Source organism: Camelus ferus, chromosome 15 (assembly GCF_009834535.1).
Source record: "Camelus ferus isolate YT-003-E chromosome 15, BCGSAC_Cfer_1.0, whole genome shotgun sequence".
NCBI classification, from domain to species: Eukaryota; Metazoa; Chordata; class Mammalia; order Artiodactyla; family Camelidae; genus Camelus; species Camelus ferus.
The window spans coordinates 10,183,078-10,254,659 of NC_045710.1; the positions used below are offsets into that span (position 1 = coordinate 10,183,078).

At 47.9% G+C, this 71,582-nt stretch overlaps 2 long non-coding RNA genes across 2 annotated transcripts; one reads left to right on the forward strand and one right to left on the reverse strand.

Annotated features, from left to right (window-relative positions):
- Positions 1-16,113: 16,113 nt before the first annotated feature.
- On the reverse strand, positions 16,114-17,899 carry LOC116668898. The gene is made up of 3 exons (XR_004326131.1): positions 17,786-17,899; positions 17,219-17,305; positions 16,114-16,465 (listed from the first exon to the last, which is right to left on the reverse strand). It is a non-coding gene; the product is annotated as an uncharacterized LOC116668898 (long non-coding RNA).
- On the forward strand, positions 17,874-27,749 carry LOC116668899. Its single transcript, XR_004326132.1, has 3 exons — positions 17,874-18,012; positions 24,360-24,733; positions 26,134-27,749. It is a non-coding gene; the product is annotated as an uncharacterized LOC116668899 (long non-coding RNA).
- Positions 27,750-71,582: the final 43,833 nt, after the last annotated feature.

Here is a 71,582-nt window from a genome sequence, read left to right on the forward strand (position 1 = left end):
CGGGTCCTCCCTGCTGCCCCTCGGGGGGGTGTGCCTCACACACCCTGGGAACCCAGACCCCGCGTCCTCCCAGGCCTCATCTCCCAATTTGGGATCTTCTGCAGCCCAGCTTTGGATCGGGTCCCGGCAGTAATTAACCCTTGCACGTGGCCGGTGAAATTGGTGTGGAGTGACCACCCCGGGTTCCAAACCTGTGGCCACGTCCTGGCTGTGTGATGGGAGACACATCACAAGCTGAATCATCACCCTTTGTGACACAGGGACTCAAAGAGGTCCCGAGGTCATGCTGAGGTCGGGAGAGGAACTGGATGGGGTGCTGGACGCCACTGATGGGTGGTTGACACTTGGAAGGGGCGAATGCCCCACACCCGCCCTCCTCAGAAGGTTCTCACAGCCTTTGTCTCATTGAAACGTCACAACCGTCGGCGTAATAGGCATGATTGCCTCTGCTCTTTGAGGAATTAGCTTCCACAGTGAAGCTGAGGTCACTTGGCTCAAAGTGTCAGTCTCAGGACTTGAACCTGGCACTCTCCGACTCTCAATTCCCTCTTCTTTTCCTGCTTCATGGGTTACCTGTCTGTAAGAGATTTACACCTAAAATCACTAATAAATTTCTGAACAACTTCCCCCCTAAAGTAATAGCGTCAATAGTGGTGCCTAATACTTTGAATTTCATTCCCTGTTCCGAGACCAAGTGGTTTTGCATACATGCTCTGCAAGCGCAATGGGCGTCCCAGGAAGGGATTCGTCAGTGACACCCATGCCTGACGACCTTGGGTGCCGGTTCGGGGTCCCCAGGAGAAGCATGGACGCTGTCACCTTCAGTGATGTGCTGTGGCTGCAGGTGGGGCATCAAGGTGATTGCACCAATAACCCTCCTTGACCTTCACACCTCCTGTGTGGCTCCAGTGGCTGAGTTTTGCAGGAACCGGAGCTGCACCCCCCGCCCCGGGAAGCCCAGGTCCCCAGCGGACCCCTCCCCACCCCGGGGCCTGCTTCTCATCTCCCAGCACCGTGGGCAGCAACCCTGCATCCTGTGAAAGCCGAAGAGGGAGGAATGTCACATGAAAGGTGCCCAAGGAGGCCTGGCCAGCGTCAGGCCCCCGATGGCAGGTGCCAGGTGGTTAGCATTAAGGGAGGGCGAGGGGGTTGGGCTGGGGGTTTGCTGGGAGGGAGCCGGTGCGGACTCTGGCAGCCCCCTTGGTCGCAGACACCAAGGAAGGCCTGTGGACCTCCTCTCCCTTCCTCTCCTCCCCGCCCACCTCTGCCTCGTGCTGGCTTAACTGATATGATTCTCATGTGCACAGTCCTGAAGCCTCCCTGACCGGGCCTGTGGCCACGACGCTGCCACCACACTCTTCTCAAAACACAGTCTGAGCTTGTGACCTGTACCATGAGCCCTGCCTGACTGCCCGTGGCCTCCAGGCTCCATTGTCTGGTATCGAAGCCCCGACCGCTCAGCCTCCCCTCTCTCCGGCACACGCCATCCTCCAGTCCCCACGGAATCATCCACTATTTTTGTACTCCCAGCGCCTAGGGCTTCTAGCACATAACACGTTACATGATTGGGTGGAAGGAAAGTGTGTCCAGCTTGGCCTGGAGCCCTGGTCCCCTCTCCCCCAACCTTAAACGAATAGAGTGTTTCAGGTTCACTTAATCCCTGAACACTTACAAAGTTTCATTATTCTCTTTTCCTTACTTTGAAACATTTTTGATATTTTCGGAAATATGACATGAAACAAAAAAAAATAACCAGACTGCATCCCCATCCCGGGCTGTCCGTGCCCTGCTTCCTTGGGGTGAATCTCCTCTCATCCAGGTTTCTCCCCTATTCCTCCAAAACAAAAGCTCCCTTGCCCCTACCCCACAGCCTCCCTTGATTTCCCCGCTCACTGTGACCGTCACTCTGCCCTCCCTCCCAGGCCACCTTGGACCATTTGCTGCGCCCAGCCTCAATTCACAGTCCCTTTCTCTCTGCCTTTGCTCTGGCCAGAGGCAGATGGGCAGATGATGAGATCTGGCAGGAGCTGGAAAGGTTTCCTGGAGAGGGTGCACGGGTTGGTGGTGGGGGGGAGGGTGAGCCTTGAAGGTGGAAGAGTAGCCCCCGTGCCCAAAACGAGGGATGCGGGATGAGTCGGGGAGAGGGCAGGGGCTAGGCCACCGGAGGCCAAGGAGGCCTTGGTTCTTGGGCAGTGGGAGCCACAAAGTGGTTTTAAGCAAGAATGACCCCCTTGTAATTTCCTGTTTTAGGAAGGTCATGCAGACAACTCTGCAGAGCATGAATTTGGAGAGGGAAGCGCGGAGACTGGAGAGAGAGGTGAGGGGCTGTGGCAACAGTCCAGGTGTGAGGTGGCAAAGGAGGATGCAAGGAACCTCCGGGAGGCATCCTCAGCTGGATGGTGTGGATAAAGGAGGGGGAGGGTCCGGGGTGCCTTCTCCGACCTCGTTGGTGTGACTGGGATGATGAGGAAGAACTCTGGGTGGAGAGACGATCGATGCACTGACTTCGTTAAAGTCCCCCAAATTGTCCTTTCACAGGAATCTTCTAAGGGCGCTGTATGAAAATACACACTCTCAGGACCTACCGCAGACCTAGGGAATCAGAATATTGGGGGAAAGGGGGCTGGAAATCTGTGTTTCAAAGTTCTCAGAATCAGAGTTTTGGGGGGCAAAGCTCATGGGTCCCGGTACGCTATCTGGTTTACACCAGGCTCTCTCCCTGCACCATGAGCCCTTCTAGCCGGCAGCTGCCTCTTCCTCATCTTTATTTCCCCAGAACCTGGTCCACAGCCTGCCCACCACCCATGCCCAGTGTTTATCGAACGAATGAGCTGGTTTCCAAATCAAGATGGATTATCACTTCTCGTAAACTGCAGTGAATTATCAGTAATGCCTTTGGGGTTGGTTGGTCAGTCCTACTGCGTGATTTGTCCAAATCTGAACCAAAATTTCTCATTGCATCCCAGCCTCTGCTTACTAGCTTTGAAGGTTTCACTCCAGCATGGCTGGCCCATGGTCTCGGTGCTTTCAAGTGTGAACCACTAGGGGCTTCTACCTCTGGGTTAAGTTGAACAAGAGTGAAAAATAATTGTGCTCTCAGCCTCTCTCTCTTTTTTTTTTAATAAGAGAGGAAATGTTACCAATGGCAAGGTCTTCAAAAGGCCACTTTGCAAACTCAAAATTGACTTGAAAGCACAGTCTTTCACTGGAGGCCAGGCTTGGTGTGTTTCTTATTACACTGGTGACCCTCGCCCTGCAAACCCTTTGTAGATGGGTCTTTTTTCTAGACAACCCACTGATGAGCAAATGATCTAACAGATTTCACACCACATAAATTTAAGCCTAATAAATGCCTTCAAATTCAGAGCTCCTAATTCTGGGTTCAGAGAGGTAGTCCCTTTACAAATGCAATTGTGTAGACAATTAATAAACCCCCACACAGCACAGGGAAAGAGTGAATTCTGTCCCCGTCCCCCAATCCCCTGTCCCAAAGCCAGCTCCTAATGATTAACTTTGGGAAATGCACATTTACCCCAGGGGGTACCTTGTTCGTGGTAAGGTCCTCTTAGCTGCAAACATATTCTGCCCTGTCCAGTACAGCAGCCACTAGCCACGTGTGGCTATTCCCACTTATATTAATTAAAATTAAAAATTCTGTTGTTTAATTGCACTGGCCACATGTTGTTCGTAGCTACTAAATTACAGCGCAGGACAGAAAGTCTGTTATCACAGAAGGTTCTATTGGACAGCGCCGGTCTATTATTCAGGCAAAACCTCTCAGGGCCCAAACTGCTTCTGTTTTGTCTCAATTATCGGTAACTATACCTCCCCGAGACTGCTTTATTACATTAGTCTAGGTAAGCAAAATGAAGTGCAGTTTATATGGAGGGAAAATGTAGAATTAAAAAAAAATCTTATTGTTAATGAGAAAAAAAAAAAGGAACTTTGTTTTAAATCTGCTGATGGGCTGATGTTTTTCAACTCTTTGCTATTTTGGGTGGCATGTTTACAGCTTTGGGGATGAATAATCTTGATTATTTGGGGCTAGAAAACAAAATCTGCTTTCTCATTCCAGTAAGATAATTCCTCTGTCTGAATTAACCAGGTGACTGCTTTGGCTGCTTGTCCTTAAGCTTCTAAAGGCAAGTGCACCTCAACTAGAGGCAGTAAGGGTCCCGGAGATGCCCCAGGTCTGCCACCTCCTGGAGGGAGGCGGGGGGGCCAAGCAGGGGTGGGAGGGCTTAGGCAAGGCCACATGGCCAGCCTGACACAGCCAGTCATCCTGACTCCTCCCCCAGCTCATTCTCCTTAGCAAACCATATTCAACCTCTCTCTTGACATTTACACCTTGGTTTAATTAGCTATAAAAAAAGGGGAAAGACTGGCCCTTGTGTGGCAGAAGGAGCTACTTCAAAGCCAAGCCAAACCAGGAGTTGGTGGGGCTACAGAGGTCCTGGGAGATATGGCCCTCGATCTGAATTGTAGGTCAACCCCAAAGCAGAGCTTTTCAGCTTCTACAGTGGGAGGTGGGCTTTGCCTCCTAAGATGAGGGATTCCCCAAACATGAGAAGGGGGTTCAGATGGGGGACAGCCCAAAAGAATGACAAATGCCCACTAACCTGCATCCACAGATGATGGTGCCCACTATAATACTGCATCCCAGACGTCTCTTACACCTCCAGACCTCTGTATCTTACTCCCTGTTTAACATCTTTGGGGGGTATTTTAATGGCACCCCAAAATTGTCATGTCCAAAAACTAAACTGATGATCGTTCTTCTCAAATCTGATCATCCCCGATATTCACCGGGTCACTGAAGAGACCAGCATCGTCTCAGTTAAACAAGCCAGAAGCCCGGGAACCATCCCCTGCCCCCTCCCCCTCCCTCTCTTTCCATAGCAACCCACCACCAAGGTCTGCAGATTTTAACTCAAAAGCTCTCCCAAGTCTGTTCGCTTCTCTCCATATGCTTAATCCCAGCTACTGCCATGGCCAACCTGGACTGTTGCTACGGGCCCTGCCTGGTGAACCAGTATTTACTTTTGCTCCCACCCCACCCCCATCCCAAGATGTTCTCCCCACTGAAGCCAGACAGAGCATGCTCTTTGAAATGAAATGTGTATCATCTGTCTATTTTTAATTGTTTAATGATTTCCATTGACCTTAAGAGAAAGTCAAAGCTCCTTTATTAACTCAAAGCCCTTACACGGGCTGCCCCTTCCTCTCGCAAGTCTCCTGCCGCCACCCTTCTCCTCTTCCCCTTCATTTCAGATACATCCTCTGGCATCTGTCAGTCTCTCTCAGCACCGTGCTTCTGTCTCCCTTAGAGACTTTGCAGTTTGCTCTTCCTGAATCACTCCTCTCCACCCCCAGGCCTGGCCCATTTAACGCCACTCACATTTCCCGTCTCAACACAAGCATTACATCCTCGAGGGCATCAGCCATGGCCTCCCTGCCAAGGTCAAACCCCAAGTACAGGTTCTCAGAGCACAGCGGAGCTCTCTTTCGGAGCCCATACTGCAGCAGCAACATCACATGTATTTGTGTGATGACTGGACAAACGTCTTTCTCCCCCACCAGACTGTAAGCTCCATGCTGACAGGGATCACAGGGGAATGACTCAGTGAGTGAATGAATGACTGAGCTGCACTGTGGAGTCAGTCATACATGGGTTTGAATCTTGGTTTCACTACTTCCCCTTAGTTGTGTGAACTTAAGCAAGTCATTTAATCCCTCTGAGACTCACTTTCATAATACGTAGAAGAAGGAGAATCTAATCTTTCCTACAAGGAACTTAGGACAAATGAAATGATGGCCATAGCATGCCTAAAATACCTACTGTGTCTGGTACATAGTAGGTGCTCGAGAAGTGTGGTCACCATCCAAACGCCCTTCCCATCAGAAGACAGGGCCTCCTACTCAGTATCCTGTTTTGGTTTCAACTGGCCTGAGTCTGCTGTTGCAACCAAAAGTCCTATATGGAATGTAGCTGTAGTCCAGGATAACAAAATAAAAGCACCAAGCTCCAAGTTTATGCCTCTCTTGCTTCTTTCTAGTATATTTTTTGAGTACAAACATTAACTCATTTAATTCTATGTGCATGTCCACCCTCTGAGGCATGTACTATTATTATACCCACTTACCCAGGGATAACTGATACACAGCAAAGGTAAGTAACTTGTCTGAGATCACACAGCTGCTAAGTGCCAGAGACAGGACTCACACCCAAGCTGCCTTGCTTTTAACTCTTGCTCTCTGCTATTTTATCTGAAGTTTAGATAATTAACCTCAAAGCATTTACAAGGTAAATAAACAAAATGCTTGCAAAATGTTACATAAACCACCCTTTCTACCACCACTACCACCAGGATGATCCAAATTATGTAAAACGAAAAAAAAGTATGTATCCTTATCACATGCATAGAAAAAAGACATGAAAGGAATAAATACACTAAAACAATGAATATATAGAATTATATATAGTTCATTTTTTTTCACTGATTTCCCATGTTTTCTACACTATAAAATGTATTACTATTATAATCTAAAGAAACATAAACTTTCCTGAAAAGTAAGTGAATTTCCTAGTAGTCAAAAAAGAAAAAGAAAGAGGGAAAGATATGAAGAAAAACCACTGTAATCAGAATCCAAACAGGAAAGGAGGAAGGGAGTGCGACACGGCTCTTCTACCGAGAGCTTTGTTGGATGAGTCCGATCTTTGTGGACCTGTGCAACAGCTGAAATTCTCATTTTCAGGCAAAGCTCTCTTGGAATTTTCAGTAATAAATAACCTTGACCCACGATGAGCCCACTCAATAGTGAGTAATATTACACAGTAGTTGAGCATGAGTTTGGTTCCTGGGAAAAGCCCTAACAGGGAGGGAGAGGACATCAGAGCTCTAGCCTGAGCCTGGCTGCCCCCTCACCACGTGCCTTGGAAAATCTATAGCCTCTTCATCTGCCAAATGGGCTGAATCTGCTTCATTACTTTTTTTTAAAAAATTGAAGTATAGTCAGTTACAATGTGTCAGTTTCTGGTGTCCAGCATAACGTCCCAGTCATGCATACACACACACATGTCACGCCCATGTATTTGTTTTCACATTCTTTTTAATTAAAGGTTATTATAAGATACTGAATACAGTTCCCTGTGCTGTACAGCTTCGTTACCTTTTGATCTGCTGTGAGTTGCAAGAAAGATAGCAAACCCTCACTATTGTGAGGCTTCACATAGATGAACTCATTTAAGCTTCAGGACAATCCTGCAAGTTAGAAAGGATTATCACCCCCATTGTACAGATGAGGAAAATGAGGCACTCTACCCAGAGTCATATGATTGATAAATGTAGAGCCAGGACTCAAATCCAGGCAATCTGGCTGTCTATTGAGTTACATGTGGCCATAATCATGATGCCAAGGGACATCGCTCAGCTTTGACATACAACATTAGAAAGAGCTTGGGATATTTCACAACACTGAAGAAAGAAAGAAAGAAAGAAAGAAAGAAAGAAAGAAAGAAAGAAAGAAAGAAAGAAAGAAAGAAAGAAAGAAAGAAAGAAAGAAAGGGAGAGAAAGAGAGAGAGAGAAAGAAAGAAAGAAAGAAAGAAAGAAAGAGAAAGAGAGAAAGAAAGAAAGAAAGAAAGAAAAGAAAGAGAAAGAAAAGAAAGAAAGAGAAAGAAAGAGAGAGAAGAAAGAAAGAAAGAAAGAAAGAAGAAAGAAAAAGAAAGAGAGAGGAAGAAAGGAAGGAAAGAATGGAAAGAAAGAAGAAGGAAAGAAAGAAAAAAAAGGAAAGAAAGAAAAAAAGAAAGAAGAAAGAAAAAAAAAAGAAAAAGAAATTCCCTCGAGCCGCAAAGACTAAAGACTCCAACCGAGACTCCCGTCAAAGACTCCCTCCCAAACCCCTCCCCCCCTCCTCTACCTCCCTCGCCTTCCTTCCGGCCCCCCCCGCCGCCCTCCTCCCCCCCCCGGCCCAAAGAAAGGAAAAAAGCAAGCTGTTAGTTTAGGGGCATTTTAAAGGAAATGGCTTCTTGGTTTGGGGCAATGTTTGAGAATGCTTAGTGATTAGGAAATAGGTATTAACCTAGGAAAGGCTGCACATAAATAAAACATTTCTACCTTTCACCAGGGAAAAAAAGTTTCCACCAAGAACACAGGAGATTCCCCAAACAGGAAGAGAGACTCCTTACTTAATAAAGTGGTGATTTTGTGTTTATATGTCCTGCTCCAGTAATCTGCCTTTCAGATAGCAGACAGATCATTTAATTAGGTTTATGAAAATTGCTTGGGCAAAGCAACCTTGAAATTCCCTCCTTCCCTCCGTACATCTATCTGTCCGTCAGTGCATCAGTTGAGCAGAAATTTGGTGAAAGTCCTATGCTGGACCCACACTCCAAAGTTGAGTTGGTTGCCTTTGATGGGAACTGGATAGTGTCTCTAAGACTCCTTGGTGGAAGAGACCTAAAAAGGTCACCTGGTTAACCTCCTTCCCCACTTACTCTCTTCCACCTAAACTGTCGCCAACAGATGAGGTGAAGTTCTATCTGCAGGGACCTCCAGGGAAGAGGAGTATCTGGCCTCTCCCTGGGAAGCCCTCATGAGTCCTTAATCAAAATGTTTAGGGCCCGTGGGAGAGCTGCAGCAGAGGCCAGCTTATCAAGGTGGGATTTATTTACTTACTGTCCAAATCGTTTCACATCAGATTGGCTTGTTGCTCTCTCTGCTCACCGGCTGGAGAGCGGAGGTGACAGATCACTCCATTGCTTACTTAACCAACCATAAACAGGACTTAAAAGAAGGGAGTCGGCTGCACACAGCGCATCTTTGGAGATTCTGACATGCATCAAGTTGATAGCAAACTTCTGCTCATTATCTCAAAACACCTTTTCTCCTTTTGCCTTTTTTTGTTCCCAAAGGAAGGCATTTTCCTTAGAAAACTCATGAGTTTTCCTCCAAAGAGAGCAGTAGAATGATGTGGATCTAAGCCAGAAAGTGGTGTGCAGTCCAAATGGCCTGGGGCTGTGGAAGGTTTTCTTTCCCACCTATGTGCACCTAAGGGCAGGAGGCAGCTCACCAAATCTTGGGGCACTTTAAGTTTATCAGTTTGCCAACGCCCCTTAAACTTTAACAGCCTCTCTTACTATCCACAATTTGGACTGTGAGAGGATTAAGTTGTAATGAAGTCATGATATCTACATAATGGGTTGATCCCTATACATATGCAGGAATTGCACATTCCAAATTTCATGGAATCATTTCAGTTTAAGGTATTTTGCTTTTCTTCTAATTGCCCCTCCCCCAACACACTCTCTCCTCTCCCAATAAGGGAGTAAATGGAATGCTGGCTGTTCCCTGGCTGCAGCCCAGTGGGGACTTCGGGGTGCCCTCTCCTGTGGGCTCCCTGGGAGTCAAAGCAGACAGATACTGACCAGGCTCTCAACTTCCCTGCTGTGTGACATTATTTGGGATGTCATTTAACACGTTGTCAAGATCTTCTTAGGGCCCTGGGGACTCATGCCATTTCTTCTCCAGTCTCACATCACTGGGGTGATGGAAAGATACAAATTATTCCGTGGTCTGAAGATTCAGGTTTTAAATCCCTGAAGCATGTATTTGGTGTGATTATAAGTCCTTTGGCTTCTCAGTCTGTAAAATGAGGACAAAACAGGAATTAGGTGCCTGGGGCAGAGTATGATCAGCTCTTAGCCTTCTCTCTCCCTTGAGGATGCCAAGTCAGTGTCTTCTCAGACCTGGAAATTTTGAATGAAAAGTATCTCCTTGTTCCTTCACTTCCTAGCAGGTACAAAGAACAGTACAAACAGTCTGGTGCCTTCTCAGTCAGTTAGATGTAGAATTAGCACATGACCCACCAATCCCCCTCCTAGGTCTCTGCCAAAAGAATTGAAAACAATTCTTATTGTTCTGTTTCAACAAAAACTTGCACTAGTTCACAGCAGCATTAATCACAAGAGCCAAAAGGTAGAAACAACCCAAATGTCCATCAGCTAATAAATGGATAACCCAAATGTGGTCCATCCATACAATGGAACATTATTCAGCCATAAAACAGAATGAAGTACATGTTGTTCCATGGATGAACCTTGACAATTTTATGTTACATGAAAATGAAGGACACACAAAAAAATCACATATTGTATGATTCCACTGAAATGTCCCAGAGTAGCCAAATCCATAGAGATAGAAAGTAGATTGATTGTCAGGGTTTGGGAGAGAGAGAGGAAAATGGGTAGTGGCTACTTAATGGGCATGAGGCTCCTTTTTGGGGTGATGAGAATGTTCTGGACCTAGATAGTACAACATTATGAATATACTAAATGCCACTGAATTGTATACTCTAAAATGGTTCAAATGGTAAATTATATGTTATGTGAATTTTACCATATTATTTTTTAAAGGGATGTATTAAGAAAGAAAATTGATATTAAAAATATATTTAAAAAGAAAATTATAGACCAACATCTTTGATGAACATAGATGCAAAAATCCTTAACAAAATACTAGCAAACTGAATCCAGTAATGCATTAAAAGGATCATACACCATGGTCAAATGAGATTTATCCCAGGAATCTAAGGATTTTTTAATATCTGAAAGTCAATCAATGTGATACATTACACTAACAAATTGAAGAATAAAAACCACACTATCATCTCAATAGATGCAGAAAAAAAATTGTTAAAATTCAACATCCATTTATGATAAAAACTCTTCAGAAGCTGGGCACAGAGAAAACATATCTCAACATAATAAAGGCCATATATGACAAATCCACAGCTAACATCACACTCAATGAGGAAAAGGTGAAAGGATTTCTTCTAAGATCAGGAACAAGACAAGGATGCCCACTCTCACCATTTTTATTCAGCATAGTTTTGTTAAGTGCTAGCCATAGCAATCAGAGAAGAAAAAGAAATAAAAGGAAACTAAATTGGAAAAGAAGAAGTAAAATTGTCACTGTTTGCAGAAGATATGATATAATACATAGAAAATCCTAAAGATGCTTTCAGAAAACTACTATAGCTCATCAACGAATCTGGCAAACTTGCAGGATACATAATCAATATGTAGAAATCTGTTGCATTTCTATGTATTAACAATGAAATATCAGAAAAAGAAATGAAAGAAACAATCACATTTACCATCACATCAAAAAGAATAAAATACCTAGGAATAAACTTACTTAAGGGGGCAAAAGACCTGTACTCTGAAAATTATGACACTGATTAAAGAAATCGAAGATGACACAAACAGATGGAAAGATATACCATGTTCTTGGATTAGAAGAATCAACGTTGTTAAAATGGCCATACTACCCAAGGCAATCTTCAGATTCAGTGCAGTCCTTATCAAACTACCAATGACATTTTTCACAGAACTGGAACAAAAATTTTTAGAATTTGTATGGAAACACAAAAGACCCTGAATAGCCAAAACAATCTTGAGAAAGAAGAATGGAGCTGGAGGACTCAGGCTCCCTGACTTCAGACTATACTACAAAGCTTCAGTGATCAAAACAGTATGGTACTGGTACAAACATATAGATCAATGGAACAGGGTAGAAAGCCCAGAAATAAACCCGGGCACATATGGTCAATCAATCTATGACAAAGCAGGCAAGAATATACAGTGGAGAAAAGACAGTCTCTTCAATAAGTGGTGCTGGGAAAAGTGGACAGCTACATGGAAAGCAATGTAATTAGAACATTCCCTAACACCACATACAAAAATAAACTCAAAATAAATTAAAGACCTAAATGTAAGACCAGATAATCTAAAACTCCTAGAGGAAAACATAAGTAGAACACTCTTGGACATAAATCTCAGCAATGTTTTTTTTGCACGCATCTCCTAGAGTAACGAAATAAAAGCAAAAATAAATGGGACCTAGTTAAACTTAAAAGATTTTGCACAGCAAAGGAAACTGTAAACAAAATGCAAAGGCAACCTACAGAATGGTAGAAAATATTTGCAAACGATGCGACCTACAAGGGATTAATTTCCAATATATACAAACAGCTCATACAGCTTAATATCAAAAAAACCCAAACAATCCAATCAATAAATGGGCAGAAGACCTAAATAGACATTTCTCCAAAGAAGACATATGGATGTCCAATAAGCACAAGAAAAGATGTTCAACATTGTTAGTTATTAGAGAAACGCAAATCAAAACTACAACGAGGCATCACCTTCCACCAGTCAGAATGGCCATCGTTAAAAAGTCTACAAATGAAAGCTGGAGAGGGTGTGGAGAAAAGGTAACCCTCTTACACTGTTGATGGAAATGTAAACTGGTGCAGCCACTGTGGAAAACAGTATGAAGTTTCCTTAAAACCCCTAGGCATATATCCAGAGAAAACTCTAATATGAAAAGATACATGCACCCCAATGTTCATAGCAGCACTGTTTACAATAGCCAATACACGGAAGCAAACTAAATGTCCACCGACTGATGACTGGATAAAGATGTGATATATATACAATGAAATTTACTCAGCCATGAGAAAGAATGAAATAATGCCACTTGCAGTGACATGGATGGATCTAGAGATGATCATATTAAGTGAAGTAAGTCAGATAAAGACAAATATCATATGATATCATTTATATGTGGAGTCTAAAAAAAATGATACAAATAAACTTATTTACAGACCAGAAATAGACTCACCGACATAGAAAACAAACTGTGGTTATCAAAGGGGAAGGTGGGGGGATAAATTAGGAGTTTGGGATTAATACATACACACCACTATATATAAGATAGAAAAACAACAAGGACCTACTGTATAGCACGGGGAACTGTATTCAGTACCTTGTAATAACCTATAATGGAAAAGTTATATACATACATAACTGAATCACTTTGCTGTACGCCTGAAATGAACACAACATTGTAAATCAACTATACTTCAATTCAAAAAAAAAAAAAAGCTACAGCAGTGAGCCTCTGTCACATGCCGGTGTCATGTTGGCGAATGCTGTTTTTAAAATCTGGCCTGAGCCTTCTCCTCAGACGACACATCACCATGGAAAGATGTCTTTCCACACAGCTCCCCCTTGTACCCGCTCCAGGCAGCATCCCCGCTCCCCAGGCCCCCGGCACACACAGCCTGTGTGTATCCGCCTGCCCAGCCGTAGGGTCTCCATGCCGCTAGACAAAGACCCTTTCTTTCCCCGTGGTCAGGAGGAGCCGAGGGGGCACAGTGGATGCATAAACATGGGCAGGAAGGCAGGCCGCCTGAAAGCTTCCAAAAGCCCCTTTCTGACAAGTGAAAAATGTTGGGGACTTGAAGTCACAGGCCAGGCTTTTAACAACCCTCAGCGTATTTATTTAACCCAGTAAATACGTTTATTAGCAGGGCCGCCTCCTTTGTAGAGCAGGTAATGGATTCCCCATATGTTTCTGCTTTGCAGACCCAGGCAGGGCGGCCAACACCTAGCCAGCCTCCTCCAGCCTCCGAGGTGGAGGCTGGGAGTGCTGCCACTTTACCGTGTGTGTAATTACACGACTCCCTGAGAGAAGGAAATCCCGGGGCTGCGGCCTTAACTAGCCCCATATTGCACGACCGAAGGGCATGTCTCGGAGGGGGGGACAAGAGAGGTAATAAAGCTTTCACATTATTAACTTTTTCCTTCTGAAAAGAAGCCTGAAAAATGCCATCGCACCACATTAAAGGGCTTACGTGAGAGCTGCCACTGCCTAATGAGGGGCTCGGACCCTGGGCCACATGCGAAGGCTCCGAGGGGCCCTTGGAGTGGAACCTTGATGTCGAGCCAGCCCGGGGGGCACTGGTGCAAGGCAGGGCAGGGGCTGGGCTGAGGTTTGCACCTGACTTGGGGGCTGTGGGCCCAGACGGGCAGGGTGTCACCCAGGGTGGGCAGAGCTGAGCCTTCACCTCTCTGCGGGGCCCTGGGGTCACGGCTGAACAAGTGTGGGTTTCTTCCCTCCGGGAGCTGAGGACACCGTGTGGGAGGGGACATGGAAGCAGGCCGGTGTGATCAGAGTGATCCGTGTCAGAACAGGTGTGGAAAGCCCCGAGCAGTGAGACTGAAGGTGTGGTGGACTATGTCAGGGCCGAGGCCCCCCAGAGAGTATGATGTGGCGGCCGGGACCCCCAGGGTGAACGGTGGTGTCACCAAAGACGCCACCTGCAGCCTTTTTCCCAGATTCCAGCCATCCCACCCCACAGGCCAATGAAAGGATTTTTTTACTGTTCTAATTTGTTTTGATGGTTTGGCAGGGGGGCAAATTTCCTCCCTGGGCATTCCAGTTAAGTCCAGCTGTCACAAGAGTCTGTTACGGGGCAACAGAAAGACCAGGCGCTAGGAGTGACGACAAGCCGGTTTGGCGCTGAGAGCTTGTCTTGCAAGTCTCGTGACCCTGTTGGGCCCCTCTTCTCTTACGCGCTCAGGGCCTGACTGGTCGACTCTGAGCTCCCTCGGCCACCCTGCGCGGCTCTGTGCAGAGGAGGGATGGGGAGCAGAAGTCAGCAACCAGGGTGAGAACCTCTTTTTCCCAGCCTCTCCCACCCTCTCCCACTGATCTGAGGAAAGCCATCCTTGCGTGAGAAGAAAAGCAGGGCATACCCCTGGGTTTGGAGGATGGAGAAAAAATCATGTCTAGACCCTAGAATTTGTCTTCTGGTGCAGAACCTTCTTCTGGTCCTCTGATCGGTTGGGCCATTTTGCAGGCAGCCTTCCAGGTCAGGTCCAGGGAGAATTCAGCAGCCCTGCTCTCTGGAAATCTGTCTTCTCTCTGAGAGCTCCTGGGAGCAGGGGGCAGCTTTTCTATTTTCTTGCCCACTGTAATTCTGAGTTCATGTTCGTGTCAAAAACAGACCCTGATCCAGAACAGCTGCATCCAGTTGTGCGGGATGGGCACTGACCAGTTCATGGGGGTCAGGGGTGCAGGAATTCATGTAGATTATACATCTATGTGACGAAGTGGCCTTGGAGTCATGCAGCATGAAGGCCCTGCTGACCAATGGAAATCCTGGCACGTGAGAGCTGGCAGTGCCTAATGCATACTCGCTTGCAGACGGGGAGACTGAAGTCCAGGGAGGCTTGGCTCAATTGATATTCACTTTGCCCCTGCAATTGATAAAGCTTTTCTATGCCTTATCTCATAGACTCTCTTTGTGGGAGCAGGCAGGCATTCAGAATTCCATGCATGGGTAAAGTGAGGACCACACAGGGGAAGGGGCATGCCCAGTGGCACACAGCCAGGCAGGTTGTGGCAGGACCGGGGCCTGGGTCTCCAGATACCTTGTCAAGTGCTCTGGTCACAAGACCATGCTGCTCATGAGGCTGACTGGCTCATCGTGTCTCCTTGACAGGTGAAGCATCTTCAGGTAGCTGCTCTGATAGACTTCAAGAGGTAGCTTTGGGTTCAAATTCCAACTCTGCTAGCTGACTGCTCATGAGCAAGTTACATCATTCATTCATTCATTCATTCATTTATTCATTCATTCCAGAAGTACCCATCAGGTGCCTGCTGTGTGCCAAGCATGAATCTGGGCACTGGGAACACCGTAGTAAACAACACACACACACACATCCCCGCACTACGTGCTCCATCGCTGGGCGGGCCATCTGCCCATTCTCCTTGTGCTTTGTAGATGCAGCCAGGCTGTGACCTTTCCCCGGGGAGCAGAGGAGGAGGTCAAATTCTCTCTCTGGGCAGCCTCAGCCCTTGGGAGCAGGCAAGGGAGGCGTGGGAAAACTTACCCATTCATCCCTGTGCTTACATTTCCTGGCCTGGGGTAGCTGAGCATTGTCATGCTCGAGCTGGTGATAATATATTCCGCCGCCAAGTGCTCGTAACATCCGTGCTTGTCTTGGTGAATGATTTTCCCTGAGACACGGAGCATTTCCTGTACCAGGCACCGCGCGTTGTTTATTTATAAGGTCACTGAAGGAAGGGAGATGCCAGTTTCCTCAGATGTGAACTGGGGGTGGGGCGGGCCTTGGAACAGTGCTTCATCCATAGATTGTAATCATTCCATTAAAATGTCTGTGAGTGACCTCGAACAGTGCTCGGTGCATAGTAGGCAATAAGAAAAAAATGCTACCAATTTTCATGTGTGTTATTATTGGAGGCATCAAATTCTATACATGAAAGGAACGTGTCTTTGCTTGCAAAAGATTCCAATGCCTGCCAAACCCTACTCCACCACTTTTTTCAGAGGGGGACTTTGCAGGTAAGATCTAGAATAGAGAGGCTTGGTGGTCTTAATATAAACTTTCTATCTCCCCTACCAGGCAAACTCCAGTCCTCATTAGTCTAAAACAGTCCCTGCCTCCTCCAGGAAGCTTTCCTGGGGGCGGGGGGAGCAGTTTTCTGCGAAAAAGGAGAAATTGGAAAAGTCCCACTGAGGCTTCTGGGCTGGAATTCTCTGAGACGTTTGCATGTTTGCCCATCAAAGGCTGCATGTCGAGACAGTTGAGGGCTGGAAGATGAAAAGAATTTGTGGGTAGCAGGGAATTGGTAAATGTGCGGAATGGCTTCCTAGAAACATGCTTAAGAAGAAAAAAGTGAACGGCGAGTGAGTGCAAAGGATGATTTTTCCCTCCAGAAAGTCTGCTCATACTTTGATGGGATCTAAATCACTTTAGAAGCAGGAGAAGGTGATGCGTCTGGAAACATCAAAGGGGCTTTTGTTTTCACTCTCAGGAGCACTCAGGGAGTGATACAACTTCATGTGACGTCATAACATCAACTAATACATATTGATTGTGTTCCTCATTTTATAGATGAGGTGACTGAGACTCATAATATGTTGGTGTGAGGATTATGGAGTGAAATTACCTGGATTCAAATCCCAGCACGACCACCATTATCTACAGATGACTTGGGGAAGGTTACCTATTCTCTGTGCCTCAGTTTTCCGATCTGTAAAGTGGGAATAATAAATAGCACAGGGTTATTGCAGAAGCTTAGAAGAGGGCCTGGCACAAAATCAGTACTAGGTAAATGGTACTGATGATGGTGATGGTGATGATAGTGGTGGAGATGCTCAAGGCCGCATGGCCGGAAAAAGTAGAGTCTGGCTTTGAACTTGAATCTATCAGGGTTATGTTGTTTCTACTCCCCTCTCGCTGCCCCCACTGCCTTACACTTGAGCAAAGGGTACTGAAGAATCTTAAGCAGAAATATCTCAAATTAAACTGAAACCAAAGTATTAAGAAACAATTTGCTTTACCACTTGCATTTCTGGGGTGCACCATCAGCTGACCAGGAGAAAGGTTGGTGGGAGTGACGTCACCCTCGATCAGGCCCTGAAGCTCTGCTTATATCATTTAAAAAATTAAAAAAAGAAAACACAAAAGCCCCACAGTAAGTTCTCAGCTCATAGAACCCTCTATTAAGCTAACATTTTTTTTTGGGAGGGGGCAGTTTTCTGAACTTACTTTCCCGACTCTCTGCTGTGCTCATGCTGTTCCCTGTGCCTGAAGTGCCTCTCTATCTCTGAGTCCTGCCCATCCTTCAAGATCCACTCAAGACCCACCTCCTCCAGGAAGCCTTCCCTGACCACCTGTGTGCTCATTTGGCCAGGAGCACATACTCTGTGTGAAGTGTGGCTCCTTTGCATGCGTGCATAAGTCCTTTCTTGGAAACTGTCATAAGCCACCCAAGACTGGAGCCCTGCCCCGAATTGCCCTGTATTTTTTTTTATTGTATTTTATTTTAACTATGGCTGATTCTTACTTAATTTTTATAAGTTCACATCTCCATGTGCTCATTGAGGCCTGGGAACCTTGAAGCTTACCTTTTGTTCTTGCCACTGCAGGTGACAGCATCTTGTCACAGCGCCTAGACCAAGGGGACACGTATCGGTCATTTTGTCTTCCTTTGACCAAATGAGCACAACCTCAAGACCTACCACGTGCAGGCTCCAGGGGAACAGAGATGAGGGAGCCAGCTGCACAGAAGGGAGCCTGTGGAGAGAGCCCGCATAACACAATTAATTTCAACACGCTTCGTGGTGGAACAGAGGTAGGTGTTCGGGAACAGCAAACTCTTGCCGGGATACGTGAAAGTGTGGATCTGTTGTCAGAAAAGCGGGAAGGATGCTTCAGGTAAAGGAACAGCTGGCGCAAGTGTTTTTTGCCTCACAGGAGCCTAATAGGATTCGGGGATGATAAGAAAGGAGCTGGGGTTGAAGAAAGACCCGGCGGGGAAGAGTCAACTGAGGAAGGCCTCCGAGCCCTTGGTCAAATAACTCTAGGTGCTGGACCAGTGTTCAGGATTTGAGGTACGGTGTGTAACAAACTGTGTGTTCTAGAACACAGGTTACAGGCTGCTTCCATCGTTAATCTGACTTGATAAGTCGGGAAGCCCCTGTTGACAACAAGGATCTGAATGTGAGTGAATATCGGGCGGATTAAATACCCCCCAGGGCAGTGACAAAAGCATCTGATACAAACGCAGCTTAGTTTGAAATGGCTATTTGTGTCCTGTCTGGGAGAGAGCCCACATCTCCGTGCTCCTCCCTCCTCTGGGGAAGCTGTCTGTCCTGGCAGTTGCTGCAGGTCCAGGATTCTGGTACTTGCCAACTCTGCTCTCATCCCTCTGGTCCACCTCAGGCGGCTCACAGCTTTCAGCAGAGGATTACTTAGAAAAATAAGTTAATGACTGTCCTTGGATCAGGCCAGCTTTGCTGGAAGAAGCAGGCAGGCCCAGACTTCATTACTCTCAAGTCCGAAGGGGATGGGTTGAGAACACACATTGCAAATTCCATTCTAGGGAGAAAGAAAAGAATTGTTCACCCAGTCAGAACAGCATCATTTTAGATGTAACGTGTGGGGCCAGGGCAGCATTTAAAAACGTAAAAGTGGCTGTGAGCATCTTCTGAGCGTAGCAGGGTATCTGGGCGGCAGACCTCTCTGTGGGAATGAGGAGGAGGCTGTTGGCTGTGTCGTTCTTGGGGTCAGCTGATCCAGGGCCCTATAGGAAACGACTAGGGGCTCTTGTGTGAATGGGCCCGGAGGAGGGGGTGGTGGGTAGGGTACGGACAGAGGGAGGGCACAGGAGAGGCCTGCTGGCTCTTCTCGGTCAACATCAGAGACCACCAACAGGCCCCAGCTTGGGGTCACCTTCAAAATCCTCAGAAGAGCATCAGACCAGCTGGCCTGGGGTGAGAAGAACTTTGAAGGTGTCTATACTCCCTCATTCATTCACTCAACAAACACTTGATGAACTGAACTTACCACAGGGTTAGCAGGAGGATCAAATGACACAAACCCCTTTGCCAAATGCTAACTCTGAAACCTGCACAGTCTGTTAATAACAGGGCTTCATTTGCTATGAAAAAAATACAGAAAGAAATTCAAGGAGGGGGAGCTATGGTGCTGGCTTCCTAAACCTATCCCTGTCCTAGAAAAGCCCCAGGGCCTTAAGGGCACTGAATCAGCTGGAGTTCTGGGAGGGACCAGGAGTGATGACCAAGGACAGGCGGGTGTGAAGGGTGGAGGACAGGATGGGAAGACAAACACGCCCTGCTTGCCCTGAGCAGGCCCTTAATGGGTGTTGTTTCTGATCGTTAACCCAGATAACTGCTGCTCTAGGTGGGCAGTGCGACAAGATATCAGATCCCTCCCCATTTGTGGAGACCACATTGCAAATGTCAGGGTTATGTTTTTACTCTTAAAAGGTCAATTATTTTTAACTAGAGGAAAATTGAAGCTCAGAGAGGTTAACTAAGTCACAGAGAGTAAGTGGCAGGGTTGAGCCTTGAACCCTCTGGTCTGACTCTGGCCCGTGTTTCTCGCCACGGTTCCAGGAGGTAAGGGTTGGGGCGCAGGGAGACAGAGCCAGGGGCATCCCAGGGCAGCCGGAAGTCTGGCCTGGAAGGACCGCAGAGGGCTTTGCAGGGATGCAGTAGGAATGGGGATTTCCAGGCCCTGCTAGAAAGGAAGAGCTTAACCAAAGTGTGGGCTCCGGCAGCCCCCCGAGTCCCTTGAGGTCCCCTGTCCTTCCTCCCTGGCCTGGCTAGAGATCCTGGCTCTGAAACCAGAAGTTCCTGAGGGATGACAGTCAGGAATTGTCTACTGAGGGTTGTATAGGGAGAGAGAAAAACAGGTAGGACTGCAGATGGTAAAAACGGATGACTTAATGCTTTCCCTAGTCTCCTCGGGGCTGGCTGAGCTGGCTGCCTGGCGGGAGACCTCCGTCTTCAGGGGCCTCAGCTCTGGAGAAGAGCTGTTGAGATGTCACCGCTCCTGCTGGAGCTCTGGTTCCGCGGGTGTCCCACATCCCCGCCCCGCCCCCATCAGATCCAGGCTCCCTGGAGTCGGAGCCGTGCTCGCCGGGGGTGCCTCTCACAGATCCACAGCTGCGTTCTCAGCCTCCGCCGCAGCTCCGCTACCAGCTGCGCCACCGGGGACGTGCAGGCTACCAGCGGGGCCTGGCTGGTTAACCACCTCTGCACCTTGTCGCCTACTTGGCTGCAAATCCGTGCTTTGAGATCTAGCACGCAGGTCTGAGCACGCACTGATCAACTCGGCATCGCTCTCTGGCCGGCGCGCCGGGACACGGCCTTAGCTCTCTTTTCTGCCCTGAGGAGCCACGTGGCCCGGCTCTTCTCCGACCCCAGCTTGTAGTCCAGTGCATCGTATGTACTTAATCCAGCTGATAAATATTTTCACCTGATCTTATTTTTTCGAAAGATTTTGAGAAGTGGACAATGAGGATTGGGGAAGGCATCACGGGAACCCTGTATCAGAGAAAGTAGTTCCCCTGATCAAGAAGGGCCTTTTGTGCGACATGAAGGAAGCTTGAAAGCGCTTCTTTAGGCAATAGGGAGCCATCAAAGGCTTCAGAGTCAGGAACAAAGTGCAGAGAGCTATGTAATAAGCGTATCAATGGTTTATTTCATTAATGATGATAACAAAGTGCTAAGAAACAGATCATGAAACACCTCCCTCTGAACTTACATCAATAAAGCTATTCTTGTGGCCTCTTTCTTGCAGGGAGGACATTAGGTGGCCTTCTTGGAACAACATGTCCAAATGTATACTGCAGTGACTGTCCCAGGAGTCTGCAGTGTGTCTGATCTTGTTTAAGGCATTGGGAGAAATTGTCCAAACCACCACCAGCGTTGGTCACCAACGTTGGTCCCCCAGGAGGCAAAACAAGCAAAACAGACAAGGATCCGATTCTGACCCACCATGTACTGGAGGTGACCCTGGGAAATCCCAGTGTCTCCCTGAGCCTCAGTGTCTGCATTTATAAAATGGGGATAATGATGTCTGCCCCACGGAGAGTCAATGAGATACCATATATGAGGCACCTGGAATATAGCGGGAGCCAGTAAGTGCTCCTCAGCATCAATCCCCATACCAAAGTGACAGCTGGAGGCAGGGAGAAAACCCACACACGCAACATCAAAAAAAAAAATTCCCTTAGGGAAAAAAAAGAGAGAAGAGGCAGGAGCATTGGAGAGGAAGAAAGGAATTAGTGCTGTCAACAGCAGGTCAGTTTGTCTTTAAACCTTTCAAATTGTGGAAAGAACTGAGAAATGTATTTCCTGGGGCAGGAGGCAGGGGGCTGGGGTGGGGAGGGGGGACTTTGTGCCGGCTGTCTGAGCAGGCAGTGGAGGGAACATTCCAGAGCAGCGGGCGGCCTGGGGTTTGGGAAGCCTCGACAAAGAGATGAGTCACTGGCCTCCTCGGGCTGCAGCCCCACTGCGAGCAGGCGGGTGAGCCCAGGAAAGAGAAGGCAGGAGAGACACGCGGCAGCGGGGATGAACCTTGAACACGCTATGCTAAGTGAAAGAAACTGGGCACCAAAGAATGTGTATCGTGGGATTCCACTGATAGGAAATGTCCAGAATAGACAAATCCACAGACACAGAAAGGAGATTTGTGGGAGCCTAGGTGGGACGTGGGGGTTGGGGAGAAATGGGGAGTGACCGTGAACTGGTATGGATGGTGTTTCTTTTTGGGGGGATGAAAACGTTCAAAAACTGATTGCTGGGAGGATTGCACAACTCTGTGAATATTCTAAAAACAGCTGAACCCTACGCTTGAAGTGGGTGGATTGTATGGTACGTGTGTCACATCTCAATAAACCTGTTAGGAAAAAAAAAATGAACAACAACAAAAGGGGAATAGATTCAAGGGAACCACACACAGCACTTTATGCATCTGCCTTAGAGACACAGCAGGTTCGAGGAAAAAAGCTCCAGGAAATTCTCTAGCCCAGCCCACACACCTTCCAGAGCAGGTGGCTGAGCGCCAGGCGTGCTGGGTGACTCGCTGGTGGCCCTGCGGGCACGTGCGGCAGGGGGAAGGGCAGTACCGCAGGCTAGCTAGCCCCGACTTCCATAGTCCCCACCATAGTCAGTCCACCCCAGCCTGTCCACTGTCAGCCACACTGGGGCCACAGGATTGCTGCCTGTGAGAAATGACTGTCAGACTCAGGTGGACTCCGTTGGTTTAAACCGTGTGTCTCCCAGGAGAGTTTTGGCTGTAGTGCCTGAAAGCACCATGAACCCCACCCTAGGCTTCTTCTCGTAAACTCCAGAGGGAGTGGGTGTTAGGGCCGAAGAGACAGAACGAAGGCCCATTGGTGTGATTTGGGGCTGGACGTCCTAATGGGCCTTCAGGGCTATCTCGGCTGAATCTACTTTTAAAGATGTGATGCGTGAAGCCCAGAGAAGGGAGGCGGTTCCCCAGGGTCACACAGGAAGGCGGCAGTGGTGGAGCTGAGATTAGAACCAGGCCTTTGGACTCTCTGTCCAGTGCTCTTTAAATGGCACCCCGTGGCCCCCTTCATCCTCTACAGGAGCAGGCAGGGAAGGCAGGGGCTGCGGGCTGTGCCAGGAGGTGGAGGGGCTTCACAGAGCCCAGCCTGGGAAACCGGGGGAGGGAGGGCATGCTTATGGGAGGTGTGGCCGATGGGAGACCAGAGGAAGAGCTCTGGGGGGAAACAGATGGAGGCAGAGAAGGAGTCCAGGAGGCTGTGACCCTCTAAGCTCTCAGGTTCCCAAGGGATAGTCCAGCCTTTGGGACCAAGGGAGGGAGGATGCTGATAAAAACTTGAGCAGGACATCACCTCAGACCCTCTCAGGAGGTGCCTGCTAGTGCTTCCGGATGGTTCTGCTCAACTTTCTTACCTCAGAGAAGGGAGGGGAGGCGCTGTCCCGCGACCAGGGATGGCTTGGGGTTAAGTGGGCTCTGACCCAGGTCCTGGTCTTCATTCTGTCTCTGACTCACTGTGACATCACAGGCAGGTTCTCTCTTCACTGGGCCACAGTCTCATCAGGTATAAAATGGGAAGGAGATTCTGACTTGTTTTTCTGAGCAGTGAAGGTTAGCTGAGACCATGTCTGTGAAATCTGTGGAATGTTCTATTGTGACTTTATGACAAGGATTTTGCTACATGTGGGTTGCTCCCCTGGCTGCAGAAACACATTTTTGGCCCCGTGGAGGTTCTCATGCCACCCGGGGCACAGATCCCTGTGTTTGAAGCAAGGTCCTCATAGCGGAGAGGAGAGCATCTCTCTGGGGAGAGAATGAAGGTGTGACCTCCTGGAGCAGGGTCCGGCTCTCATGCCGACGGCGTCCTACTTCTCCTGAGAGCATGGCCCTGTCGGCCCCTAGAGGGGTCAGGAAGAGGCACAGCGTGGAAGAGGGAACGCAACTAACCCTAGACATCATTTAGTTCTCATACACTCCCTAGCCATGATGACGCCCATTCTAAATTCTAAATAAACCTATAGTCCCCAGATTAGAATGCAAGGCTCAGAGAGGTTAAGTAATGTGCCCAAGGTCACTTGGCCAGCAGAGAGGGGCCAGGATGAAAACCTAGGTCTGTCCAAGCCCGAATCCCACTGTCCAGAGCTGCCCAGAGCCGGGGGTGCTGGCGGCGCTCTTTGGCCACGGTCTGATTTTGTTCAGGGCTGGCTGTGAGCCAGGCCTCGGAGTTTACTGAAATGTTCTGAGCGTTGTTGGGGGAAATGTAGCTTTGAACTTGCCTAATATAACACGGGCTGGTTCTCAGGATCATAAACATGTTTCTGAACCTAATTAAAGAGTCTCGTGAAAAGAGGGAGAGCAGAGCTGAGACATGACGGTCCGTCTAAAATCTCCCCGTGGGCCAGAACGGGAGCTTTGCTTTTCCCAGACTTGGGGAGAACCAGCCCTCTCCGGGGGCAGAGAGTTAAGAGGCTTTAGAAAGAAGAAAAGGCTCTTTTACAGTCCTGGCTGGGGACCTGGGCTGTACCGGGGAGGGAATGTAGGAGGCATAATTGGCGCTTGTAAAACATTTCCAGACAAAATCACTTAATGTGTTTTGGAGAGTAAAAGGTAACAGTCCACATAATCCATACATTTGGGCAGTTTTCTACAGAGTCAACAGAGCTGGATCGGGGGATCTGAAGGCCGGCTGGACCAGTGATCAGTGCACCATGACGGCTGCAGGTGGACCATTTTCTGAAGCAGCCAGACCCTGCTCCCTCACTGGGTGACACTGCTCAGGTCACTGAAGCCTCTGGACTGCAGTTTCCTCATGTGGAAAGTGAGGAGAAAATGATCTCTACCTCACAGGCTTGTTGAGAGGCTGAAATGTGTGAGTCTACGCTAACTGCTTACATCAGCACCTGGCACACGGGCAGTCCCTGTCTAAATGCTTGCTGTCCTTATTCTGCTGCCTTGGGGACAGGCTACGACCTGGCTAGGGCAGCACCATGGTTCTTGTGGAACGGTTCACGCCGGTGAGTTTTTAGAGCTGGAGTTATCCTGTCCCTTCTGAGCTCTTTCCCCTCTTTCTGCTCTGTGGCCTTTTCTGCCCATATTGATTGCTCCCATTAATTTTCCAGCAGCCCCCGGGTACCGAGAATCTTCTGGGACCCAGCTCTTTCCTCGGACAGCGCCCCATCCCTCGCAGCATAACAGTCAAAACTCGGAGCCCTTGAGACTCAGTCTAACTTTTTGCCTATGTCCAGACCTGTCCCCCATGGTTTCAGATGTTTCAGTGTCCCTTCCTTCTGGGCAAGTTGTAAATACTGCGCTTCCTGGCTCCCTTGAGGTTGGCTGGGGGCAAACGTCTAGTTTTGGCCAATGAATCGTGAGCAGAGGGAACACATGGGCTGCAGTGCTTTTTCCTTCTGCCACGGCACCTTAGGGGGATGATCTAAACCAGGTGTCAACAAACTTTTTCTGTAACCTTTTCAGCTTTGTGGGCTACACGCTATGCGCGTCTCAACTCTACAATTGTCATTGGAAAGCCATCATAGGTAATACATAAGTGAATGAGTATGACTGGGTTCCAATAAAACTTTATTTATAAAAAACAAGCAGCGGATTGGGTTTGGCTGATGGGCCATAGCTTACAAACCCCTGTTCTAGACCAGGATGTCCAGGAGAACTTTCTGCAACGATGGAACTGGTTTACAATATCTACGCTGTCCAATATGGTAGCCACTAGCCAATAGCCACTTGTGTCTATTGAAAATTTTAATAGCTAATCCTACTGTAGTGGACAGGCAGTTCTAGACAGTGGCTATTCTTTCAGTGAAGGTCCTGGAGAGAAGATGACCTGGAGGGCCATAGTAAGTCGTGATGGACATGTGGCCTGTCCAATTCTTGACTTGGGAGATATTTGTCATTGCAGCATAACATGACTGTTCGTAAGTTACGTACCCCCGAGGCTCACCCCTACACATACCATACATATTTCATTGGCTTTCATGAAAGCCTTCCACTCACATCCAAGCCTCCAGGTCTTGGCTCATACTGTTTACTCTGTCTGGAATACCCTCAGCAGTCCCTTATTTCACTGGCATATGCTGCCTTGTGGTTTAAATTTCAGCTCACAGGTTACCGTCCCTTGGTGGTTTTCCAGTAACCTCCATACCACCTCTGTGCATAAGAATCACCTGCAGTTTGCTTAGGACTCTTTTTTTTTTTTTTTTTTTTAGTTTCTTGTTTGTGGGAAGGGGAGGTAATTAGGTTTATTTGTTTTTTAAGTGGAGGTGCTAGGGATTGAACCCTGGACCTCGTGCATGCTAAGCAGGCACTCTATCACTGAGCTATATCCTACCCCTGCTTAGGACTCTTTGCAAGTATAATGCAAATATAACATTGTCATAATTTTTCTTGTGTTTTCCACTAGGTTGTGAGGTCTTGGAAGAGCCCCCATCAGATCAATTGGGACCTCCATAAATTTTGTTGAATCGAATTTAACATTCATCAGACCCAGTCCATGGTGGCGTTTCAGGTCCTTAGTGGCTTTCTCTGGCCCTGGATTCAACTTTGGACCATTTTCCCCCATCTTCTTCTCATTCTTCTGGCCACAGTGAGACACCTCAGTCTCTGTAATTTAGCATTGGTGATGGGAGAGGATGAGGGGAAAGGGAGAAAAAGAGACACACATTAGTCTTATCTGGTAGTAGTATAAAAATATCAATTGGATTATTTACTAAAAATTGAGTCTACAGTAAAGAGCAGTTGGGACTATAAACACAGACACACAGCCCTGCTAATGGCTTTCAGGGCTGGCTGTAGGAACTCAGGGTTGGTGTACTGCCAAACTGGGACGTGTCGGGGAGACTGTCGTTCAAGGCATTTCTTTTAAAATTTCTTCTTTGTCAAAAACACTAGTTTATTCTTTCAATCATTTTCATTCTATTTGACAAAAGATGTTAGCGTTCTGTGTTTCTGTACAAATATGGAAATACCACGATTACCATCCTTTACATGTAAGCATCTCTTTGTGGTTAACAGGTCACTTGCTGCCCATGTCACCTTGAGCCTCCCAGTAGCCTAGGGAAGAAAGCAGGGCAGTATGTACCAACTGCGTTTTACTCATGGAGAAACTACAGCTCAGAGCGGGGAGGTCATTTACCCACAGTCACAACCAGCTGGGGCCAAATTGGGAACCTGAACTCGGACTCCAAGCTCTTAGATCAGTGCTCTCAGCCCTCAGACACATTGCAGTCTGATGGCCACAATGTCCATGTGCCCCACCCATCAGCACTGCCATTATCCCGGTGCTGGGAGGTTGGGGCGGACCTTTAGGTCCTTGCCTAATCCTCAAGTCATAGGAATTCCGTATCTTACCCCTCTGGGATACCGTTAGCCAGAGAAATTTAAGAGTTTTACTTATTACTTTTTGAAAAACAAGGCTCGATTCATTAGGAGTCTGATACCTAGAAGTATTCAAGTTATTTAAAAGGAGTTTTGAGATTTGCAGATACTAACTGCCTATATATAAAACAGATAAACAAAAAGTTTATACTGTAATACACAGGGACCTATGTTTAATATCTCATAGTAAATTATAATGAAAAAGACTATGAAAAGGAATATATATGTACATGTATGGCTGAAACATTACGCTGCCCAGCAGAAATGGACACACCATTGTAAACAGACTATATACTTCAATTTAAAAAAATGAATTTGAGAATTTTTGGATAAATATCACAAAGGAAGTAATAGACCTAAACTTCTTTCAGCACAGGGAGACATGTTTTATGAAACTCTGCCTATCCAAGGGGTCATTCTTAGTCTCCACTAAGTTTTATTCTCCCTAAAGGAGTAAAACAAAGGTTGCTGTGGAATCTCTCTGTAGCAGCAAATTATACTCCTGGTTGGGGAAACCTCACCCGGTGGTGAAGGGGATGATTTCAGCAGCTACCTCCCTTCCCAGCTGGCTGTCTTTCCCAACACTCTTTTTTTCTTTTAAATTGAAGTATAATTGATACACAATGTTGTGTTAATTTCTGGTGTACAGCACAGTGATTCAGTCATATATATATATATACACATGTATATATATTCTTTTTCATTATAGGTTATTACAAGGTATCCCATCCCTCTTTATTTTTTTTAAGTTTATTTTATTTAGTGGGAGGAGGTAATTAAGTTTATTTATTTTTTTAGAGGAGTACTGGGGATTGAATCCAGGACCTCATCCATGCTAAGCCGTGCACTCTACCACTGAGCTCTACCCTCCCTGCTGGTGTCCCATCCCTCTCCATCCTCACTTGTGCTCCTCTCGCTCCCCTACCCCCCACCAAGAGCAAGAAGAAATTGACAATTGCATCCTTATACCAGGATAAACTGTGATAATATTTCATTTTGAGAACCGAAGAATCCAAGGTGGTAGACTTAACAAAACGCATACTGAACTTCTTTCAGTGCTAGTGGGCAGATTATGAAATCCCTTCATTCACTTATGGGTAATTGGACTCCTGAAATGTCCATTGTAACCACACTGTTTAAATAGTTCTACCGAAGATGGAAGAAACCTCTACATGAGCAATAAATAAATAAAAATATTCTGTGTGTGGGAGTAAGGTAAAGCATAGACTTTTACATTATAAATTGGCAGAGTATTAACTGGGGAATTGTTGGTTGTATATACGCCATATGTTATATAATGATATATGCTTCAAAGGAAGTAAAAACCGTATTCATAAAAATATTTATGGAAGTTTTTCTACAAGAGCAAAAAGCTGGAAATGATTGAATTGGGCTATAATAAGAGAATGACTTAATAAGTGGTAGTATACGGTAGCCAGTAAAAATAATAATTATGAGGATTATTCAGACCATAGACTTCAGACCAAAAATGTTAATGACAGAAGGATGTGCAAATACTAGAATTCAAGTTGGATGTTGAATTTGTGAAAAATGTTATCTTCATGTGAATCAGGAGCAGAAGTAAAAATGTGAAAAATAAAATAGCATGTTAGGAATTGGGGAGATGGGTAAATATATATATTTTTTACTTCTCTTTTTTATACTCTGATTTCCTGAGATTAATTGTCAGCATGCCAAAAACTAAGAAACCACTTTTGCTGTCTACATTATGACCTTTGAATTAAATCATTTGAACATGAAACACAGTAGATCTGATTCCTTAGGGTTTATTAAATAGTCTTAGCAAAAAAAAAAAAAGAGTATTGAAAATTTTTATACACAAATGTAAAGTACAAAGAATAGCAAATATTTGTCCACTACGTAACTCTATCAAGTCCAAATATTTTGCTATACCTGTTCCATGTTTTAAAAAGAAGCAGAATGTTATAGACACAACTGAAGCCCCCCAGGTACCTGCAAGAGTAGCTCTTTGTTTAGTACCTTAACTAGTTCTGTTACATCTTCTTTTTATACTAATGATTTTCAAGAGGATGGAGGAAGCAAGTGCTAAATGGGCTTTGGTCTCCCCATTCAGATCATGGCTCAGTATGTCCATACTGTACCTCTCAGTGAGGATGCTGGCTGCCTTAAAGAATCTGATCCTTAGTTACCTTATCTATAAAATTAAAGTTTTATGAACCTCAGAGAATAAGGACCAAATGGATGGTGTCAACAGGCTATTATATAAAGAATTTCAAAGGAGTAGAAGGTAGTTAGGCCAGGTGGAGAAAAGCTTTCCAGGCATAAGGAACAGCTTTAAAACACAAAAGATATGTAAACCTGGAGGCACAGCCTGGAGGAGACTGGCTATAGTCTCTGATGGCTGGGCCTCAGCTCAGGGTTTGGGGGAGGGAAGAGGTCACCCCTGAGATTCTGACCCTTGGTTTGCCTCTAATGACTTCTCTAAAGCTTTGCCCACCTTCCTGTTTCCAACATCAGCATCTCTCCCTAAGTCCCCAGGCCCTCATCACTCCCTTCTCTGGCCCCTCTTGGCCCCAGTCTATGCCTTGTGAAGACTCCAAAGAGCATCCTGTGGTTGTCTGTCCCCGCCTGCTTCCTCCACCAGACAGGTGGCTCCATGAAGGTGGAAATGGATCTGATTTATACGTGTCCCAGCTTCTAGCGTGGAGGAGGCCTCCGTCAATGCTCTTCAGTAATAGATGGGTGAGGGGGGAAAACGGTACAGGCACTGCTCCTCAGACCTTCCCAGAAATAGACATGCTCCCTGATCCAGCAGGAAGGAGGGGGGCTCTGAGAATATTCTCCAAAGATAATCCAGGAGGAGCCAAGATGGAGGAGTAGAGAGACTCACAGCTCGCCCTCTCCCACAAATACACCAAGAATTACATCTGCAGGCCCACTGGATCACATGGAACATCTACTGAACTCTGGCAGAGTGTCTCTCATTTTGAAATACAGGAGGATTCTCACAAAATCCAATAAACAACTTTATACTGTACAGCTCAGGGAACTATACTCGATGTCTTGTAGTAGCTTCTGTTAAAAAGAATATGAAAAATGAATATATGTATGTTCCTGTATGACTGAAGAATTGTGCTGTACACCTGAAATTGACACAACATTGTAAACTGACTATACAAAAGTAAATAAGTAAGTAAATAAATAAATAATTGCAAAGATAATCCACGGACACCCCAGTGGAATCTGCTCAAAGGAGGAAAGAGGCGAGGGAGCAAGGAGATTACAGGAGTGAACACCCCGTGGCTTCCTCAGAGCCAAGGCATTTCCCTCTCAGCAATCAAATCCCAGCTTACCCTACACCCCTCCTGCCGTGTCCACCTTTCCTTTAGACAGAAGCCCCAGAGGACAAGGGTGACCCTATAGCTAGGACTCTGGCAAAAGTTCAGGCTCCAGGGTTCAGAAAAGCCGCAAACAAGTGGAGATTCACTGTCTCCCCAGCGCCAAGCAGAGCTGGTCCGCTGGGTAAGGTTCTGTGGGGCAAGAGACAGAACTCTGAGCTCAGGCTGTGAACTCAGAGAGGTCATCAGGTCAATGGGAACTGGACACAGATTGGGAAGCCTGGGGTTTAGATCTGGTCTGACTCTGTTGCTGCATAACCAAACATCCCAAAACTTAGCGACCTAAAAATAACAGGACCATTAATTCCGCTCATGAATTGATAAGCTGGGTGGTGCTCAGTGGCAAGCATTCATCTCTGTGCCCTGAGGCATCAACCTGAACAGCTTGACTGGGGCAAATCTTCAAGATTCTTAGAGGACCTTTTGTCTGCCCCAGGGGTTCTAAGAGGCACCGCCTTCCATCTTCCTGAGGTCTTAACCAAAGATCTGAGAGTCCCAGCTGAGATTTATGCTTGACCTGAGCCCATTTCTTAATTCAAGAGTTGTCTGCCATCTGGAAAGACTTGGGAATGAAAAACAGTTGGATTTTCGAACCCAGCAAGACCTGGCTCCTTTTGCTCATCTCTCTCCGCTCACGTTTTGTCACAGCCACATAGGAGAAGCCAAGTGGCACTTTTAATATTGTGCCTGGAAACCTTCTTAGCTAGATTATCCAGCTCATTAGATGCCTCCCTATTTCCCATGATCCTGCTTTGGTCGTGGTATTGCCAACTTTTTGGCCGTCCTATAACAAGAATCCCCTAGACTTCAAAACTCCTAGGACAGTCTCATGGCTCTCCTAAAAGCCCTGGTTGACAGGCTTCTCAAGGCCTTTAGGGTTTCATCAACATTCTTGTCAAGGCCCTTCAGCCTGTATATGCTGTTGTGTGTCGTGCCTGAGGCTGCCCCCGCCCCCAGCTGGTGGTAAAGCTGGGATTTGAACCCAGGCTTGTCCGAATTCAAAACCCCTGTACTCACCACTTCAAGGAGGACTAAAGGATTGGCTGGCGTTTTAAGCCTTGAGGTATTTGAGGCTTGTCCAGCTTTGAAAGTCTGAGATGCTTGGGAGTATGGGAGTCTGAGGCTGGGTCTTAAAAAAATTTTTTTTCCAAGTATTCAACTGGGTTTCTTAGGATCTGAGAAAAGGAGGCTGAGTTGCTTCTTAAAAAATGAAGAAAACCTGTTCAAGCCTGTATCCTTTATAGCTTTTCCTCTTGAAGATTTTCAGTCTCAGACTCAAAGCAGAATATTAACAGTAAACTCTGACTTTCTAGAAATCTGTCGCAATCGCCTTTTTGTTATTTTAATTGAGCCACTTTGCAATTATTGGAGTATATTTTTAAATGAGTGTGCTTTGCTTCTCTTGTGTGACAATTCTCATTCTTCTTTTGAGAAAGAAGAAAATGGATCCTCAACAGGTACTTCTGGCCAAAATCACAATGAACAAAGAAAGAGACCAGTTTGATTAGCAGCGCTCCTGCTGCAAACGCAGGGTCATCTGTCCTCGTGCTGGGACTCATCCTTGGGGTGCAGGCAGAGAGCGCCACAAACTGAACTCAGGGAGCCTGACAGCACTTGGTTTTGTCCCTTTGGGCTCTTTATTCTTTATTTCCCATTTGCCGTTCTGTTCACTTGAGCAATTCCGTGTTCAGAAATGGGTCCCTGGGACTATTTCCTGTCTGATAAAATTCAGAGCCGTGGCACCCCCGAGGATCACAGAGCTGGCAGGTGGGGCGGCTCCTTCAATCGGGGGAGGAGGCACTCCTGAACCCTCGCTGGACCCCATGCTCTCCAGCCGCCATCCAAGCCCTGGCAGAGGAAGACCCAGGTGGACATGCTCATGAGCCTCAGCCTCCCTCTCCTCCTCCAAGGCCAGTTCTTTGTGGGGTACCTGGTCCCTTTGGCGGCAAGCATTCACTTTCTTCTTGAGGAAAGAGGATGCTGTCTTCCTGGATACCTAATGGTGCGGGTCTGCTGCAGCCCTGTGGTGGGAGGAGCGCACTCCCACCGGCTCCTCCCCATCCTGGGAGCTTGGCGCTCACTCAGCCCTGCTGGCTTAAGGGGATCCTGGGTACCATGAGAGGAGAGTCACAGGAGTGTCACAGGAGAGAGAAGGCTCCCTTAGCACAGTCATGCCCAGGGGAGTTGCCCATTTTAGAGGACAGAGATGAGCTTTGAATCTGAGATTGAAGAGACTTCACCTGGAGGCCTGACAGAGGACGGGTTTCTCATCTTCCCGCCCCCTTCTCATCCTCAGGGTGAAGCCACAGAGCCCAGCCACAGCCTGGCCAGAGCCAGAGGGCAAAGAGGAGGGTGCAAAAGAAGGATCTCTTTGGGAAGGGTCAGGTACGTCAGGTAGAGACTGAGGATGGGTCTGGGGCTGGGGAGGATGGACACGGCTGCAGGGTCGTGGCTGAGGCTGTGTTTCTGCCCCTGCCACCCCTTCCGCCCCTCCCACCCCGCTGCCCACTGAGCTTGGCTGCCGGGCCTCGAAGGCAAGGCGCTCTCGGGCAGGCTCTGATGAAAAAGCCCTGATTGTTGGCAGGCAAGATTTTCTAAAACAGCTTCCATAGCAACCAGGGAACTGAGAGAAACAGCCCAACAGCTCCTGGTTGCTTAGCGAATGCGGGCTGCCAGGAAGTAACAGTGACCGCTCTGCACCTGCCGGCAGGGACAGGGGAGCCTGGGAGAGGAGGGCTGTCCACTTGTCTCTCCTTTCATTTGAGGGGCTTGAGGTCAGAGTAGGATGTTTGGGGCTCCAGGCCTCCAGGATCCTCAGCCCTGAGGAGAATGGAACTGCAGGCAGGCTTGGCGCTAAGTGGCCAATGGGGAAGCCCAGGGCCTTGTGTTTTTAGACAGGTCTAGGGAGTGAGGGAGGGCAGCAACAGGATGAGTGAGTTGCCTTGGCCCAGAGGATTCCACGCTCAGTGGGGAGGGGCTGCCACTGCGGGGGTTTGCAGGGGCCCCCTAGAGCCTGGGTTCAGAGCAGGGCCCGGGTGGGCTGGGCCTAAGGGTGGGGCTCTTTGAGATCTGGCTCCCGCATCCTTGTTGACCCACAGCTTCCGGCTGTGTTTGGAATCTGGGAGCCTCACTTTTATGATGCTATAGGCCAGCATGCTCTCTACAGGTGGGCCGCTCCAGTGTAGTGGCCTCCGAGGGGCCCAGCTGATGCCCCCCAAGCTCTCACCGAGCCCGCAGGTGGTTCCGCTCCCCTCCCTCCCTGCCTTATTCTCCAAAGAGTGGTCCTAGCTCCAGATGTGCCGTTTACCCGGGAAGCCTCTCTCCTCCTTGGTTTCCTAAATGGCCAAAATCTGCCTAAAGCTGGGCTTCCTTCTCCCTTTATTCCTCATTCTGGTCCAGCAGGGTCTCTCCAACCTTCATGCCAGGAAGGCAGCAGGAGCCGGAGAGAAGGTGGACAGTTCGTTTCACTCACTGGACTGTGATGTAGCCTAGTGCCTGGTAACCAAAAAGCCCATGGCCGTGACTTTCTTTGAGGTCAGAACCATGTCTGACTCACCCGGTTATCCTTAGTCCCCGGAGCAGGGAAGGCTCAGAAGATTTTTGCTGAGTGAGGGAGTGAGGGAAGAAAGTCCCTGGGCTGGAGGGAGAGGCCTGAGTGAGACTGGATCTGCAGGTCAGGGCAGAGGTGCGGTGGTTGGAGGTGGGAGCAAAGCACTCAGTGGAGTCGATCCTCTGGGGCTGGGCATGGGGGAGTCAGTATCTGCTATGTTCCTTTCCTTTCTTACTCTATTTAAACTGAAGGAAGCTCATGGTTGAACCGCCAGCCCAGGGGCCCGTCCCAGGAAACAATGCTACAAGCTGGCACTACAGGACTGGATCAGAGTCTTACCCTCTGACCCGTGTGGACGACAGCCAGACCCTGCCCGTAGTGATGGGGCTCCCTCCCCTGGGCCACGTCGCGAACTGGGAGCCGGGCGAGGTGGACGGATGGTGTTTTGTCAATCATTTGTGGGAACCACTAAGAGGGCCCTGGGTGTGGGTTTCTAGGATACTAGTCAGATCACATAAAGGTGGGTTTCCATGTGCGATGGAAAAGCTCACAAATGACATGGTGAGAGCGAGAGTGTTGGGGTCGGCCAGGAGGGCTGGGTTCAAATCCGGCTCTGCCCCCAGGTAGCGGGGCTGCCTTGCTCAGGGTCTGGCCCCCCGAGGGTCAGTTTCCTTCCATGTAAAACAAGGATCGACGTCTCTGCAAGGCGGGTTGCTGTCTGTAAGGATTAGACAACGTAATCCATGTCCAGCCTTTGACGAAGGGCCAGGGAGTGGTCCTGTTCAGCTTCGTGAGGTCCCTGGGTCACATCAGGGTGGAGCCTAGCGAGCCACATCCCCACCTGACCTCCGATCTGCACAGGGGTGGTGGCCTGGACTGGCGGTGTGTGTGCAGAAGGCAGGGACGGCCACGTGGCCTGATCGCAGGGATGGCCCTTCTGACTCTCTAAGACTGCCTCCTTGAGCCCAGAGCTCACGTCCCAGCATGCTCCTCCTCCAGCACCTCGTTCACCTTCCCACCTCGTGAGTTACCGGCGGCCCACAGCCTTTTACTGCGTGTTATCTGTGGACTGGGCACTGTGCCGGGGGCTGGGGTAAATAAAACAAAAATAGAAGAAAAAGCCTTCTAAGGACTCACAGAAGAGAAGCCGTCATGTGGTGCTGGGTGGCCTGGGGTCCGGGGGTGGTGGCGGGTAAATCACTGGTCCCAGCTCAAAAGCGGCAAATTTAGAATTTAAACCCACATCGATGTGGCCCCTAGTGGAGTGCTCTTAAGTACGTGTCACTTATTAAAGGACTCAGGCTTCAATTATGGAAAGACTCTTTTAACTCCAGCTCGGCTGGTCCTGCTGATGGGAGAAGGTCTCCTTGGAGAGGCAGCCTTGGGTAGCCGGGGGTTGGCTCTCTGGAAAGGTCCTTGGTGCAGAGCCCCCACTCTACTTTCATTTGCTATTAAAAAAAAAAAGCTGGGAGTAGATTTAGTGGTTGTGAAATTTAAAAAGGCAAGTGCAGAGCTGGGAGGCATTTCCTTAAGCACGAAGTAATGAAGTGGCCAGCCTGCCCGCCCAGCGCGCTGCACATGGTTGGAATTAGCGGCAGTTGCAGAGCCATTCTGCAGCCCCGCCGGGGCCCCTCCCTGGGGGAGAAGAGTCACCTCTCCCCCGCCCCTCTTTTTTTAAGACTTCATTTTTAAGAAGTTTTAGGTGCATAGCAAAATTGAGAGGGAGCTGGGGAGTGTTCCCAGATACCCCTTGTCCCAACACGTGCACAGCCTCCCCCGTTACCAACGTCTCGCACACAAGTGGTGCATTTGTTACAACTGATGACCCTACAGCGACGTGTCGCAATCCCTTAAAGTCCATAGTTTGCATCAGGGCTCGCTTTCAGTGTTGGACATGCTATGGATTTGGACAAAAGTGTAATGATAATATCTTCATCACTACAGCATCACACAGAGTGGTCTCACTGCCCTAAAAATCCTCTGTGTTCCAGCTAGCATCTCTCTCCCCCCACAGCGCTGGCAACCACCTGTCTTCTTACCGGCTCTGCGGTTTTGCCTTTTCCACAATGTCATGCAGTTGGAATCATACAGTACACAGCCTTTATAGATGGGCTTTTTTCACTTAGTAACATGCGCTTAAGTTTCTTCTGTGTCTTTTCATGGATTCGTAGCTCATTTATTTTTAGTGTTGAATAATATTCCATTGTCTGGATGCACCAGTTTATTTATCCACTCACCTCCTGAAGGACATCATGCTTGCTTCCAAGTTTTGGCAATTATGAAGAAATCTACTAGAATGGGCAGATTTTGGTGTGGACATAAGTTTTCATCTCCTTTGGGTGAATACCAAGGAGCATAATTGCTGGATCCTATAGTAACAGTATGTTTAATTTTGTAAGAAACTGCCCAACTCTCTTCCAAAGATTGGGCAGTGGCTGAACTATTTTGCATTCCCACCAGTAACGAAGGAGAGTTCTTGCTGGTCCACATTCTCGTCAGCATTTGGTGCTGTCAGTGTCCAGATTTTGGCCATTCTAACAGGTGTTCCCAATCCTCTTCAGAGGGGGAGCCCTAACAGAGGCAGGGGAGTCCTTTCATGCAGGGAGCCCTTAGGGGATTTAAGAGCACGAAGTGTCATCTCTTATTGGAGTAAATTACCCCTCCACTCACTCTTTCAATTATTCATTATGGCTTCATGTATTAACAAGTCAATATATTTACTCTTCTTTCATTTCCCTCATATTTACCCACCACAGGGCAAGGACACTTAAATGAATAAAACACTCCTGCTTGGAGGAGCTCATACATTTGTGTGATGACAGACACATAAATTAAAAAATTGCAGTTATAAAAATAGAGCTACCATATGATCCAGCAATCCCACTCCTGGACATATATTCAGAGAGAACTAATTTGAAAAGAAAACTAATTTGAACCTGCACCCCAGTGTTCATAGCAGCACTGTTTACAAGACATGGAAGCAACTTAAATGTCCATTGACAGATGACTGGTTAAAGAAGATGTGGTATATTTAGATATGGAATACTACTCAGCCACAAAAAGAATGAAATAATGCCATTTGCAGCAACATGGATGGGCCTAGAGATTGTCATATTAAGTGAAGTAAGTCAGACAGAGAAAGCCAAGTATCACATGATATCACTTATCTGTGGAATCTAAAAAAATGACACAAATGAATTTATTTATAAACCGGAAATAGACTCACAGACCTAGAAAACCAACTATGTTTACCAAAGGGAAAAGGCAGGGAGGGATAAATTAGGAGTTTGAGATTAACATATATACAGTATTATATGTAAAATAAATAAACAACAAGGACCTACTGTATAGCACAGGAAACTATATCTAATATCTTATAAAAACCTATAATGGAAAAGAATCTGAAAAAGAATGTATGTGTGTGTGTATAAATCACTTTGCTGTACACCTGAAACTAACACAATGTTGTAAATCAATTATACTTCAATTTAAAAAAAAAAAATAAAAATAAGTAAATAAATAGAAGTCACACACACAAATTAAAAAAAAATCCAGTTCAGTAAAATAGGTGCCATTATGTAAAGATGCACAAAATTCAGTGGGGTCCAGCAGAAGGCCCAGCAGAAGGGAGGATCATCGTGGGCTTCAAGGAGGTGGTGTCCTTGAAGACTGGGTAAGCACAGATGCAGGGCTCGTCTTGGGAGAACACATGGCTCAGTGTGGCTGAGATGTAGGAGGAAAGGCAGAGGGTTCAGTAGGAGGCCCCTGATACTGAGGAAAGCTGAATTTAAAACTTTGATAAGGGTAAGTCTTCAATCACAGACACCCCTGAATGCCATGCTGGAAACGGGAGCCATTGGCAAATTTTCCCTTTTTTTCTTTCCAGGCCGGAGATGAGTGCTCTTGCTGCCATTTTGAGGTGTTTCAGCTCCCCTGCCAGCCGCCCCTTGCATGACAAATTCTCTCCGGGTCTAACAAGACTGCGGCCTTTGAGGGTCCTTCACCTTCTTGAGGCCGACAACTCCCAGTTGACTGGAGCCTTGCCTTTCCCAGACCCTCTCCTGAGTTCTCTGTGCCATTGGGTCGTGCTCCTAAGCAGTCTGTACCTTGAGGACTCCATCTGGGAGCCAGGCTCCAGGGTTCAGGGGGCCCTCCCCAGCGGGGCATTGCGGGAAACATCTGCTCAGGCCAGAGCAAGACCTCTCGTTGCCGCTTGTCCTCCTCCTCTCTCTTGCTGCCCTTTGAGACAGTAATTGTTGTTTTTCAAGGACACTATGGCCCATGGCACTTTGGAAACCTTTTGGCAGGCCTGAGTCATTAGGGCTGGACCCAGATGCCCCCAGGTCCCAGGAGGCCCTGGCGTGCCAGTCACAGGTGATGACAGCCCTGGGCCAGGTCTCCAGCCTCTGGGCCTGCAGGAGCCTGCGTGTGTGCGTGTGTGTGTGTGTGTGTGTGTAAACACATGTGGCATTTCTGGGCCTTGGTTATTGCTGAGAGGGGTTCATATTTGGCCTTTTCCTTTATCACCATGTGTTTCTGGGAACTTTCCTCACATTATGGCCAATCAAGTTCAAGTCCTGCTGTGAGTGCAGAAAGAATCCACTCCTTCCCTGATTGGACAGCCCTCAGGGCCAGACTGACTTTGACCATTAGTCACTATAGGTACAGTGCCTAGGGTCTATTAGCTTTTTAAGAGCCTACAAAAATGTTTGAGGCCTGAAAAATTTATTTGCTCCCAAATATGTAAAGAAAACAGCCAAACTGAATTTAATAAGTATTCAATTGGAAGTCTATAAAACAAATAGCTGCCATTCAATTCTTTTGGAATTCTATACTTAATTTGGCAAGTTACTATAGATTAAATGTCTGTGTCCCCCCAAAATTCATATGTTGAAATCCTACCCCCAAAAGTGATGGTATTAAGAAGTGGGGTTTATCATTAAAAAGTCCACAAATGATAAATGCTGGAGAGGGTTTGGAGAAAAGGGAACCCTCCTACGCCATTGATGGGAATGTAATTTGGTGCAGCCACTATGGAAAACAGTATGGAGATTCTTTAAAAAACTGAAAATACACTTACCCTATGATCCAGCAATCCCACTCCTGGGCATATGTCCAGAGAAAACTCCAAATCAAAAAGATACATGCACCCCAATGTTCATAGCAGCACTATTTACAATAGCCAAGACATAGAAGCAACCTAAATGTCCATTGGCAACAGATGATTGGATAAAGAAATTGTGCTATATTTATACAATGGAATACTACTCAGCCATAAAAAAGAGAATGAAATAATGCCACTTTCAAGAGCATAGATGGACCTGGAGATTATCATACTAAGCGAAGTAAGTCAGACAGAGAGAGATAAATCTCATGTAATGTCACTTTTTTCAATTAAAAATTTATTTATTTATTTAGGGGGGCTAATTAGGCTTGTTTAATTTTTTTTTTTTAATGGAGGTACTGAGGATTGACCCAGGACCTCATGCATGCAAAGCACACACTCTACCACTGAGCTATACCCTCCCCACTTAATATCACTTATATATGAAATCTAAAAAAAAAAAAATGACACAAATGAACTTATTTACAAACCAGAAATAGACTCACAGACATAGAAAACATACTTATGGTTGCCAAGGGGGAAAATGGGGGAGGGATACATTGGGAGTTTGGGATTGGCAGATACAAACTACTATATACAGAATAGATAAACAACCAGGTCCTACTGTACAGCACGGGGAACTATATTCAATGACTTATAATGACCTATAAAGGAAAAGAATATGAAGGATATATATATATGTGTGTGTATAAGTGAACCAGTACGCTGTACACCAGAAATTAACACAACATCGTAAGTCAAGTAAACTTCCGAGTGAACAGAACTTTCACGTAAGTGAACTCATCTGACCCTCTAGGCCTTTGCTCATCTTATTCCCATTGGCAGAAGTGGGGGTATTTTCCTACCCATCTGGTGAACTCTTTCTTACTTGCCCCTAGAAATCAGCTCTGATGTTACTTCCTATAGGAACTCTTCCCTAAATATTACAGCCCAAAGAGCCTATCATCTCCTTCTTCGCATGCTCACTATACCTAGTCCACACTTGTGTTTGTTGCACAGTGTGTTGCAGCGTGCGTGTCGCCTCGTCCTTGACACCTCTGTATCGGGAGGGCAGATGCAGGATTTTATTTTCTCTGTTTCTCCAGCTCTGAGCCTGACACAGAATAAAAGCTCACTAAGTAAGTGCTCAATTGAATCGAATCAAGTGGCACAAAGCACGAGCTGTTCAATTAACTGTCAAGCAAGATACAAGGCGAGATAGTATTAAGTTGATAAATGAAGTCACTAAAGTGTTAATTGCTTTTCAACGAGCTTCATTCAATTAAGCAGACACTTACTTGGCCATTGACGCAGCTATCCGGCTCGCCAATGGAAAGCAGATGTTTTCTCATAATCTCCCTCTCTCCTTCCAAATACAGTTCAGGACAGGCTTGTGGTCCAGCCTCCTCACTGCAGAGTTACCCCTCTTCTCGCCAAGAACAGTGGGGTGTACTTGAAAGATGACTCTATGAACACTCCCAGGGAGACTTGTGTTTAAGCCCAGACCTGCACTTGCTATGCAAGACCTTGGGCAAAGCACATCGTTCACTGTGCTTTTAATCGGCTGTAAGGTGGAGATGAACGTTCTGTCCCAACCACCAAAACTGCCTTGAGCCTCCTGGGAGGCCACATCTCCCTGTATGCTGTTAGACGCTATGTATCCTTGAAAGTTACTAGCATCCACCACCAAGCCCAATCCATCCGCCAGTACGAGCAGCCCTCATACTAAGCACGTCTTTATTCTGATGCTTTAATATCTAGGGTCTCACTGACCCTGGAGAGACTGCCTCTCCCAGGGTTAGCAATTTCCTAGAGATAGTAACTGACTTTCTGAGTGTGCCTTTCATGTGCAAACCAACGAACCCAGAGTTCACACCCCAACCACCTCCTCTATCAGGCTCTCGCATGTGTGGGTCACTCCTCACCTGCCCTAATCGTCCCAGGGCCAGGTACCTGACAACAAGGGACAGCCCTAACCCCCCAGAGCCTGCTGAAATTATTCAAACCAGCCAGTTTACCTTGCCTCACCTATTCCTTCCTATGAAAACCACAGTGGAGGCCCTTGTCCATGTTTCCCCCACATTCCCCTTGCCTCCTAACTGACCCTGATGCTTCCCTATGTGGCCCTGCATGGCATGGTGTGTCCCTTCCTCTTGGGAACTGGAACAAACTGTCAATTCAATGGCAACCATCTTCTGATCTATTGGCATCCCCATACCTGAATAATAAATAAAACAGATTTAAAACCAGCCCTGTAAAGCAGGAAGCTGGATGATGGGGGGAGGAATAGGTGAGGAGTCACTCACTTCTTTCTTCTTTTAGAATTTGAGCATCGATGCTTCTCCTTGACGAAGTTGAAGGAACCCTCAGCAAGGGGCATGCCTTTGGGTTCCTGCTGCAGCCCAGCCCAAATGAGTGGCAAAGACTAGAACATTAGTGCCCCCTGCTCCCTGGGCCTCATGGACCATTTAAACATCTTGGAACATCAAAAAGGGAGTCTTGATTGTGAATCTGATCCTTTCAAATGCTTGATACCCAGGGGTACTCTGGGGAGCTGATTAGAATTTCCTGAACATGTGACCAGAAGCTTTGGGAACCGGAGGGAAGTGGGCACCAGAATCTCTAAGCCTGGTCTTCAGACTTAGAGCCAAAGGCTGTGCTCTGGAAGCCTACACTTTTCTGGGGAGCTTGGCTTGTAAGTGCCCATTGAAAGCATCTAGGGAAGGAGAGTGCTGGGGAGGCCTGTGCCAGCCCGGGGAGAAGGCTGACAGCCACTGCTGTCCCAGGCAGAACGAAGGGGTCCCGGTGCTGTGGTGCCTGCGGGACATCCCAGGAAGGAGGCCCTGGGAACCTCTGCTCCAGGGGCCCTAAGGCAAAATGGAGGGAGGGCAGAAGGGGAAGGCAGATGAGGGTGCTGGTCTCTTGGGTTCCGTTGGTGTCGCCAGGGCAGCTGGGAAGAGAGAGTGGTGGTGAGACTACTGAATTCGGTCTTGCAGCCTGAACCCTGTCCTGATCAAGGACACGGCCTCCCCGGTGCCTGGAAACTGAGGTGGAGCCGGTTTGGGAAGGGCTTAAGCATGAGCTTCCTAAACAAAGGACCGGGGCTGATTCATCTTCTCCTGGATCTTTGTCGTAAAGTAAATATCAACCCAAAAGGCAATTTGGAACAGAGGTTCAGGACCTGAGCTCATCTGAGCCTCCCAAGTCCCAGGCCAAATTAAAAGGCATCTGGTGCTTCTTGAAGTGGCTGATCCTGGTTCCCCAAGGGTGCCTCTCCAGATGCCAGCCTTGGGGTCTTCTAGGACTTCACTCTCCCAACCCGCCTCTGCTCTGCCTGGTCCCAGGGCTCTTTGAATGTGGCAAGCAGCCCTCTGGCCACTCCTCCTGCCCTCAGGGGTGGCCAGTGCCCTCTTGGAGCCCGTATCAGCCACAAGAGCCAAGTTCAGCCCTGGTGCCAAAGCGCATCCTTGGAGGGAAATAAACATGTTCTAATGAAAACAAAACACTTCCAAACGGGAGTTTCCTGTTGGAATTTCCTGGCTGCTCCCTAGGCAGTTGTGATTATAGAAACACTCACTGATTTTTCTTTCTTCTCCAAGGGTGTGGAAGGCACATACAATGACAGTCTTAGCTTCCCCTTTCTGGACAGAGATGACAATTGTGGTTATCAGAGGAGGCAGCCTGAAATTGGATGGTAGCCCAGAGGAGCTGCCACTCCTGGCCACCAGAAAAACTAAAAAGTGCCTGCTCGCTCATCTCGATTGATGGTCTGTATTTTCTTCCTCTAGAAATTGGAGCCACTTAAAATAACATACGAGCAAAGATCTAGATGCCATCTTAAATGGTCCTCTATTTCATCACATGCCATTGGTGACCAAGCTTCATGCATTTACCTGCTCAAAAATTTTCCCTGAGCTTCTCAAATGAAGCTCAATATCTTAACTCAGCGAGCAGGGCTTTTGGTGATCCAGTCCCTGCCTGCCTCTGCATCAACTCCTGCTTCTCCATCGATGCCTCATGCCCCAAGCTCATCAGCCTGCCTCACACCATGCCGTTTCCCTGGAGTAGCCTTTCCCTATGTCCGTGTACCGTATTAGCTTCCCAGGCCTTCACAGCACTGCACACTGAGTAGCTCAAACAGCAGGCACATATTGACGCACATTTCTGGAGGCTAGAAGTCTGAGGTCAAGGTGTCAGCAGGGCCATGCTCCTTCTGAAGGCATGAGGGAAGACTCTGGCCCACGCCTCTCTCCCAGCTGGTCTGCTGACAACCTTTGGTGCTCTGTATTGAAGTCTCTTATAGAAGTCTCTGCCTCCATGTTCACATGGTGTCCTTCCTATGTGGGTCTGTGTCCAAGTTTTCTCTATTTATAAGGATATTCAGCATATTGGATTAGGGCTCACTCCAATGATCTCATCTGAACTTGGTTCAATCTACAAAGAACCTGTCTCCACATAAGGGCTTCTGAGATGCAGGGGTTGGGGAGGGACACAATTCAACCCATAACATTTTCTTTTTTGTGTTTGTTTGTTTAACATTTTTTATTGAGTTATAATCATTTTACAATGTTGTGTCAAATTCCAGTGTACAGCACAATTTTTCAGTTATACATGAGCATACATACATTCATTGTCACATTTTGTTCTCTGTGAGCTACCATAAGATCTTGTATATATTCCCCTGTGCTGTACAGTATAATCTTGTTTATCTATTCTACATTTTGAAATCCGAGTCGCTCCCTTCCCATCCCCCACCCCCTTGGCAACTACAAGTTTGTATTCTATGTCTATGAGTCTGTTTCTGTTTTGCATTTATTTATTTATTTATTTTTTAGATTCCACAAATGAGTGATCTCATATGGTATTTTTCTTTCTCCTTCTGGCTTACTTCACTTAGAATGACATTCTCCAGGAACATCCATGTTGCTGCAAATGGTGTTATGTTGTCAGCTTTTATGGCTGAATAGTATTCCATTGTATAAATATACCACTGCTTCTTTATCCAGTCATCTGTTGATGGACATTTAGGCTGTGACCATGTCTTGGCTATTGTAAATAGTGCTGCTATGAACACTGGGGTGCAGGTGTCATTTTGAAGTAGGATTCCTTCTGGATATAAGCCCAGAAGCAGGATTCTTGGGTCATATGTTAAGTCTATTCCTAGTCTTTTGAGGAATCTCCCTACTGTTTTCCATAGTGGCTGCACCAAACTGCATTCCCACCAGCAGTGTAGGAGGGTTCCCCTTTCTCCACAGCCTCTCCAGCATTTGTCATTTGTGGATTTTTGAATGACAGCCATTCTGACTGGTGTGAGGTGATACCTCATTGTAGTTTTGATTTGCATTTCTCTGATAATTAGTGATACTGAGCATTTTTTCATGTGCCTATGGATCATTTGTATTTCTTCCTTGGAGAATTGCTTTTTTAGGTCTTCTACCCATTTTTGGATTGGGTTGTTTGTTTTTTTTTCTTTTTAAGTCGTATGAACTGCTTATATATTCTGGAGATCAAGCCTTTGTCGGTTTCATTTGCAAAAATGTTCTCCCATTCTGTAGGTTGTCACTTTATTTTACTTACGGTTTCCTTTGCTGTGCAGAAGCTTGTAAGTTTCATTAGGTCCCATTTATTTATTTTTGCTTTTATTTCTACTGCTTGGGTAGACTGCCCTAGGAGAACATTTTTGAGATGTATGTCAGATAATGTTTTGCCTATATTTTCTTCTAGGAGGTTTATTGTATCTTGTCTTATGTTTAAGTCTTTGATCTATTTTGAGTTTATTTTTGTGTATGGTGTAAGGGAGTGTTCTAGCTTCACTGATTTACATGCTGTTGTCCAGTTTTCCCAACACCATTTGCTGAAGAGACTGTCTTTATTCCATTGTATATTCTTGCCTCCTTTGTCAAAGATTAGTTGACCAAAAGTTTGTGGGTTCATTTCTGGGCTCTCTATTCTGTTCCATTGGTCCATATGTCTTTTTTTGTACCAATACCATGCTGTCTTGATGACTATAGCTCTGTAGTATTGTCTAAAGTCTGGGAGAGTTATTCCTCCAGCCTCTTTCTTTTTCTTCAGTAATGCTTTGGCAATTCTAGGTCTTTTGTGGTTCTATATAAATTTTATTATGATTTATTCTAGTTCTGTGAAATACGTCCTGGGTAATCTGATAGGCATTGCATTAAATCTGTAGATTGCCTTGGGCAGTGTGACCATTTTAACAATATTGATTCTTCCAATCCAGGAGCATGGGGTATCTTTTCATTTTTTAAAGTCTTCTTTAATTTCCTTCATCAATGGTTTATAGTTTCCTGTGTATAATTCTTTCACCCCTTGGTTAGATTTATTCTCAGGTATTTTATTACTTTGGGTGCTATTTTAAAGGAGATTGATTCTTTACTTTCTTTTTCTGTTGATTCATCGTTAGTGTAAAGAAATGCAACTGATTTTTGAAAGTTAATCTTGTAACCTACTACCTTGCTGAATTCTTCGATCAGCTCTAGTAGTTTTTGTGTGGACCTTTTAAGGTTTTCTATATATAATAACATGTCGTCGGCATATGAAAGAAATTCTCTCCAAATGCTCTTCCTTTCCAATTTGGATCCCTTTTATTTCTCTCTCTTGCCTGATTGCTGTGGCTAGGACTTCCAAGGCTATGTTGAATAGGAGTGGTGATAGTGGGCAGCCTTGTCTTGTCCCAGATTTTAGTGGGAAGCTTTCGAGTTTTTCACCATTGAGTACTATGCTGGCTGTAGGTTTGTCATATATAGCTTTTATTATGTTGAGATATGTTCCCTCTATACCCACTTTGGCGAGAGTTTTTATCATAAATGGGTGTTGAATTCCCTAACATTTTCCTTTAAAGACTTCTCTTTTCTCATGTCCCTTCTGCCTTCTTTCCGCCCCTGGAAGAATTGGCCATCTCCTTCTTTGAGCCCTCACTAGATCCTGTCCAAAAGATCATCAGAAGACCTAGAACATGGCTTTTATATGTGCATGGTTCTCATATTAGACTGTGAGTTCCTTAAAGACAGGGAGAGAGCTTTATTCCTCTGAATCCTTGGGGCCCAGAATAATGCCAAGTACACAGGAGGCGCTCAGTATTTGTTCCCTGATTAAGTGAGTGACTGAAAGCATGCAATTCTAAATGAAGGTGTGAATTGGCTCATTTTCCTCTAACCTGAATTCCCTGTCGGGCCCCCACCCTCAGTTTGTCTCTGCTGATGCTGCCTGGTCTCCCTTCTGTCAGTCCTTCCCACATCTGATCGGGTAATCTTTATAAAATACAAAATGGATTACGTTATTCCCTGGTGTCAATTGCTTGCCATCCATATTGAATTAAATCTACACGTCTTACCTTGTAGCTATTAGTTAGCAAAATTATTATGCAGATTATGATGCATCCATTTAATGGAATCTTACATAGTCATTCAGTGTGTGAAGAAAACTATCACTGACAGAGACAATGCATAGAAGTCTGAGCTCTATTCCAAACAACTGGCCAAACAGAACTGACCAGTCAGACATGGCGTGGCCGAAACAGTTTCTAGCAATAAATAACCAGTATGATAATTAACGCTCATTGTCCCTCTGTTGTTAGGGGGAGAAATGGATACAAAATGGAATACTTAGAGTGTGTGGTGGGGACAACGTGACAATGGCCTTGGTCCACAGTGTCCTTCCTGGGTTTATGTTATGTTATGTGACAAGAGGGTGATTATCCGGATAGACCTGTCTAATCACATAAGCCCTTAAAAGCCAAGAGTTTTCTCTGGCTGGTAGTAGAAAGGAGAAGTCAGAGATTGGGAGTATGGGAAAGATTTGACATGCCCTTTCTAGCTTTGAAGATGGAGGAGACCTTGGCAAGTACTAGAGAGAGGATTCTGGAAGCTGGGAGGAACCCCTGCTAACAGCTAGCAAGGAAGCAGGGACCTCCATCCTGCTGCCGCCAGGAACTGAATTCAGCCAACAACCTGCACGGGCCTGGAGGGACAGTCTTCCCAGCCTCTAGATAAAGACCTGGTTGACATCTTAACTTGGGCTTGTGACAGTCTAAGCACAGAACCTAGCTGGGCCTACCTGGACTTCAAATTCAGACCTAGCAGAACTGTGAGATAATAAATGGGCATTGTTTCAAGCCACTGAGTTTGTGGAAAATTGCTATGCAGCAGTAGAAAACTGAACACAAAGTGGGGTAATCATTTTAAAAAAATGAAATTTCCAACAACTGAAAGAAAACGCCCTGACCCAGTCACAGAGGCTGCCTTTGGTCATTGCTTTCCTGCCTGTTCATTTTTCAGCATCCTTTCCAAGTGCTTCATAGTGTGCAGGCGCCACTCCTACAAGGAGCAAAACATAGGGTCTCAACCTTCTTTTTCTTACGAAGATCTAGATTTCTCAAGGACAAGGCTGATTGATCTTTGAGCCTTGGTCCATAGACATTTGAATGAACAAATTCAGCTTTCTAAGCCAAAATGGGTTTGCCTTTCCAGGTATGATCTCTAATCTCAATAGTACCTTTGAAAATTCAGTATTATTATGCCTGGTTCACAGGTGTGGAAGTGGAGACCCTCAGTGGCTGAGTGACTCGATCTAGGATCCCACACTTAGTGCACAAGGAGTCTGCCTTTGAACCCAGGTTAGTCTGTAGACCAGAGGGACCAACACATGCTTCTCTTTGTCTTTACCTTCTGCTTATTGGCATTTGCTGATGGGGTTCCAGGGTCCTGTCTGGAGCCAGGAGCTGGGGAGCTTGGGGGAAAATGGCCCGTCCTTGTTCTTGGGGGTTCTGAGCCCAGTGGAGACCCGCAAGCATAGCCCCACTTCCTAGCTGCCCTCCCTGCCCCTGCTCCCAAGGATGGACCACAGGTACTGGGACAATTTCATCTTTGATGGTCTCTGTCTGGAACCTGGTTAGCTGTGCCCTCCAGAGGCCTGAGTTCCTCCTGTATCCTCACAGTCTGGCCTAGGCAGCTGTGTGAGAAGGATCCCGCCGACCCTGGGAGGCCCTGTGCGGGGCTTGCGAGAGGGCGCAGCACCGCTGCCTGACTCACCATAACTCTATGCCTGTGTTTACAACAGAGTTTAAACAATTCTTATGCTGTCGACAACCCCCCACCAAAAGGCAGCTGCAAAACCCCTCCTTCCTGAGCTGACATCCCTGTTTAGAGAGGGACATCCGGGCTTTTCCTTTTCCTCTCTCTCTCTCTCTCCTCTAAAGTGAGATATGAAGAGAGCAGAGAGCTCTCCCAGCCCAGGGCCAGCACAGCCTTTTATCACCGGGAGGCCATGCAAGAACCATTTGGAAAGCCTACTTCCTGTCCAGAGAGGAAGTGGCTAGGTCTTGACCTCGGACATACTCTCATTCCCAATCATTTTCCAGCCTGAAATGCAGTGATTCAGTTTCCATTTATAAAGTGAAATTAGTGCCTGTTGAATACTTGGCATGAGGGAGGGGGTGGGAAGAAGGAAATGAGACCCCCTTCCAAACAATTCTCCCCTGTTTAGCTTGGAGCCGGCTCTGTTGTGGAAGGATTTCCTTATGGTCAAGGTGTTAGCGGCCTCTCTCAGGAAGGGCCCTGCTTCATTCTCTTCTGCAGTTAAAAAATTTGCTGGAGTGGCCACGTGACTCGGCACAGGCTTGGGTAGAATTAAATCTTGTGTTTCCATAGCATTTTGTGTTTTTCAAAGAACTGTCACACGTATTGTCTCTACAGAGCCTCAGAACACCTCTGGAAGGGAAGCTGGGAAAGCATTAATGTCCTCATTTAACTTTCTTTGCAAAGTGTGTTAATTCTGAGAGCTTCTATGGGAAGGCAAGGGAGACAGCAGTGGTTCGGGGGACACAGCCAGGACGCGGAGTCAGGAGACCTGGTTTCTGGTCCTTGTTGGAACTCTGTTTCCTTGTGTGACTTCCTCGACATTGCTTATTGATCTGTGACGGGGGTAATAATACAGGATCCTCACGAGTGTGCCACCCACATGAGTGAGGAGATAGTTTATAGTCTGGTAGCAATCATTTTGTTGCAGGAATAAATGGCTTTGGTGATGAGCATCTCCTTGGAACCCTGAAGAGAATCCTGAGAGAGTTGAGGAACAGGACCAGAGCGATCCACTCACTGCCAAGGCTTGGTTGACCAAGCCCTTTTATTCTTGCCAGACCGATGAGTGTGAGAGGGGGCGCTCTCCTGTTTTAACGTAATAGCTATCATTTGTTGGAGCTGCAGTCTCTTTTCTGTGCATCTGCCCTGTCCATGCTGGGCACATACTGTACCAAGGTGCTACTGTGCTGATGTGCTGACCTGAACACTCATCAGCCTTTAGTGGCTGAGAGTTTGCTTATGCTGGAGGCTCTCCTGTGTTCTTTTCCCAGACGATCTTACTACAATAACCTAGAAGAGGGAGTAACTGTTATCTCTGTCTTACAGATTTATTTCTTTGTTTCTTCATTCATTCAGCGAAATAGTGGGTGACAGTTCTGGGCCAGCCACAAACGGAGTAGGTCATCAGAATGCCTAAAAGAGGCAGCCTCTGATACGACCCATTCGATGTTTTTGGTCACCCAGATCCTTTGTGACAACAACCCAATTTCCCTTTGGGAGGTTAATTTTCCCAGAACGCATGGTCCTGGTGGAAGGATAAATTCCCAGGTAAAACCATCCACTCTGGAAATGTATGTGCTGGACCGCCCCTGTCCTGCCTATACAGCAGGAAACAGGGATTTAGGTGGTGCCTCCTAGGACTCTGAATCCAAGTGGCTCCCGAGTGAGTCAGCAAGGGAGAAAGGGAGGGGCTTCAGATCACTCGGGTGGTGCTGGTGGGCAAAGCTGCACAAGGGCAGCCCTGTCTGACTGCCTCTTTCGTGAGGGAGCTGCTGTGTGTCCTGCCTCCTACTTTCTGAGCCTTGGTGTTCCCTCTGCTAATCCCGCAGTCACCTCTCCTTTAGGTGAATCTCCTGAGACCCCTCTAACAAAGCCCCTTGGGTATAAATCCCCAGAGCTGGTTTCGGAAGTTCACAACAAGACCCTAAACTGATGTAGAAGATTTGGACCAGCAGCACTGAAGAACCAGAAGGACCTCTCTTCCCTGGACCTGCCTTCCTCCTGCATCTGTGAGCCATCCGGGGAATCGAGAAGCTCTCCTGCTGCTCCTTTTTTCCAGGGATGGGATTATGGAGGAAGGGCCAACAATTTACCAGTGGTCTATCCTCCATGCATGGAGCCCCTCTTTGCTGCCTCCCTGGGTACCTGGGCCTGGGAGGGAAATCTGTCCCTTTGATGGGAATCAAGCCCATCTTCATGGCTGCAGCCTCCATCCTGACTCAAGACACAAACTTCCAACTGGTGAAGACATTGCCCTTTCAAGGAATATTGCCAACGACCTAAACCCAGAGAGCTTTTTCCTGGTACAAATAGATTTTTCTGGAATCTTCAAGGGCAAAAGAATTTCCCTTTGGAATATAGGATCAACCCATAGGCCTGGAGCTGGGAGGAAACTCATCTTTCTTCCCTGTACTCCCCTCACAGTGATGTCCTGACCCCATGACCCCCCCTTTCTCATCCCAGCTGACCGGGAGCTCCCTAAGGGTGGAAATCAAGCTGCATTCACCCCTCCCTCCACGGTGCCAGGCACGGGTCCTGGCACAGAGATTTCGAGTTGACTAAGTGGGTGCTGCTCCCTACGCCCGCGGCACAGAGGTTAAGATTTGACTTGGAGGCACTTTGTCCCCAAAGGAGGTGGTAGTTGGGAATCTGGGCCTCGAGAAATTTTAGGGGGATAGACATTTGCTGAGTTTCCCGAGATGCCGTCACTGTGCTGGATGGTGGGACAGGATGGAAAATTATACAGTCCTTGACCGTGGGGGCCTCACAGGGGAGCTGCACAGATAAAGAAACCATTTCCATGGAGTAAGAGCTACCACGGAGGTACCAGGAACAGGTTTTTGGAGACCAACAAGTCACTTTTCAGGAAATCAAGGTGAAAAGAGGGCCTCAGTCATGCAGTGAATGGCCAAGGCTCAAGTCCAAACATTTGTACTCACAGGGCGGACGTCCGCCCATAGCTCTTTCTTCTCCATGGTGCCATTTGTGAGTTATTACATAGTTAATTCAAACACTTATTAGTGCCAGCGATGAGTCCAGCACAGTGCCTCCAGCTGCGGACGCAGAGGACAGCCGGGTGCATGCAATCACTGTATCTCTTCATGGGGCGTACATCCTGGTGGGTGGATAGCCACGCGAAAGAGAACTTGTGAGTGATTGATGCTGTTAGGAGGGGTTCAGGGTGTTGGAAGAAAGTGGTCGCTAGTGTAACCCGAGAGGCCTCTGCATTCATCCTCTCACCCATTCATTTCATTCTTCCCACAACCATTTAGTGAGCCTCCCCTATGTCGGGCATTTTTCAGTCTCTCCCAGGATGTGAGTCTCCCAGTTCTGCACTTGTTTTGGCTGAAAGCTAGAGAAATAAACATTTCTAGTAACAGAGGAAATTTGCAGGAACAAGAGCAATCAATTCTGCTGCAGAGAAATTATTGAAACTTTTTAATAGGGATCTAATTGCGGGTCTTCGCACCTTCTGTCTCCCGCTGAACATTCCATCCTGGGCTCTGGATCAGCTGTGGGAGAGGGAACACAGGCTGACTGCTGCTAAATGTGGCGTGTTTGGGAACAACATTGAGACAACAGGGATGCAAGAGAAGGGAGCTTGGTGCCATCTGCCTGAAGACCCCGGGGCTGGGGCTGGGGCAGGAGGACCACCCCGCCCTGTGGCTCTGAGTGACGGCTTCCCGCCCAGGAGTCCCGAGGACCTCAGCTCTCTGCAGAGGGGCCTTGGGAATCTTAGTGAGAGTGGTGGCTAGGGTAACAGTAGCCCTACACACCTTATAACCTACAAGGGCTGCAAGAGAGGTGCTGTGACTGGAGGAAATGCCAAGCTCAGGGCGATGAACGTAACCTGAAGTCAGGGAGGGTTCCCTGGAGGAAAAGGGAATTCGCAGGTTGGGCAGCAGACAATTGGTATAAAAAGGGGGAGTGCCTTCCGGGGGAGGAAGCCCTGTGTGCTGAAGGCATGAGTGGGAGATGTTTGAGTCCAGGAGGGGCTGAGAGGGTAGGGAGCTGAGGCTGTTCAAGGGATGTACCAGGAGATCCCGCCTTCAGGTCCTTTGCTTCTGTTTTAGCCTCCTGTACACACATCCTCCTGGATCTTGCCTCGAGTAACCCAGACCCTTTGCTGGCAGTCCCTCCCTGTCTCCTTGGCTCCTTCTTCTTGCTCATAGGATTCATTGAGGAGTCAAACCTGCTTCCCACCCTCACGTAACTCACAGCCCAGCAGAGGAGACAAAGGAAAATGGGTCTTGGCAATCCAGCGTGATAGGCTGTGAAATGGATGTAAAAATCCTGGGAGAGCAACTCTCTCTGTCCTAGAGCTTCAGACGAGGCTCATAGGACATGGACAGCGGGGTAGGAAGGCATCAGGATGAGAAAGGGAGACATTTCCAAGCAAAGAGAGGAGGCTGTCCCAAGGCCAAGCCTTGGGACATTCAGGGACCGGAGGAGCTTCAGCGGAGCTGGTGGCCACTGTGGTTTTGTTGAAAACGGTGGGGCTGTGAATTGGGCACCAGCGATGGGGCTTGATGAAGAAGGATCTCGTCAAAGAAAGGAACACTTCCCCACTGAGCACTTACCATGCACCCTCTGGGACGGGCCTGGGGCTTGGGGTTCTCGCCTGGCTTTGGCAGGTGAGGAGACAGGGGCTCACAGCGACTCAGAGCAGAGCCAGAATCTCAGGTCCCATCACCTTAGCACAGGCTCCCTGGCCTATGGTTCAGGGTTTGGTCTTTCTTCTGAGATTGCTCATGCTCCCTGGAGGCTTCTAAACAGGACCCTCTGGCCCCTGGTCGGGGCCTCGACATGCGTTGAGTCCAGGCCCTGGGGCTCTCCTCATCCCACGTGCTTGCCTCCCTTGGCCCCACCAGATCGGCCCCCTGGGCACCGTCCTGCCTGGACAGGGGCAGCGCCACTCCTGCCAGGCCAGCCCGTGGCCACCTGGAGCCTCGGGACCTGGGTGTGATCGCAGTCTGCCCTGGGTGTTTATGATTCTGCCCCAGACGGCCTCGCGCTCCTCCCCGGGCCCGCCGGCTTCCAGAGCATTTATCAGGGCCGGTGTATGTTTTTCTTGTGTGGGATTTGAAATGATTTCTTTAAACAAGGTCTAAACTGGGATTGATTTCCTCTCTTTATTTAGAGTGGTTTGTTTCGTAATATGGTTCTTTTAACAGTCTAAATTGTGGGAACCGGGAAGGAAAAAAAAGAGAATTTGCTGACTTCATATAAATACAAATTACTTTATCTCTCTTTGAAGACTTCCATGTCTTTTCCTTGAAAAGGCTGGAGCCAAATTCTTTGGGGGTCCCTTTCTTGTCAGAATTGTTATGATGGGAAGGATACACTGGCCGCGAGACTTCCATTCCGGGGCTGAGAGTTAAAAACAATTCTGGCTTTTATATGGTGCCTTGTATTTTTCTTTCAAAGCAAAATTCATATCCTTTAGTTAGATTTTCCTGGCGTAAAATTCTCCTTTCATGTGATGTTCAGAACAGCCCCACGAGGTGAGGAGGGAAGGCAAAAATCCCCATCCTGTTGATGGAGAAAGAAACGACTTGCCCGTCCAGTTGTGGTCCTGGCTTCGGAGGTACTGGGTCCCTGGCTGAGTGACTCCCATCAGCCATGTGTTGTTCTGATAAATACTTTTGAGTGCCTGCTCTGTGGCAACCTCTGAGTGGGAAGTGACCCTGAAAATAAACTGACTTTTCCCATTGACTGAATCCTCCTGCCCCCTCAAACTTGCAGATGGTAGTTCCCCTGCTTGCACGCTTCCAGTGACAGGGAGCTCACCACCTATCAAGGTAGACCATGGATGACTCAGATCGTTAGGCTCCTCCCATATACGGAGCTTAAACCACCTCCCTGTATATTTCACCCATGCTGCCCCCCCAGGGGTCCCAGCTTCCCCACAGCAGAGCACATCACCCCCCACTTCATCCTGTCTTCCCTCTGTTTGGCACTAACCTCTGGGTCCTTGATTACAGGTGAGACTTGTCCAGACTACCTCTGGGTGGGGCCATTTGGCCCCTTATACTGGGCTTTATGACTCAATCAGCGTGGCACCTGCTTACCTTAGATGGGAGTCACCTTGTTCTTTTGGACTCACATTAGCCTTGTCAAGCCCCTCAGTTGTCTCCCTACATCCTCCACTTGGATCCTTCAACTGGACCGAGGAGATGAATTCTACCTTTATAGCCATTTGGCTGACTCATCACCAGCCCCGACAGATCCCGAGGACCTGCACCTCATGATCCTGGAAGCTCCCTGTCCTCCAGCAACGCTTCGCCCACACACTGGCCCAGCCCACCACCCACATCCCGTCCGAGCACTAATTAAATCGCCGTGGCTCACTAAACCCAGGAAAGGCCTCTTGCTGGCTCGCTTTGGATCATTAACAAGTGAATGCTGCAGCCACACTCGTCCCCAGCTTGTCCATGAGAAGAACACGACCTCCTTTGTCTAATGTCTAGCTTGAGTATGGCTTCATTCCACCCACTGAATCCCACTGCCATCCCAGCCCAGGGAGCCTCTTAGGAGGGGGCGAGAGTTAAGGTAACTGACTCTGAAAGCTCACGTGCTGGTTCCCAGGGCACAGCGCTCGCCTTGTTTCTCTGCAGGTGTTCGATCTCCTGTGCTCTTACCCACTCTAAAATGGGATTGGGCGACGCTTTTTTGCCTTTAGTTGTATGAGAGGAGGGAAAGGAGAAGAGTAGAAGAAATAAGAAAAGTCAGTCACGGCCTTGAAGGCTGTGCAAAGGGCTTTGCAGACAGTTCTGTCCCATCTGGAGCAGGTCCAAGGTGCAGGTCCAGTCCTTTGTTGATTTGGATGCTTCTGTCTCTCTCTCTCTCTCTCATTTGCAGAAGGTTCCCGAGTACTAGCTTAAGAAGCTGTGATGCTGACAGCCTTGATTTCCAGCCTGCATATTCTGTAGCACAGAATCCTTCTGGGGAGGGTGACCACACAGTCCACCCGGCACACTACCGCTCCCCAGAGTGACAGACGGGCTGTTGACACGTATGCCAGGACGCTAGGGGTAACTGAGGACTTCTCTGGACAAATCGCACTGAGGACCTCTCAGCTTCTGTCTCAGCCGCTCTGGGATCCTCGCGTCTCTGACCAGAGGCAGAGAGGGAACCACGTTTCACTGCCCCTGCGTGGGGCTGCAAGGGTGGAGGGCGGGGGCTGAGGGCTTGGCTGAGAAGCCAAATGTTTTGGGTTTGCTAGCGTCTCGGCCACATTATGCCTCGAGCATTTCCCTCTCACTGGCGGAACTGTGTACTTTATGGCGCAGTCATTTCATGTGGTTCTAGTGCCTTCACACTCAGCTCATTGAGCCCATTCTTGGACAAGCTTCTTGCCGTCGAGTGAGCTCTCCCTGTGGAAGGCGCCTCTCTTTGAACTTGGAAGGCTGTTTATTTTGGGGCTGGAAACTGGAAACTTCGAATTCCCCAAAGCCACAGGCTCAGCTGCTGCTTTGCAGTGATAACCTGTGGAACCTGGAGAATGACAGCCTCCGGCAGCGCCCCAGAGGGGAGAACCCGACAGATCTTTTCATCCAACCTGGCTCATGTTACAGATGGGCAAACCCAGGCTCGAAGAGGAGGGAGGGGTTGAGTGAAGATCACCCAGCATCTTCCAACCTGTGCTGCTCTCCAGATATCCCCATGCCTGGTATCCTGTGGGAAATGAAGCGAGGCAATATCAATAATAAGCCATTTTATTATGTGCAGCCTCGAGGCACTCATGTTTCCAAGATGTCCTGAGGCAGTGTGCAGACCCACATCCCTGCTCCACTGTCAAGTGCAGAGCTGAGTTAAAGCTCATTCGTTATGGAAGCAGAGTGAGGGCAGAAAAAATCAACGCTGGCTGCCCAGAAAGCCAGAGGAGGTGCTGGCGGCCCCTGGGGATCAGACCCCTTGGGGTGCCTTGTGTGATGACACCCCATCTTCTCTGCACACGGCTCTCAGCTCCGCCCTCCTGGGAGCACAGTGGTGGGCGGCACTCCCTTCCTAGGACCCTCCAAGAAAGGCCTTGGGTCTTCACCTGCCTCGGAAGGCACCATGGCATAGAGAAGGACAGTGGGCTTTGGGTTTGAAACCCTCTTCTTTCATCGGGGGCAACTCACTTGCCATCCCTGAGACTTAGTCTCTTCCATGTAAAAACCAGCATACTTCCCTTCCGGGTTAGTCAGTGAGCTCTACAAGGCATGACGTGTGTACGAGTGTCTACCCTGTGTGCTTAACTCATAATACCAAGGTTATTATTACCATCACTTTAATAGAGTCTCTAACCTTGGCCACTATTGGCAATGTTTGTTGTGCGGACCGTTCTGAGCATTGAAGGATGGTTAGCAGCATCCTTAGGCTCCACCTACTAGATGTCATTAACACCCCCTCCCCCAGATTGTGACAGTAAAAGATGTCTCCAGACACAGCCATATGTCCTCTGGGGAGCAAAATCCGCTCTCCTACCCCCAGTTGAGAATCTCTGCTTTCATTGCCTGGAGTACCTAACACAGTCCCTGACATCACATGGTTGTGGGACGAGGAGAGATTACCAGCCCAGACTGATATAAGCTCAAATCCAGCCTCTGCCAGTTACCACCATGTGGCTTTGGGCAAGACCCATAATCAGTCTAGCTTTGTTTTCCCATCTGTACAATGGGCATCATATTGGCTCTACCAGTTTATAGTCCGTCACATAAGGTTTTTTGTTTTGCTTTGTTTTTATTTTGTTTTGCTTTTTATGGACCTGGGTCTGCCCAGAGAAGCTGCTTGACATATGTCTGTTCTATTTGCTTCCCTTGGGGGGGGTACCCCCCATCAAAGGGGGTCATGGGATATTGGATGTCACATGTCACCCCAGCGCTGGGAGGGGATGGAAACTTGAGAACGGCTGAATCTGAAGTGTTAAATTACAGTTACATTCAAAATGTCTCGAATCTTAATTTTCTGTTCCACTTCCTGAAATACCCCTTTCGTTGTTGAAAACACGCGTATCTATGTGCTGTTCACTTGTCAGAATGCATTTGGTAACTCTGGTTATTTTTTCTCTTCTCGCAGCCACACAGATAATAGCTCTCCACTGTGACTCTTTCGCCCTTTAACAAATCACTGTCATATCGGAATTTAATGTCATTTTCATAACAAGCCGGGGGGGGGGGGAGAAAGGCCCGGAGGGGGGAAGTGAGTTCCTCAAGGCCACACTCAAGTCAGTGGCTTGCTTGGCCCAGAACCAAGTCAGCTGGCTCCTAGGAAGTCCGTTTGCTCCTGGTGCTGCAGGAGTGGGTGACGGCTGTGGGGGTGGAGGCGGCGGCGGTGGGACAGCGCCAGGTTGGGAGGGACAGCGGAGGACAGGGGTAATTAGCTTACTGGGGCAGATGTAACAAAGTATCACAGGGCGGGTGGTTTAAACAACAGAGATTTATTTTCTCATAGGTCTGGAAGTCCAAGGTGTCTGTAGGGTTAGTAGAAATGGAGGCCTCTCTCCCTGGGCACTTCTGCCCATGACCCTCCCTCTGGACACATCTGTGTCCTCCTCTCTTCTTCTTGTAAGGACACCAGTTATATTGGATCAGGGCCCACTCTAGTGACCTCATTTTAATGTAATTGCCTTTTTTTTTTTTTTAAGGACTCTGTCCCAAAACACAGTCATAACCTGAGGTCACTAGGGGTTAGCATTTCAACATATGAATTTTGAGGGACTCAATTCAACCCATCACAGGAAGGGAAAAGGGAGTCTGGGAAGATGTTGGAGGGAACTTCGAGAAAGGAGGGGGGTGAGACTGAGTGGAGAGGGTTTGGGACAAGGCTGGCCTGAGGAGGGGCACGGGAAAAGCCCAGCAGAAGTGCCGCCATGTCTCCCTCGCTCTCCCCCACCCCCTCCTCCTTCCCAGCCCCTCGCTCACTTGATTTCTTTCTCTCTCCTTCTCTTTGCCTTTGCCTGGATCTCTCTTTCTGCTGCCTTTGATTCTATCTCTCCAGTGCTCTCTCAGCCTCTCCCTCTCCAAGAAAGCAGAAAGCTCGGGGGAGTGGAGTGCGAGGCGAAGACAGTGTTTGGTGCATGATTATTTTAGTAAGCTGGCTCAGCTTTTAACACAAAACTCACTGTAAATAAATGCTGTTCGGTTAGGAGACAGGGCTTCCCTTCTCCCCACAATGAGCGCAGAGGCTGGATTCACCAAGAAGGGGCCTGTCTTTCCCAGGTCTACCTCTGTCTTGCCTTTGTCTCTGGGGCCTAATGTCTCCTGATCAGGAGACCATGACCGCACCGGCGTCCCGTCCTGCAGCAGGGCTAGCGTCTCGTCTCCGGGCGGAAAGAAAGGAAGGTGGCTTCTGTGGGTATCTGTCGTCCTCAGTGACAGGCACCGTGTGGCCTCAGATGTCGCTCGACACAGCTCCCTCTTGGAGGGATGGGGTGACGGAGGCCCAGAAGGCGGGGTGGCTGCTTCGAGCTTGCACAGCTTAGCGGTGACAGAGCTGCATCCTGACAGCAGCCCACCTCCTTGCCAAACCCGGGCAGGGCCCCAAGTCACCGCCACTGCACAGATCCTTCCCACGGTCCCCCTCCTCTGCTTTGCCTCCTGGCTGAGGAAGCAGCCTCTGAGGGTTGCCAGTGGGTGTGGGTGTGGGAAGCTGTGATCTGCCGTTGGCCGGCACCCAGCATTTAGGGCCCACAGCCTGCTGCCCGGAGCCCTGGGGTCGGTCTTCTACGAACATCCTGGGACAGAAGTGAGCTTGAAAGGTCCTTTATCTCCTGGACTTGGTGCCCTGATGTTGGTGCCTCTTGGAGGAGAGAGGTGGCCAGCAAGCAGGAACGTAGATGTCTTTGCCAGGAAAGACTCGGGCTGGACCTGAAGACTTGCTTCGCGATGCAGGGAGCAGAGGGAGAAAGTCCTGCGGACGGAAACTGAGGGGACGGGGCCCTGTCTAATCCAGAGCTGCCCTAACCCAGCACCGCAAACGGGGCAGGTAGACGATAGGAACTAGCTCCCTCAAGGATGTGGAGGCCGCAAGTCCAAGATGGATTTGCTGGCAGGGCCACAATCTCTCCAGGGGAAAAGTTCTTCCCTGACTTTCTCTTTGTTTCTGCTGTCACCAGCGATCTTTGTCTAGTGGACGCTTTGCTCCGACCGCTGCCTCTGTGGTCACGTGGCCGCCCTCCCCATGTGTCTGTGTCTCTCTGTGTCACCTCTTCTGATAACGACACAGTCATCCTGGATTTAAGGCCCTCCCTTCTTTAATATGATCTCCGCTCATTAATTATTCCTACGTCCTAATCAGGTCACATTCTGAGGTTCTGGAAAATACCTGACTTGTAGGGAGACACAATTCAAGCCAGTCCAGGGTCTAAGGGGAGTGAGGTGGCTGCAGCCTGGCTCAGGCTCCCCAGGCTGTGTAAACGTGAGGTGGTGGAGACGCAGCTCAAATCGATGCCAGGCTGACTCGGGGTGTGGCCGGCCCCTGGCAGCTCGTGGACACCTGTCCCATCTGTCAGCCCCACAACAGGGACAGACACACCGAGCAAGGTTCTGGGGCTGCGGCACCTCCTTTGTGAGAGTTGGGGGCTGGGTGGGGCTCTGTCCTGCTCACAATTTGCCTCTTGGAATAAACCAGATTAAAACACAGTCTGTGCCCTGGGCTGGTCTTTGGTGCCAACCTGCAGGCTCAGGAGGGTCTGTGGGGGGGGGTGGCTGGATACGCTCTGTGTCTTCCTGCCCAGGTAAGACTCGCAGCTCCCGGGGGTGGGAAACTACAACTGAAAGGAGGGCAGTTCTGGACAAGGCCACGTGCTGCCACGCTTTGCTGAGAAGCCTGGGAAACACACCAGTGTCGACAGAGAGTAAGTGGCATCTGGTCCACGTGGAGGAGGAGTCGCCCCGGGGAGCTCTGTGGCTCTGGGTGAGTCGGTGCCCCTCTCTGGGCCTTCCTCGTCTGGAGGTCTGGGCACACGGCTTCTAAGTTTTCCACTGATTCAGGTATTAAATTATTTAAGTGCTGTCATTACCATTTTCTCAGTGCAGCAAGTTTTCCTTTCACAAAACCCTTTTGGACATTTTATCTCATTTAATCTCATCCTGGTGGGGTCAGTAAGTCAGGTGTCTCGCTCATACTTCAGATAAAAAGCCTGAGGCCGAGTCACCGAGCAGGGCCCCGGCACTGAGCAGTCAAAGCATCTGGGAGTCAGTGCCGTAGTGACTTAGTCCGGTGTCCTGGATCCCAGATAGTTCCGTGTTAGTGGACTCATTCGTCAGCTCTGCGTTGAGTGCCTGTTATTTGCCAGGGCCTGTGCTCGGCATTGGGGGCCACGAAAGTTCACAAACTAATCAAATCTCTGCTCTCTTGGGATTTCATTCAAAATAAGAAAAACAACAATAAACAAGCAGATGGCATGTGTTTGGGGAGGGGGCGGAATAGGCAGGGGGAGGAGTCTAGGGGCCATCTCAGAGCTAGATGTGATGTACACTGTAGACACAGGGAGCCCTCTACTAAGGTGAAAGTTTGTGCATTGATTGTGAAGTCTTGCCTTTGTGTCTAAAAAGGCCAACAAAAGAAGCACAGACTGGGGAGGGGAGGTGGGGGATGGCATAAAAGGCATGAGAGAAGGAGCCTGGAAGATTCTAGCTAATAGTAAGCTCAGTTTTATGGTTCAGCCAGGTAGGAAGGCACTCAGCCAGCTGATGTGATCTCAGGCTGCATTACTAGAGATCCAATGTCTAGAACAAAGGAGGTGATGATCTTACTGTATTTTATTTATGCTGGTCTGTCTGCGCCTGAACATGGTTTTAAGTTGTTTGGAGCTCTAGTGGACTAGTTGGCAGTTCATGAAAAGACAGGGACCAGGGGAGCAAAGGAACATGAAGACATTTCCTTGGGAGGACTTTTGAAGGAAGGGAGGGTGTTTATCTTAGAGAAGGTGTAGCAGGAAGAGGCTGTTTAAACACGAATATCTGTCAGGGTAAAAGGAAGTTGTGTTTGGTACAGGTCCCAGGGAGACACACCTTCGAGCCTGGTCTCTGGGTTACTGCCTCTTACAGTTGTGATCTTCCCATCCCTGGAAGCAGTCAGGTAGAGAGAGGCCTCTACCAGAGGAAGACTCACTCTAAACAACAGTGATAAAGCAACAGCTGACATTTGTCAGTGTGACTGTGTGCCATGTACATGGTACATGAATTAACTCATTTTATTTTCCCCGCAACCCTGTCAGGTAAGTACTATTATTAACCCCCATTTTATAGATGGGAACACTGAGGCACAGAGGGCCACAAACTTGCTCAAGTTTGCAGAGGGCAGCGGCTCCTGAGCCCCAGCTCCTATGACACATGAAGAGAGTTTGAGCAGGAAGACCTCTAAGGTTTTTCCCATCCCTGAGACTCTGAGGTTTTAGGGCGTTCCCTGCTGGGACCAACCTCAAGTCATTTACTTTTTGTGGCCTTTAGGTCATGCTCTGCCTAAGGCCAAGGAGACCAGACACTGCTGACTCATTCTTCCCAGCTGCAGAGGCTGGGAACAGAGCCAGGCCGCTCGGCCAGCCCAGCCGGGTGGCAGGTGCTGGCGGCTGTGGTTTGGCAGCGGGTCAGCAGCTGGGATGCGGCCTCAGGGGCTGACCTGTGGGGAGGGCAGTGGGTCCAGGGAATCCAGGCTCTGTGACACTTCGGAGAGGGGTGGATTGGGGATAGGAAAGAAACGCGATCCAGAATGCCACAAGAGGCACGCATGAAGCTGAAAAGCCCTAGAGTTTGCTCAGCACCAGAGTCACTCATGACTGATTCCTGTCCACCTCGGTGCCATGCCCTGAGGGCTGACCTGGGGCTGCCAACAAGCCTCTCTGGCACTATTCGTCCCCTGACATTTACCCAATTCCTCCTCGGTGCCAGGGAGGAAGAGGGCCCCCTGCTGGAGGGACCTCCTCTGCCCAGTGCTTCTCAGGGGTGCAGCAAGTGTAGGGGTGCCTGGGCACCCCCCGTGGCTGCCCTGAGGGCTGAAGGGGTCCGTGTCACATGGTGCCCCTGGGGAGCTCTGCACACTCGCCCCTCAGGCACTTCGTGCTCACCTAGGGGCCCGAATCCCAGCTCCCTAGCATCTTACCCTCCAGTCTGACTTCTCCAGGATCTTCTTGGGTTGTATCAGCGTGTACTGGGATTGTCCCCTCCTGAGGGCATGGTGCCCTGGTTCTGTCACCTCTTCCAAAAATCCTTCATGCACCCCCTGCCCAAGCCTGGCTCTGGGGACTCTCCTCTCAGAGCACCGACTGCAGCCCTGTGATTGCTGGTTGGCTGGCCCGTGTCCCTGAGGACAGGGCTGCTCCTGTCTCTGGTGTGGCAGCCGTGGCAGAGGGTTGGACAGAACCATGATCGCTACTGGGGGATGGTTCCTCACAGCTGGCCAGCGCCGGACAGTTCATGATGCGTTTCACGCTCATTCTTCCATGTGACTTGCATAGGACTCTACGTGTGTTACTATTTCTACTTTACAGATGAAGAAACTGGGCATACTGAGGAGGAGAGTGACTCTGTCAGGGTCACACAGAGCTGGGCCCAGGGGTGTGGAGCCACGGCCCTCACTTGTCACCACCTGCTGGTCTGGGTGGCCCTCTGCAAGGCACAGGACGGGGCTGTCAAGGACCAGGAGAGAGTTACTGTAGAAATTAAAATCAGCCTTAGTGCTTCTTCACCATTCAGGGAAGCAAGTGTGGGAAACTCACTTCCAAGGTGGAGTTGTGGGAGGGGCGGGGCTTCCCCTGGGCTGCTCCACTTAGCTGGTACCTGATCTGGGGCAGTCTCCTAGCTTCTAGACACTTCTCTCCAGCTCTGGAGCCTGGTATTCCAATCCTAGACCCCCAGCTCCCCCAGGTCTCACCAGCCCCTGACTGTTTCAGTCTCATGCATCACCTCTCACCACTACATTTGACCAGCTTATTTCCTCTGCATGGACCCTCTTTCCTCTGCTCTTCCACTGTCCCAGCTCAGTCTAGACACCCCTCGCTCTGGGCAACCTTCCGCCTCTCTGCCCCATAACCTCCAGAGTACTTTGTAAACCCCTCCACTGACAGGTGTGCTTCTGGTTTACTCTCCCGGGTCACATATCCCGGAACTGGCCTCCCTCCACTAGACTGTGATCCTCTGGAAGCCAGAGTCAGGCTGGCACTATTTCTGTACCCCTGCACGGTACCTGTTTTGTAGCAGGTGCTCAGTCGGGGAATGAATGAACAAATGAGTGAATGAATGAATGAATGAAGAGTCTGGACTGAGTTCATCTCTGCTTCTCCAACAAGGGCAGAAAGGAAACAGCACATGAGGCCTGATCTCATGCAGTGGGGTTTCTCTGTAATTTGCATAAATAGACCCCTCGCCAGGTCCCACGCCCCCTGGGAGACCTGCCAGCTGCCTGTGACTTTCAGTGTCTGGAAAGGAAGCCCAGCTCAGCGGATCTTCAGGGAGTGAATCACCTCCCCCACAGAGTCCCTTTCTCACTGTGCTGGAGGGACAGAGCCGCTGTTGGCCATTTGAGTGGCCCCTGCCACACAGCAGAGTTCCAGCGCCGTCTGTGTGACCGCATGACATCATCCCCGAGACGATTTTCATCTTCCCTCATCTGCAGCCCCTGCAGGTGTCTTCCTTGTGCAGAGGGTGCTATCATCATCTCCACTTCACAGGTGGGAACCGGTCCTGGTCAGGAGACTAAAGACAGGGGCGGGGCAAAGTCTGGCGTCTCCAGACCAGCTCAAGGCTACCTCTGGATGCTGGCCTCTCCGTGATGCAGTTGGGGGCTCCAAAGCCCCAGAGAGCTTTCTTTATCTTTTCCAACCAGCTATGGCCCAGATTAACATCTTGCTTTTCAGAACGTCCTTAAAAAAACATTTTAAACTCAAAAAGCTGCTTAGGGTCCTTACCTGAGCTTGTGAAAATCTTCCCCCTGTTCTTTCCTGGCTGAGCTGTTTGGATGATTGAAGCCCCCTCTTACGTGCAGCTGTGCTGAGACGAGGTTTTCTGTGAGTGGAGCTCGTGGGTGTAATTAACGACTCTAGGATGACTTTCTCCCGGTTCCCCAGTACCTCCTGCCCTGCCTCTCCTAAGGGAGGGTTTTGTGCGTGAAAGTCTCTTTTTTTCGTTTTTGGACACTTGGGTGAAAGAAGGGTAGACAAATCTTGGCACCAAAAACAACCACCAGCCAAACCCTGTTATCCCTACTAATTGGGAAGGAATTCAGTGTGAGTGAGTGGTTCCCAAACTTGTCTGATGATGAAACCCGCTTGATCAGAACCTTTCTGTGAGGAACCTGACAAACCTACATTTTAAAATAAGAGTCCCTCTCCTTCAAACTTTTATCATGGAGTAAGACCCGGAGGGAAAAAAATTTGAGCTAGAGATTCAACTCATAGCGCCTTCATCTTGGACTTGAGAGACACTTAAGGAATCTACACTAATGATTTGATAAAACTAAAATGTAAAGAACGCAGCGAACGTTAAACGTTCTTTGACAGCACTTATTGTGAGCCAGATGTGATGCTTTATAAATATTTGCTCATTTAATTTTCAGAGAACCCAGCAGAGGCCCAGGGGATTAAGTCACTTGCCCAAGGTCGCACAGAAGTGGTAGACCTGCGTTGGACTGGGGCTGTCTGGCTCCGAGTGTTTGATCTAAACCCCTAAGCTATATGTGTTTAAAAAAAAAAAAAATCTCTTTTCATCTGGCCACAGAGCAAACCTTCTCTTCCTAATCATTGTAAGTGATAGAACAGCTTCGTCTGCATGATTTCAAATCCTTTGCCGCTGGGGTCCAATTAGCGGTGCTGTTATTGTACGTGGAGCCCGATCTGACTTTCTCTTTTGATGGAAAAACATGCCCATTGTTATGGCAATCCCAAATGCCATGGAAGCTTTAAAGTACAGATTTGAATCCCTTTGTTTCTCACCCCAAATGTTGAAACAAACCTAAGAGCTCTGCTGATTCCTGACAGTTTCGAGTCTTTCCGCGTTTCAAATATTTCAGACCAGCTTGAGAGCAAACCCATGATAGTCTGCCTCTTTCTCTTGCACAGTTTATTTTTAAAGCATGCATCTGGCTGCTTTTTCGTTCCCCAGAAGGAGGAGGGAAATTGCTCCCCAAAAGGCGGGTGTTGAATGGGAACTACTCCCCAAGGGTTAAGAGGCAGCTCTGTCCGGGTCTAGTTCCTTAGTGGGTGCTGTCCCTTGATTGGTCTCGTCCCTCTGCCTCAGTCTGAAGGCTTCCAAGCTCTTCCAAGAATCCTCTGACCTGCTGGGCTCCTTGCACGTGGACAGGACAGAAGATGTTGGTTCCTTGTATGTGTTCATCTTCCCGGAGGAGTCGTTCAGTCACCTAATCGTCCCTGGTCAGGTCAGATGGAGGACCCCTGTCTGGCCGAGAGCTCGAGGTCACAGTGCCATAATCATCGGCTCTGTGTTGGGTCTATGGGTGGATAGGCCACGAAGGACGCATTATTAGCCTCCATTTTAAAAAACCAGCAACCGAGGCCGAGGGGAGCTAAGGGTCCTCCATGCCCAAGGTCACATGGCTCATGAGAGCAGAGAGGGGGCTGGAGCCTCGGTTTGACACCAGCACTCCTGCTCATGGCACCACCCCGTGAAGAGAGGATTCATCCTTCTGCCTCATTCCTAATGCTGCATCCTGGGTAGTCTCTGTGGGAGCACTTAAGCAGCGAAGTCCTGTGGGTCAGCAGCTGGAGACTCTGTGCCGTCTGAAAACTATGTGCCCTGATTATAGGTGTTGCTTCAGGATTTTCTTGGAGGAACCTGAGTCCCTAGAGAAGCACAAGGAGTGAAATTCACACAGCCTTTTGGGATCCCAAGTACACTTTCACCAATGGCCTTAATCAGGGATGATCAGGTGACCCTAAGCAGGTGGTTGATGTTAACCAGTAGGTTCTGTGCTTGCTAATTATCTTCCTCAAGGAGCTGGAGCCGAAACTTGTATGCAGCAGGAGGCAAAACAGCTCTGGCTTGAGATTTGGTTCCATTCTGTGTCTTTTCTTCAAGCCCCAGATCTGCCACCCACTAGTGGTAGGCCCTGTGGCATGTGACTGGCCCACACCAAGTCTCAACTTCTGCATCTGTAAGTTGGGGGGTCACAGTCTGTCTGCACTGGGTGGTTTCAAGGACTGGAAGACACAGCATAAAAAGCCCCTGGCAGTAGGAGGCATGTCCCCTCTGAGGGTCACTGGGAACCACCCAGAGCATCCCCTACACTGGGGGACAATGTCCCCTTCTTGTCATCCCAAGGCCTCTTGCCTCCTGAGCTCTCTAGGCAGGTTCAATTCCCTTAACTGTAAAATGGGGATAATAATATATAAACCAAGAGTCACCCTGCCCCTGGGTCCTCAACAACTCCAGCCTGCTCAGTCCCTGTCCTTTAAAATTCAAGTAGTGGTAGCTGCAGACTTTTTGTAGATGTCCTTTATTAGACTGAGGACGTTCCCTTCTATTTCTAATTTGCTAGGAGTTTTTAAATCAATGGGTGTTAAATTTTGTCAAATGATTTTTCTTCAATTGATACATCACGTGGTGTTCCTTCTTTAGAAGGTTAACGTGGTGGATTACAAAGATTGATTTTCTGAAAACAAAATCAAACCAGCCTTTTACTTCCAGAGTAAATGCCTCTTGGTTGTTGTATATTATTCTTTTGAAATAGTGCTGGATGCAATTTGTAAATATTTTGTGGAGGACCTTTTGCATCCATGTTCAGAAAGGATATTAATCTCTAGTTTTCTTTTTTCTTTTTTAATACCTTATCTGATTTTGATATTAGAGTAATGGAGGCCTAATAACATGATTGGGGGTGGGGTTCCTTCTTTTTTATTTTCTGACAGACATTGTAGAATTGATACTATTTCTTCTTCAGTTGTTTGGTAGAATTCTACAGTGAAATGATCTAACCTGGAGTTTGTTGCAGTTTTTTTTACAACTACAAAATAAATTTCTTTAGTAGTTATAGAACTATTCAGGTCATTTATTTCATCTCAGGTGAATTTTGTAGTTTGTGTTGTTTGAGGAATCGGTCCGTTTAACGTAAGCTGGAGAATTTATGTGTGCAGAGTTGTCCACACAACTCCTTTATCTTTTTAACGCCTGTGATAGGTCTAGAGCTAGCCCCTCTTTTATTCCTGTTATTGATAATTTGTGCCTGTCTCTTACTGCCTTTATCAGTCTTGGTAGAGGTTTACAGATTTCGGTGTTCTTTTCAAAGACCCAGATCAGTTTAACTGACTCTCTTAATTGCTTTCTGTTTTAATTCTATTGATTTCTGTTCTTATCTTTATTATATTTTTTCTTCAGCTTGCTTTGGGTTTGTTTATCTTCTTCTTCTTCTTCTTCTTCCTCTTCCTCTTCCTCTTCCTCTTCCTCTTCCTCTTCCTCTTCCTCTTCCTCTTCTTCTTCTTCTTCTTCTTCTTCTTCTTCTTCTTCTTCTTCTTCTTCTTCTTCTTCTTCTTCTTCATTTATTCTTTTAGTTTCCTAAGGTGGAGGTTTAGATCACTGATTTGAGATTTCTCTCTCTTTTTTTCATTTATAATTCATTTGATGCTATAAGTTTTCCTCTAACCACTGCTTTAGCTGCATAGTACAAATTCTGATATGTTGTATTTTAATTTATGCTCAGTTAAAAATATTTTCTTATCTCCCTTGATACTTCCTCATCGCCCATGGATTATTTCGAAGTATACTGTTTCATTTTCAAGTGATGGGAGATTTTTCTGTTATCTTTCTGTTGCTGATTTCTAGTTTAATTCCATTATGACCAGAGAACACACCTTATACAATTTCAGTTCTCTTAAATTTGTTAAGGTTCTTTTTTAATGGCCCAGGGTATAGTACACCTTGGTGGATGTTCCACGTGAGCTTGAAAGGAATGTGTATTCTGTTGTTGGGTGACATGTTCTGTAAATGTCATTTACATCCATTTGGTTGACGATCTTGTTCAGTTCATTAATCTCCTAATTGATTTTCTGTCTAATTCTACCTATTATTACCGAGAGAGGAGGCTTGAAGTCTCCTAGTATAATCTTTCCACGCATCCTGTCCAGATTTTATAGTTGTTTTCACTGGGAGTAAGTATGCTCATTCCACATTATTCATAACCAAAGTCCATTTGCCTCTCTATCTAAATCATGCCTGTGTCCACTGCTGATTGACTCGGGAGAGACATGTCCTAGTGATGAAACATCTGACTCCCTTCATTTTCTGAGTGCCTAATCCTAAGGCAGGGTTTAAGAAGAACCAGTTGGGGGAGAGTGGGGTATTCAGGCTGCATCCAGAAAGGGGGTCCCTCCCACACATAAGAAGGGTCTAGGTGTTCACCGAGGAGTCTCTGCTGTCTCCTTGCCTTCCCACAGCAGGGTTCAAGGATCAGCAGTTTCAGATCTATGCTCAGCCAATTCTGAGAGCGGCCATATTATTACCATAGTACCATACCACATCATTAACTATAGTCACCATGCTGTACGTTAGATCCTCAAAAGTTATTCACCTTTTAACTGAGTACATTTTGCACCCTTTGACCTATATCTCTCCATTTCCCCCAACCCCTGGCCACTACCATTTTGCTCTCTGTTTCTATGAAATTGGCTTTTTTTTTTTTTTTAAAAGATTCCACAAATAAGTGATACCATACAGTATCTGTCTTTCTGTGTTTGGCTAATTTCACTTAGCCTAAGCCCCTCCAGTTTCATCTACGTTGTTGCAAATGGCAGGATTTCCTTTTTTTTTTTTTTATAGCTGAATAGTATTTTATTGTATATATAGATAGATAGATAGATAGATAGATAGATAGGTAGATAGATAGATACCAATGTCCTTTATCCATTCATCCATCCACGGACACTAAGGTCGCTTCCGTGTCTTGGCTACTGTGAATAATACACAATGAACACAAGAGTGCAGACATCTCTTCAAGGTCCTGATTTCATTTCCTTTGGGTATATTCCCAGAAGTGAGATTGCTGAATCGTATCATAAGGTAGCTTTATTTTTAATTTTGAGGGGGCCCTATTTTCCATAATGTCTTGTCCAATTTTATTTTTTAAATAAATCTCTCATCCCTGGGGCCCTCCCAGATCACTTTTGAGATTCCCAAGCTTTTCCATTTTTTCTGTTTCCAAACCATTTCCATGTGCAACCACTACCTGCAGGTCCCCGTCCCTCGAGGGGGCACATCAGTGTTTCAAAGGATTGTCTGAGTGACCTTGAACTTCATAGTCTGAAAAAGCACCCCTTACCCTGAAAGGTGTTCCTCCTCTCTGTGCCTGGGGAAGAACCTCTGATTGAGTTCAAAACTTTTCATTTTACAGAGAGTGAAACAAGACTGAGATGGGGGGTAGGGACCATCGAGGGGATTAGAACTGAGACTGGGATTTGGGATGTGGATTCTTTAGTACGAAATGAATCATGGTCGACAGTTACCGAGCACTTAGCCTATCCCATGACAGTCTGCTAATCCCATTTGTGGATGAATTCCTGTATCTTCACAACACTCTAGGAGGTAGAGACCACTACCACTGAGCTCATTTCACAGATGAGGAAACGGAGGCACCGACAAGTTTGGTGACTTGTGGGAGCTCATGCAGCTAGTGCACAGGGAAGCTGGAGTCAGCCTAGGCACTCCAAGCTCCTCCGTGCCTTTGCGCCCAGCCATGCACCTCTCCTGCTTTCCTGCCCGCCTCCCTGTTTCTCAGTGTCAGAATCCCTCTGACCAAATGAACAGCTTTTGATTTGCTTTGTTTTCCTTTTAAGGACACCTGATCCGTCAGCAGGGGTTCCTCAGCACGAGTTATATGGACAAGGAGTGTCCGGTTCCTCAGCACGAGTTATATAGACAAGGAGTGTCTGGTGCCTGCACACAGCCGAGTGCCTCCCTGTCCCCTGCCCCCAGGTGTCCTGCCCCCACCAAGGAAGGACCCTGACTGGGCCTGGCCTCCCATCTTACGGACATGGCCTCCTTCCAAAGCCCACATCCTCTCAAGGTCTCGAGACCAGGAGCCCTTCCCAGCTCAGGCAGGACCCAGCTGAGGGGTGGCCTGGGGCAGGAATGACAATGCATCTGAAATTACCCCAGCTGAAGGCTGTGTGCCCTCCACCCTTCCTGCATTCCTCCCTGAGACTGGACCAGCCCAGAGAGAGACCTCTGTGGATTTGGTGATTTATATTGAAAGTTGTGCTCCCAGCCTCTGGGTCCTCCTAGGCCAGAGCGCTGGGAGGGCTCCCTGGAAATACAGCAGGTGTGAAGCCAACTTGCCAGGGGGATTGGTGCTCTGGCCCAAAGTCTTCTTTTGAGCTGTGGAGGGTTGTCTGGGCATCTGTGTTCCTTCGCCTTGGATCACATTTGCCTGGCTAACAGATGTTCTCCTAGATGCCCCTTCCTCCAGGAAGCCTTCCTTGCATACCTCCCTTCTGAGTTGCATGCCCTTCTCCATCCAACGCTCACCCCTCATAGGACTTTTCACTATCTGCCTGTTCATGAGTCTGTCTCTTCAAGTAAAGACTGTAGTATACTGAATCACTGTAGTATACTGAATCCCCAGCACAACACCCAACACATAAGACATGCTTAAAAGTGCTTGTTGAATTGACTAATTAAAGCAAAGAAGTCAAGGGTGAAGACTGAGTAGTATGGTTTTCTTCATGCACTAGCTTTAGGAAATCCACACACTTAAAGAAATGAAGCGTTCCAATGATCAGGTGGCCAACGAAGACACATGCCTTGTATCATCTGTTATTTCAGGAGTCGCAAACCCCGGCTGTTTCTGCAGGTATCTCAACTTGCTGAATGGGACACTTGGGATAAAACTTTAGAATGTCTGCTAGCAGCACTCTGAGAGGGCTTTATCCCTCTGTTACAAAGAAGGAAGTGGAGGCTCAGAGAGGTTCAGTAACTTGCTAGTGTCACACAGCCAGGAAATGGGAGGTTTGGGGCTATCTCGTTGTTCATAAGGAGTGTGTGGCTCTTACCTTCATGGGGCTTTCGTGTGGCATGGAAGGCACCCAGGTGCTAAGACAATGACGTATTTCTGGGAAAAATACGGTGATAGAGGGAAGGGGAAAATTGCTGTGGGAGCCCAAGGGAAGAGGGAACTGACTGCCCAAGCATCTGCCACATAGATGCACAGACTGGGGTGGGAGGTGATGGGAAGAGTGTGTGGAAGTCAAGGAGGTGGGAAATGTGGGGCTTCTGGGGGACAGTGCCCCTGCCTGCCTCCTGAGCAGCTATAGAGATGAGGTGAACACTTGGGGAGTTAACGTTGGCTTTTGCTGTTTCCCTAAAATGAGGTCACGTCTGGCCACTGAATTGTCAGCGTTACCAACGTTGCCTGTTCTCC